Source organism: Oreochromis aureus, linkage group 7 (genome assembly GCF_013358895.1).
Source record: "Oreochromis aureus strain Israel breed Guangdong linkage group 7, ZZ_aureus, whole genome shotgun sequence".
Taxonomy (NCBI): domain Eukaryota; kingdom Metazoa; phylum Chordata; class Actinopteri; order Cichliformes; family Cichlidae; genus Oreochromis; species Oreochromis aureus.
The window spans coordinates 19359323-19420271 of record NC_052948.1 but is presented as its reverse complement, the minus strand read 5'-3'; the positions used below and the strand labels follow the sequence as shown (position 1 = coordinate 19420271).

General features: G+C 40.6%; 2 long non-coding RNA genes across 3 annotated transcripts; one reads left to right on the top strand and one right to left on the bottom strand.

The window, feature by feature from the left end:
* The first annotated feature begins 19643 nt into the window (after window positions 1–19643).
* LOC116310730 lies at window positions 19644–59681 on the top strand. The gene is made up of 4 exons (XR_004198740.2): window positions 19644–20339; window positions 43345–43413; window positions 50980–51059; window positions 57942–59681. It is a non-coding gene; the product is annotated as an uncharacterized LOC116310730 (long non-coding RNA).
* Window positions 34405–40583, bottom strand: LOC116310646. Of its 2 annotated transcripts, none has more exons than XR_004198737.2 (3): window positions 39820–40184; window positions 38107–38225; window positions 34405–36142 (listed from the first exon to the last, which is right to left on the bottom strand). It is a non-coding gene; the product is annotated as an uncharacterized LOC116310646 (long non-coding RNA). The 2 variants fall into 2 exon arrangements; XR_004198738.2 differs by lacking the exon at window positions 39820–40184 and adding an exon at window positions 40199–40583 and having other exon boundaries at window positions 34406–36142.
* Window positions 59682–60949: the final 1268 nt, after the last annotated feature.

Here is a 60949-nt window from a genome sequence, read left to right as displayed (position 1 = left end):
CTTGGTCTGAGAGTGGAACCCTAGCATTTACATTCACAATAAAATCTGGCAGACATGTGGCTTGTGTCTGTAGCAAAGAACCCCCAGACACTGTGTGCAGTGGAGCGAATACAAGCAGTGCTCTTTGTTGCCCTCTAATAAGCCTGTGGATATGAGAAAAGCTCTGAACAGACAGAGTCCACATCAATTTGGCACTTGAGACACAATTTCATCTATAATATTAACACGACTTGTTCCCTGTGCCCAGAAGCAACAATTCAACTGCATAATTGCTGTTATATTTTTTTTTAAACCCAACACTATCAAAAAAAAAACCCCAACTCATCAATAAAGCATAAATCAAATATAACAAGTAAGCTTGAGGTTTGCTTCAGGACTTCAGTGTTTGTAATTCTACAACATTCTCTGTAGTACTTTAAAATAAGCAGCTTACATAATTGATTCCAGTGCATGCTGGTCCACTGGCTGAGAGCTATTAGTGACTATGTTTTGCCTCAATGGGCAGGAATATGAATGAGATAACATTGCAAAACTTCATTAGGTATTAACTTTCCTCCACTTTTCAGGTAAACTTTGCGGACACATCAAATGCACACTTTAGTGTTGGAGTTTACATACCTATGAAGTCTAAATGGACTGCATTGACTTAAGGTGTGGTGCTATATTTGTATCTGGCCGCAGTTATGGACAGGTACAAGTGCGTGGACATGTGCACACATATGCATACACACACACACAAACGCAAACATCGATCAGAACAGCTGGGAGTGTTTGCAGTGCGAGCGGGTCTTTCGTTCTCCTCTCTGTCTCACACAATGACCCATGCACTGTCTGTGTTTGCACTTCTCCCAACTCAAACAGCGTGCGTTTCCGTCCCATGGCCGTTCAAGCACACTCTGAGGCTTGCTTTTGTGAAAGCTCACACGAACTGGGAAGGCTTGGCCTCGGGTCACACTGAAAAAACAAGGGCCAAGTTCATTGAGAAATCAAGCAGAATCTTAGAAATGTACCTGATACATTTCTCCCAGTGTTTTCTCCGCCGGAAAATGATAATGTTTTGGCATTCCAGTCAGGGTCACAGAGATATTGGCCACACACCATCTCAATGGCGGTGACAAAGACAAACGTGCTGTGGGGAAGAAGCTGGCACGGCGAGTTTACGAAGCCAGTGGAAGCTCGTCGTCCTCACTCGGTTACAGAGCAGTTCATTAAAATGTGGCTAACAATGAACTCCAGACTCCCCGTGCAAAATGAACAAAATATATTTTCACAAAAGCATTCTCTTTTATTGTCTTACATTACATCATGCAGCATTTGTAAAATGAAATTATATTTAAGTCAAATTAGCTTCAAAGGAAACTTGTTATTATTTATTTTTGCTGACAAACCCAGCATAAATCACTCTGGATGTGACTGCATAAGCTAAGTGTCCTTTTTTAAAAAACCTTCTTGAAAATCTTTGACCGTTCTCAAGCCACTCCATCAGTGCATATGCCTTTCTCCTCAATCCATCCCCGCTGTTTCTCCTCAGCACTGCATTTGGCAGACTGAGGACTGACTGACTCTATACTGATGGCCTGATATGTTTGGATATAAGAATGTGGTTTTGCTTTTTTTTGGCACTGTATGTAAAAGGGTCTTTTCATATACTATCCCAGCACCAAACGCAGCATATGTAATATGTAAAGGCCATCTGCGGCATCCACTGCTCGCTGATGGCTTGGCACTTGTATAACGAGGCATAATAATAGTGGTCTGATGCACTGCAGTGTGTGATATTTGCTATTCAGGTTTGTTGACGTAAAGTGATATTTAAGCTAGATTTCTGTTGATATAAGAGAGCAATTAGCTTGACCAATCATCCTTAAAATTTCCTCTGTGGTGCATGCCAAGATTTCGTGTTATGCAATGGTTATATTTCTTCCTTGCGAGTTTAAAGTGCACATACAACAGCCGGTACATTTTGTTATTGTTTTTTTAAGTTTTACAGTTACACAGGACGGCGGTCACAGCCAGCTATTTTCCTTATTTTTTATGTGATTTAACCTTTCAGTTTAAAGAAAAAAAGAAGATGAAAAAGAATTTGTGAAAATAATCTCAGTGAATATAGCAACAACAATTTTAAATAGTAAGCCACAGTAAACACATGACCCACGACTATTGTCATAAATGCTGTAAACCATCAGCCGGTAACTTTACAAAAGCCAGTAAAAGATAACCAGTTATGAAGTTTGAATGTAGACGTTTTTTCACATTAGATGAAGTTTGATCAGTTATCATTGCCAAAGTCAGGAAGCACAGAAATACAGTCACATGGTAACATGTCATGTGACCCATGTGACCACATGTCCATCTGCAGCAAAAAAGAAAACACTGATAAAAGGTATAAAATGTTGAGTATGTGAACCACACCAGTCACAGCACTTTTTGTGTGTTATTTGACTGTTTTATATAACAGAAGTCTTTTTTAATAAGTTTCCTCACCCTATCATTGCTATTGAATAATATGAAATGTGGGCTTGGGGGCGTGTGAACATTTTTCATCTTCTGAATTGCAAAAGAAACTGTTTCAGAAACACTGAGTTAAACTGAATGGTGTGTAATTCATATGCCATTTCATGACAGCAGGCTCCACTGGTACGCATTACTGTAGGTTTCTTTTGCATGAGAACTGGATGCAGAGTATGTGCGAGACAATAAAGTAGCATGTTGAGGCATGAGGCACTGGCCTCGAGTCAAGTCGGCATAACAGTATGGAGTAAGAAGCGGAATGGAGAAGAAGGAAAAGGACGAGAATGAAGAATCTCTGTCATAAATTAGAGGATTACGTTTACGCCTACGTTGCATCTAACCATTCTTCTTCTTTCTAAGCATGTTTTCTTTATTTGAAAGACTACGCAAAGCACACCTTTAAAACAACCTTTAAATTCCTTTCATTATAGACTGTTAATTTATTATCCCAGTTAAAGATCTCTGAAGTGACAAGAAGTTAGCAACAACAAACAACCACGCTACAATCAAAGGTAAATAATTTCTATCAGTTGCCATGAAAACTCTGTCTGTATTGTGAGTTACTTAAATGAAACTCCAGTCTCAGGTAGGTTCAGAGCATTAAGAGCTTCACTGGCATCCCCAGACTGATCCTGGCATCGGGCTGCTTGTCAAACACAGGTTCTCTTTGTTGTGTCAGCCACACACTGAACCTTGCAGGGGCCTCACGTACACAGAGGAATGTTTGGATGGATCTGTTACACAGCCACACACGGCTTGTTTGCCTGTTTGACTCCACAACAGTAATCTGACATCTAAACTGGGTCGAGGAACTTCTTGTAGCTCCTAAAAGCTGGACAGTGTGTAGAGAGAGAGAGAGAGAGCTGGGAGAAGATAGATAGAGACGCCGAGAGAGAGAAATCATTGTCAGCAACAGTGAACGTCCCTGCCCTGGTGACACTGGTACAGAGACACTGGAATATTGGTGTCTTGCTTAGTTGTCATGCATTTCAAGGGTAAGCAGACCCAGCGTAGATGTTGTTTTTCCTAAAGAAAATAATATGAATGAATATATATGTCTTTTTCTGTTTGCTTCCACTTGATCTCTTTCCAAGTTGCCTCGAGGACACATGAGTCCACACAATTTGCATATGCTGTCAACACACACTCCATTTCAACTCTCACGCTGGCCTCCCGTTAACCCTACGTTTTTCTTCCTGCATGTTTGTGTCTGCAAAAGCCCACTTTGTTGTGTCTGAGCAGCGAAGCATCGCAGTGAGGAATGACTTCCTGTGAAAAAGTGACTGCTATTTCAACTCGAGAACTGGGCTGCCTGCGGTTTGTCTGTCTGTCGGTCTGTGTGTCTGCCCTCAAGTTTCCCCTCGGCACTCAGAGGAAGAAGACATTTCCGCAGAGACAGAAGAGTGACAGGCAGCATTGCTAAAGCCATAGCTCCCTGTCAGCATTCTCATCTCCACTGGAACTGAAAACAGAGAGGATCTTGGGCTGCTTGACAACGTTGGGGGGGGGGACACTTCACAGCTCCTTTGGACTGGGTCTGTGGTTGCTCTGAGAAGTTCCTTCTTTCTTCTAACCTCGTTCAGGTCCTCCTTTCATCTGGTGTGAGGCTTTTGGGTGAAGATTACAACAGTTAGAGAAGAGAAACCATACTCCACGCTGAGGGTAGAGCCATTACCTCAGCCTCTACCAGCATGACAATGATATTTTCAGTCTTAGCATAAACCCTTTTATAAACTATAGCTGCAGAGACATGAAAGGCTTTCCATTTGGTTTTATTTTGTTGCGGTACAACACTTTTTTTTTTTTTACTGCATGCATTCCTTCAGAATTAACAGAAGGTCTCCTTTGTTTAGACCATCTTAGAACATTTAGGACATCCAAGAGCAAAAGTCATTATGGGGATTCTTTTAGTGGCTGTTGCACTGTAACTGTGGAGTGGTAATATAGTGTTGTGGTGATGTGGACGATATAGACATGACTCGAAAAATCTTCAGATCACACTGTAATTTGGAATTAGTTATTCAACAAAAGGGATTAAAGGGAGTAGACTGGAGATCACTATTATTATTAGAGCCACATCTACCGCGTCGCATTTTCCGGCCTCCGAATTCAATTGCAACATAATCAAAAGTGACTCTAAGAAAACAGAGACCAAAAAATGTTCTTCCATTCCCCATATGCTGAGTATTCAGAGCATTTATTTTATCCTTCACAGAATTTATTTGTTTTTGGTCAAATCGGCCACCTCCGTATCTCCCTGAGCCAATATTACACCCAGGAGTGGTTGGTGTATGAGTGGATTAGAACTTTTCCATTGACCAGCGGTTTGCAGAGGTTATAATCTTGCACCCCAAAGACAGATTTCCCGTTAAGCCTAGGAAAGCTGTCTGACACTGCTTACTGGAATCTACCAGAATTTGTAGAAAATGCCTGCTGGCAGAGACACAGATGCACATAAAGCTCAGAGAAAGTGGCAGATAGCACATGTGAACAATGCAATTCCTCCTATTATATCAATGGTGCACGAGAGCAATAAATTTGTCTTTCTTTTATCTACATTTAGCTCAAACAGAATAATGGCTCCCAAGCGTACACAGTGCTGGCGCCTCATGCTGTCGGACAGATAAATCATTCATAACCAAGCGATTAAATATATTTAGGGATATATTGGTGGTTAATGGGTGGTTGGACCCTGGCACTCCTGTATAAAATTCAGACTTGACCGCTGTCATCAGGAACCCATTCGAATGATGATGTGTTTGGGAATCCATGCCCATCTGTGTGTGGTATAATAAATTAGAGCAATATGTCAAGAATCCGTCCAGGACATTATAATCTACATACATATGACATAGAAAAAAAAACCCTTTTGTTAAAATATTGATCTGTGGGGTGTTATCTGCAAGACTCTCTCTCTAACAGTCATGTGGAGTAGCACATGACCCTTAAGAACACTGCAAAATAGTTCTCTATCTCCAAATGTTACCGAGATTATCTGTAAAGCTTTAGGCAATGCAAATTTGATTCTCTGCTTTCTACTTGCGGTCGAATATCTATGGTTTAATGATTTCGTGAACATTATAAGCTGCCATTAAAAAGACACGAAAAGCAAAGTGGCAACTGAGCCTTTCCAGTAGGTGGAGACAAAGTATGCAACACAAACTCCTGCCAGATAAGCTGTTATTTGAAAGTCAGTTTACTTTCTACTTTTGTTAATTTCCAGTTAACTATAAAGTACATGGACACAGAGAGAAAACAGGAAATTAAAGAGTTTTTTCCATTGAGGAAAAGAGCAGCAGTGATGCTGTTGAAGTGGTTTTTAATTCAGAACTGTGAACACAAACTGTTAGACTAAACAGAAAAGAGATGACACAGATTCCTTAGAAAGAGAGCTGATCACTGAGCTTTGCTTTTTATATGCATTAAATCTTTTAGGAGTGCAGTTAAAGAGAGCTTGTCTCAGCACTAAGGTTTAGTGGACGCCCAGCAGAGGGAGATGTTGCACAAGCTTAGAGCTACAAGTGGGAAGGAGATTCTTAAGCAGCCCCCATAGCAGAGCAACTGGATCCAGCCCACACACTTCTTGCCCTTTCTCCATCTTAACTCCTGCCATCTCTTAAACTATGACTATGATAACAGACCACTGCTGCTAATGAAGCTTTGTGCCAACATGTAAATGCTATATTTGTATATCTGTTCATCACTGGTTTGCAATTGTGTTTTTGTTCAAAGTAATCTGTAAAGTTAAATCAAATTTGTAAATAACAAGGAGCATTGAAAAGTGTCAGCTGTGCAAACAGCCATCCATGCAGTAAAAGTTTATATCGGGACATTTGCTATTAATCTGTGATCCAATGGCAGAAATGCTCCTGTGCCGACGTGACTTTTTGAATTTTCTCTTTATCTTGATCACATTTTTTGTCTCCTTTTCACTTGACAAAGCTCAGAGAAAAGGCCTCTTTTACTCTTTTTTTTCCCACTTTATTAATCACCATGAACTAAAGTTGAGACAGACTGACCAGCTGGCTAATGGAGACTCAGTCCCCGCTTGCACGCTATTGCACACATGAATATCATTAATAACTTCATTAGCACTTCCTGACTATGGCCAACACCACTGTGGATTGGATTGCCAACTTGATTGTATATGTGTGTGTAAGTAACTGTAAGGGGTTGGAGGTGGGGGCTTGAATCTTGATTGCATACCACGTTCTAGATTCAGAGGAACACATCTCCTCCAATTCCAGCCTCGCCGTGTGATTGAAACAGTGTCTGGCTCGGACACACCACACTCCAAATCCCACCAGACGTATCAATGTACAGTAACTGTACCCCTATTAAGACTCAAAAGGAGCTTGATCAGAGATAAACATTGTGGCCATTGCTCTGAATCAAAGTGCATTTTAGCGCCGGGTTCTGTTTTAGCATGGAGCACAAACCACTTAAAGATCAAACACATGTTAATACTCTGTTTAATAGATAAACCTCTGGTAGAGCTTGACTGTAATTAAGAGCTGAACCTGTCTCCTCTCATAGTATGTGGACTGACATAAAAAGTCTGGAATATGCATATATAGTGCTATACACAACCTTCACTAACTGAATAACAATCGCAAGTGCACTCAGTGACCTGATTATTCCCCTGTGAGGAAATGTCACTCATATCCATGAGTGCATGAAGTAAAGATTTTAAATATTGCAGAGCAGCATGGTTCTTATCAGCACCATGCATTTTAACTACAGCCTTTCTGTAACCACAATACTACTTAGGAACTTTTGGTCTTGGAACTTTGCTTAAGAGCTCCTCAACCATTATAGACAAACCTTCCTCTGTGTATGTGTCTTAATAGAAAAGATTCTATATTAAATCAAATTCTTATCTACACTTATTCTCAACAGTCTTGTGAAGAAACTAAACCCAAAAAGTATTGGTTGAGTAGCCAAGATCAGACCTAAAATTTTTCTGAAAGTCTAAAAGCAAAGTTCTAAATCTAAAATCAATGAAGCAACAATTTTACAACGAATGGCATGCTTCTGGGGTTCAATTCACTTCAGTTCACTTCAATTCAGTTTTATTTATATAGCACCAAATAACAACAAGAGTCGCCTCAAGGCACTTCTGCTTACTTTGGCTCTACTCCAGATACCAGATACTCCTGCTTTGCATACTTAATGGTGCATTGAATTTACAGATGAAAATATTACCCCAACATAGTTTTCACTCCTGTTTCACATAAGTTTAAAAGCTAATGCTTAGTTTAGTTATTTTTTGACTTGATTTGTTTTGCTAGAAAATGGTGTATACTTTTTACCATTAATCATTTTAAAAGTAACATAGATTATAGGCACAAACAGACTTAGGAACCATATCATTTGTAAAAAGCTGATAAAAGATTAGACCACTAAACCCAACACCCTCCACCATTTGGCTGTCCCTAAAAATTCTACCCATAAAAATTCTGAGCATAGTTGTGACAAAGGGCAGCCCTGACCAACAACTACCAGGAGTAAATCTTACTTGGTGATACCAATGTGAACCAAGCTCTCACTACAGGCTTTATAGGCCAAACTATTGGGCAAACTCTCTACTTGAATATCTTTGAGAGGATAAAAAACTGGTCCAATGTTCTAAGACCAGGGCTTTTTTTCCATCTTAATCCCAGACTCAACCGTACCCTGGCATAGCCGTTCCCAGGGAAGGTGAAGAGTGTTATCCTTGCAATATCGTACATACCCTTTTCTCTAGCCTTTCTTGAAAAGAACAAGTGCCACCCAAGCTTGCCAATCCAGGGATACTGTTCCCAGCTTCTACACATTGTTGCAGAGACCTGTCAACCTTTATAGCCACACGAAAGCCTTGAGGAACTTGGGGCAAACTTCATCTGCCCAAGGAACCTAGCCAACAGAGAGTTTTTAACTACTTTGGTGAACTCATCCACAATGATAGGCAAGTCATTTCCCTTCTACCCAGTTGCTGCTTCCTTTATGTAAGGTGTGTCAGTAGGATTGAAGAAATCCTCAAAGTATTCCTTATAACACTTGATTATAGCCTCATTTCAGGTCAGCAGGACTCCATCACTACAGCATACAGTGTGAGCAGGAACCTACTTCCTTTTCCTGAGTTTTCCTGAGTTCCCTGCCAGTTTCCCAGAAAAGCTTTGAGGATGACTGTTTTGTGGTTTGACATAACTTGTCCCACTCCCAAATTTTGATTCCAGAACTGCGCCCTGCTTTAGTTGTTGGTACCTTTGTTCAGAATCCCATAAGACAAGGAAACTCGACCGGATGTCTGATGTCCACTATTTGGTCTGGGGATTGCCACCACGACAAGACTAACCATTTTAGTTGTCCAAGTGCCTCAGGAATGGAGGTGCAGGATATGGTCCAGTTTTTGGAGTCCCTACACTTACTTTGAGTTTCTGGGTGGGATGCAGGAAAGTGCGTGAGAAGATTGGGGACAACAATCAGGACACACTTCCCAGCCCAAAGGCACAGGTAAGCAACCCATATGTTCACTGGGTTGTCCAATCCTCAGCGTCGATCAATAAGGGCAAATTTACAATGATTTGAGCCCAGTTGTATCTAATATCTCTTGAACTCATGCACACACGGGCTCAGGAGGGGCTCTCCTTGGGCTCTTTCAATCACCAAGGCCTGCATTAACTGCCACTGAGTCAACAAAGTACTGGACACCTACGGCTCCTCCAGGAACTACACCATACCAGCTTGTTTCCCTTTCAAAACAGTAATATCACCTTTCGTGGTCCGTTCAATAGGTAAGTTATTTTTAAATCACTCTTTATAATGACTATAATGACAACAGCTAAAAAACTTCCTGTTTTCTTCCCACTGTAGATATTCATCACAGTTTACCAATCCATTTCACTTATTCTGTTTCGTGCATAATTGTAATGATATTGAATCGGTAAAAAAAAATTCCCCAAACTACGAAGGATAAACCCAAGCTTGTGAAAAATTGTAACCACCCTTTAACATAGTAGACAAATTAGTACATAACTGTCGTATTTCCCACTCTTTTTTTTATTAAAACAAACTTTCTCCCGATGCTTTTTCTGTACGTGTCAGCAGATATCCTGATGCAAGTGACAAGAAAATATACTGATACTAATTAGATTATGTTGTGTCCAAATGCTTCAAAGATTTCAAGAAAGATAAAAATCAAGGTCCACTGACCCAGTAAATTATACTCTCTGAGTGTGCACCAAATTTTCTATCCATATACAATCAATCTTGCTGCGTCTAGACCCATTTGCACCTCTTAACAGAGCAGACCCCGGAGCTATAAACTGCTCGACTATGACACCCGCTGCATGTGTAAACTCCACTGCTCAAGTTCCTTTCTAATCATACGGGTCAGATAAAAGTTCAGTGAGTAATATTCACATGTGTGCCAATTTAAGCTGATCTCCTTCCTTTGCTGTTTAGCCACTGCGCAGGGTTAAAATTTACCCTTTGGCCATACTTTTCACCATGTCAAATGCTGCACTTTACGCAGCTGAAAGTGAATGCAGATGCTTTTTAAAGATTAAATTGAGAACAAGAGCCAAAACGTTACATAAAGGCTCCATGGGCTTCTTTTGATTCATTGTGCCTTTTTCTCCTCAAATCTCAGTTAAGCCAAAGTTTTTCTTGTTGATCATTGTTTCACTTGTGCCACCATTCCCGTTCAAAAGTCATTTCCTGCTCACCGTGCCCCTTCTAGCTCTGTCACTGGGGGAGACAAGTCTCTGCCACTGATACATGGACAAAGTGCAAAGTTGCAAAGTGACACCAGGAGGCCCAGTGTGCTGATTCAGCCGGTCCAGAGGAGGGGTGAAGGGGAATAAAGACAGAGGTGGGGAGGAACAAAACCATCTCCATGCAGCAACTGAAATCTCGAGCTGAGCTCTGCGCCAGAGATGGCGCTCTGTCTGAACAAGACTTTGGGCATTTAAATACAAAAATAAAATGGAGGTCCACAAAAAGGAAGCTCAATCTCCTCTGGTGATAAGGTGTTTACAGTAACATACACTGAAAACACTCCTATAAATAGCCTTTCTTGTGAATGAGTCCCATTTTCCTTTCCACACATATGTGCATTTTTTTTATCACTTTACAGTCCTAAAAGATCCTTGACCTTGCCTGACCTGCGAGCATTCCATCACAAAGGAAGTGATTGTTTCGGCCTTGCACAAGGACAATGTGTGTTTGTCATCTCTGGAAGGAATCTGTGTGTGTGTGTGTTTGTTTGGGGGGGGGGGTCTTTTTATGGCCTGGGAGGTGAGGGGAGTAAGAGTGCAAGAGATATACAGTATTGTATTGTGCAGTGCGCAGTGTTGATTGCTCCATGCTGTAAGATCTTTGAGGTCACTTACTGTAAAGGAAAGCATGTTGTTCAGTGATAAATCCACAAGCCTGACTAAGTCTTTCCTGTTTTTTTTTTAGACCATTGGTATGCAATGAAGGATTTTGTATTTCATTGACTTTTCAAATATAACATCCTCCTACCTTCCTACCTTTGAGTTATGGTGATTCATGCCCACAAAACAGATTTTACAAGTGAGGTGCAGTCACCACTGGATGATACTAGTGGTTTGAAGTGTGAGGCCAACGTGATCATTTCATAAACAGAAAGGCAGCATTTGTCAAGGCTCCTTCTGACAGCTCATTACAACATGTGATGAATAACATATGCCGTGATGAATAACAGAGCTGCAGCAGGGTTGTGGTGATGGCCCAACAGACAATCTGCAACAGCAAAGAGGGATAAAACCCCCAAATAGAGACCCTCCAAGTGCACTGAAAGGGATTAGATGCGGTAATGCCCTGACAAACACTCAACAATATATGAACTGGATGCCACATGCAAAATTCTCTTATGAGTGTGTGCGTCCACACAAATGTCATACAATAGAATATAGCATGCTACAAACATGCAACGCAAGAATGGATGCAAAACACACGTATACGTGTTTGAGCCAAAATGTTATTCCTGCTGCACGTGATCGCATGAATATAACAAAGAAAACAACATTTCCTGCTACATTTTGATATTTCAATGTCAAGCCAACTGTTTTTCATTTGCACTGGCTGGGGTGAGCGAGTTCATGGAGTCTCATGACCGAAAATAGAGAGCTCAACTGAGTGTGTTATCAAGGCCTGCCCCACATCTTGTTAAGGCACGTCTGCCAGCCCATCTAAGCCTATCACTGCGCAACAAACAAGACCGACATACACACTCCCACAAACGCACTTGGTAGCATAGGTGCTCATCCTTTCAGTCTTGTCCTTAAAAGCAGGTCACAGATGAACTAAGGGAATGCCTGTTTGTGTCACGGCATTTCTGGTGCTGTCTGTGTCAGGTTGACTTCTTGCAGGAAACAACATATGGCGCAGCTTTTGTCAACAATAACAGGGTGAAGTGCAAGACCAAGAAAGCCCATGTGATCACTTTACCTGAGATGACCTTTCCCCACACACACATGACTCACATTGGACTTTGCTGGGGGGGGGGTTTTCCCCATGCTTCCTATAAGAATGTAATATGAACTTCTTCTCCGCATTAAACAAGTGTTCCCTTTTGTAAAACAAATATTTAAAACAAGTTTAGTTTAATGCCCTCTTACCTGCATTGCTATAGGAAATGTGTCTGGTATTTGTTTGTGCATGACAGTCAAATTAATCTCCTCAAGCTGAAGCTGACGAACAAGAGAGAGGAATAAGTGACAAGGTAGCGGTTTCATGATTGGATTAAATAACATTCACGGAGACAACGTGGACTTATGGATCCAGATCATATTTTTTATGTACTGAAAGACTCCATTTCTAATTTGACAGCTTCTTGGCAGGCTGTTGGAAGTTAACTTCAGCACTGGAGCTATTATCTTAAGCTATGTTAAAGCACAGAGACGTGGCTCAACAGAATATAGTGTTACTTTCCAAACACTGCTCTTAATTAAACTCAGACTCAGTTGCACTTTAACATGTACGCCCCCCAAAAACTAGATGTGCTTGATGAAACATAGATGGTTAAAATGGTTGTGTTTTGGACTTCTAATAAATGTGTCTCCTGGATGGTTTCTACAGAATATTAAGAGTTTATCAAATATCGACTAAGGGTAATAAGGGATAATACTTCGGCTACCTGGTTAAGCAGGAATTTAAGTTAAGCCTATAATTTGACATTTACATCAGAAACATGACTACAGTTTTTTTCCTAGTAAATACAAAGACAGTAGCTTGGATCCATGCTGTATGCTATTAATAGGTGAGTTTTATATTTAAACTATTAGTTTTTGCTCTGCATTTGCACACGGATTTCATCATGTGAACTTTCTAACTGGTATTTCAGTCAAAGTAATTAACAGGTTTCCACTTATGTAATTTGAGAGCTACTGTCAACAATTAGAGCAGACTGCTGATGACTGTAAACCATGCATGCTATAAGGCTTTATCTTACAAATTCTCAGGTAATTATTGCAAAATAACTTGGAACTTGAGCTATATGCATTCAAACTGGTAGGGTTGCTGTGTTTTCCGCATGCTATCTCTCTTTGTTAGTTTAGTTAGTTAGTTATAAACAGTTAGGTTTCTTTATTGTGTATTTTTTCCTGATTAGATGGGTATTTCTGGATTTTACATGACTACATTAGTGGATTAACTTAAATTTCTAGGTATAATCATATTATTCTAACCTTTATTTAACCAGGGAGTGAAGCTCTTTTGTAGCTCTTATACTTTTCATTGGTGCAAACATTGAGAGAACATGCAGTCTACAGACAGAAGGGGCCTACTCAAGTTTGAACCCAGGAACATCTTGCTGTGAGACAACAGTGCTAACCACTGAGCCACCATACTGCCTATATAAATTATTATTCACTAGAAAAACATACCAGTAAGTAAATAGTAATACCAATTTGAACTAAAGCATTGTTGAAAAGTCTTGAGTCGCCCCTCATGTCTTTACAAGATGAAATAGGTGAAGCCATTTATTTAAATGTTTACCATCATATGTAGAAATACCTTATACAAGGCAAAAACAATCTCTGTATAATTCTAACAAGCTTGTTAGCTTGAAAGGCTAAAAAGCTTGACAGTTAATATTTGGTAAGACCACATTTATTCTTCAACACAGAAGAGTTCTTCAGGCTTCTTGAAGGACATTCAAAGCTCTTCTTTGGATGTTGGCTGCCTTTTGTTTTGTTGTCTGTCAAGAGGATCCCACACTGCTTCAATAATGTTGAGGTCTGGGCTCTGGGGAGGGCAATCCATGACTGATAGTGTTTTTCTATCCAGGTATTGATGATGAGTTTAGGATCCTTGTCACTCTGAAAAATGAAGCTGTTGCAAATCAGATACTTCATAGTGTTGTGTGATGGGTTCAAATCTGACAATACATTTCTACGTTCATAATTCCATCAGCTTTGGCAAGATTCCCAACATGACTGGCTGAAACCAGCAGCCTCAAACCACGACAGAGCCTCCACTCACCGTTTTACCTCTCCTCTGACCTTCTTCATACATAGTGACAAGGATTTAAACCAACAAATTTCAAATTTGGATTCATCACTCCTGTTGCCACTGATTGTCAGTCCAGTTCTTGTGTAATTTGACATACCTCTGCCTTTTTCTTTATTTCCCTTCCTTAACAATGGCTTTTGACAGCAACCCTTTCATTGAGACCATTTATGATGAGACAGTAGATGGATCAACTTTGGTGCAAAAATACTATTTTATGCATGTCAAGTTGTGTTAAGTTTGGTGTTTTTCATAGCTTTAACTAAAGAAATGGGAACAAATTATGTATTTTTGCAACAGGCTACTAGTAACAAAGTGCCTAGTGACAGAATTAAAATTTGTTATCTAGTTCATCTCTTGAGTTAGAGACCTTTATATACTTAAATGATTCATAGGTCACAAAATGGTCAGGTACAAGGACTGGACCGAAAATGGGTGAAAAAACAGCCAATGTCCAAAGATGAACTTCAAAAGATCTTTAAAAACCAATGAGAAGTACTGTAATTTTTCAAGTTCCATCCAGAACTCTGAAAATTACAAGCAAGCCTGTCTCCTTGGAAGGAAAATATAAAGAAAGCAAAACTTACTCAAGACTTCTGGACAGTAGTGTATAATGTTAAACTTGTAAGTGTTTCAACACTTTTTAAAATATGGATTTTCCACTTTTTAAAATTTTTTTAAAATCGTGTCCATCGGCACTGTTTTGAAAAAAATCTCCATCCTCACAAAAACAAAAAACAATAATGTGCTGTCAACATCTGAAAACAACAAGTGGTGTCTTATGTTAACAATCAGAAGCTTAGGGGGGGGGAAATATTAGGCACACATAAATGGTGCATAAGGGAAGGAATGAGTCTTTGGACAGACTGCAGCAGCAGGGCCTGAGCTGGGAAAGTGTCTCTAAGTTGAATGTAGTACCAACATCTGGAGCTCACTTTTACACCTTCATCTTTTAAATGTCAGTACAGTAACTGTGAGTATATGTGTAAGCTGGAAAAGTTGCTGATAGAAATATAAACAGCAGTAGCATTTTGTCTCTGCTACTGGACAAAACTGTCTCATGCAGATAATGTAGCATATTGACGTTGCAAGAAAAATAAGGTAATTTTTTAAATTTTGGTTACCTAAAACGGATGTAATTATGTATGGACAAAAGACCAAATCACGTAGAAAAAGCTAAATTTTCCAAAAACACGTGCATGCGAAAGGGTCATAAAGTTGATCTGCTACTCCAGCAGAATCCATCACAGCAAAACTCCAAGAAAAACTCCAAGGACATTTATGCCACCAGCACGACTCTTGCCTTACATAGCTCCATTTCTATCAGCATGAAAGAGGCGGGCCTTGTAAGCGAATGGAGTTCCATCCAGAACTGAGCTATTTCTCTGCGAAAACAAAGGACCAGCATTCTGTAAACTCCCACGGGGTAGTCTGCTAAAGTCAGATGTAGTCCAATTTATTGTTTAGGGAGCAGATATCGGAAAGTAGGACGAATGGAAGAGCTGATCAGATAGGGTTTGTTTTTAGCCTAGCACCTTTTGGCTTAGCCATCTTGTACTTCTGCTTTTGGCAAACAATGCCTGTTTACCTTCCTTTCCCCAGCCTCTGGCTTATCTCCAGACTGGAAGCTTGGTCTCTACAACAAACTGAAGTTCATCATGCAGGTGGGTTTTGGAGGATTTTCATGCTCTAGCACTTTCTGAGACCCAAACACCAGTATTGATGTGAAATGCCTTTAGAATAGTGCTATTTCAGTGCTATTACTCTCATGCTAGACACACAAGAAACAAGCTGCAAGCTAGTATTAGAAAAAGACGCACACTGCAACTAGATAATTTTAGGTAAGTAAAAAAAAAAACAATCTTATGAATTACATTATATATCATATTAAAATAGATATTTTTCCATTACATTACATGTAATAGACAAGACTCAGTCCTTTTGGACATTATTGTTTTTCAGCTGCTCTTTATAGGGGCTGTGTTGCTTTAAAATACTCCCAAGGTCTATTAAAGACACACGGTATGCTTAGCCAGGTCACAGTTTCCCTTTTTTCTTCTTTGCAAAAGCTTTTGGGAGTCTGCTTTGGATCGGTATGGCATTGGAATATTTATATTCTGCCAAGCTTCTACAGACTGGGAGTCATCTTTTCCACCAGCACTTTGATATATCCAAAAACATCCATGGTGCCTTCTATAAACACCCCAACACCTTTTGCACTTATGCAGCCAAATATCACACTGTGATACCATGTTGCTGTTGGGACTACTCACTTTCACTTTGGTAGTCCTGGATAGATTCACACCAAAATATGCTGGATTCCAACTGAACCTTTTCTCATTGAAAGAATATACTTTCAGTGTTCGCCACGTTATGCATAGAGGATGGTGTTGATTGATTTTACCTTTTCGAAGTTTGAAGCACAAGTTTTTCAGAGCTAGATTTCATAAGTCAACCATACCCGGCCAAAAATACAAACCTCAAAAAAATCCAACAAATATCAAATGAAATCAAATCGTCAGTTGGTTGAGTTATTTATATAAAAGTCAAAGTCATCTCTGACTGGTTGGCAAAGGCATAAAATGAGTTATAACTTTGAATTTAGTTATAAAAGGTTGTGCAACAGCATGTTTAAAATTAAGCTGTTTATTTTTAGAATTCTCAAGAGATCAATGAAATTTGTCAGATTTCGATTCTTGCTTAGATAGTCCAATACAGGCAAAGCTCCACAATCAAAGTAGTCGATATTTTAGAGTTTTATTAAGGTTAAGGTACTATTAGCATGAATACACGTGATTACTAACTGGAAGTAGAACCTCGTGAAAACTGAGTTGCAGATTTGAAGAAATAAATATATAAAAAGTAAGAGAAAAGTACCTGTTATCCGTCTGAGGTGATCATTTTGTGATTCGATATACTGCACGTAATTATCATAGGGTATATAAGTACATAAAAAACCCCACATATCATGTAATATACCAGGTCTGAAAACTGTACGTTAAAAAGATGACATGCGATATGTAAAACATGTACCTTTTTTAATACGCTGCTGCTGTTTATGAAAAAGCCGTGGGAAAGGTAGTGTCAGGTCCACCCAACATATGACCGTGAACTGAACTAATTGAAGATTATGGTGGGGAGTATGCCATGCCTCTGCCAGCAGATAATCCCTCATCAGCTGCTGTCTGGACTCAGAATGAGGAGTGCATTTCATGCAGGGACTCCCCCTGTGGAGCTGCAGAAACTGAGAGGCAGCCTGTTTAATTACTAGCCCCACTACAAGCTGGTGTAGTACTGAGACTGGGGTGGAACAGTGGACTAAGGTTCTGGGAGTCCTATGGTGTGGGGGGTGGGTAAGGGAATGCCTAACCCCCCGACTGTGGAAAACACGAACAATGAGATTTTGTTTAGACTGAAGGCTCTCCAGCTTTGCCTCAGTTGCCATTGTTCCCAGACTTTTTTCTTAAGCCCTCGCAGGTTACAAATCCAGACGCATATTGAGTCATTCATGAATCTGTCAATGACGGGGTGAAGCCCGTGTACGGAATCCTGCTGGGAATTTAATGAACATGTTTTCCTTCAGGGGTACCTCTGAAAGTTAACAGACTAGCACGAGGGAGAATGGGAGAAAGTTAATGACAGCCAAGAAATGTGAAATCTGACGCCAGTTTTGCTTTACAATCTTTTAGATTTCACGCAGCATTTTAGCGGATGTCTTGTTTGAAAGGTTGGTGGTCTGGGCACTGAAAAAAACGACTGAAGCTACCTTTAAGCCATTCAGAGGCAATTCCAGTTTATGCATAATTTATATAAAAACTGTTGTCCCATTTTCACAATCCAAAGCAAATTAACAGCTCTGCTACAAATATATAAATATATAAAGCAGAAATGGAGTCCAGACACCAGTGAGAATTGTCTCTTTGTGCAAAGCAGCCTTGTTCAACTTGAGCAACACACTCTGTGTACAAATAAGCATTTCTTGGTGAACTTTGAGCCTCCAGAGCCTCCAAGGTCAAGCATCTCAGCAGAATCACAGGCAGCCTCAAGGATATACCCCATAGCGGGAATTCACATGCCCCTGGATGACGGTTAACACGGTTAACCCCCAAACAAAATATCTGTATTTGTTTTGTTTTGTATATGTAAGCCAGTTGTTGCTGGGACTCTCGATCAAGCAGCAGAGGATACAAAAGGGCAATGATGTGCACTGACAAAACAAAGCTGAATTCAAAATATGGTAGTGCTCTGCTGATCCGGCGGATAACGTGCGATTTGTCACGTGGCAGAACAGAAGTCTCTCTTAAACACTTTAACTTCATTTGATTTGACAAGCAGAATCACAGTTGTGTCTTTGTCATTGCATTTGTTTCTGGAACAGCCTTACGAGCAACTGTTGAAGGCAAAACCAGAGACAGTCTGTGCAGCCTCTGTGTAAGTGGTCTGAACATATCCTCTTTGTCAGCAAGTGCTCTGAAGACCAGCAAATGGTTCAGCTACCTTATGTAATCAATATTGTAACTACCTGATGTAATCGATGTTGTCTTGGTGACAACTAAAGACAAAAGTGTAATTTTAACCACATTTTTTTTGGGTTAGTAGTTTTCAGGTTTGAAACAAAGCAGATATGAGGTCACACAGAAAACAGGTTTTTCCAAATTTAAAAAGTTAAGACAGGTATAAGACCATTCGTTTAACATTTGTGGGTGGAGCAAAGGAAAAGTACACACACTGAAACATAACTAGGGATTAACACAAAGGTGAACTATTTGCACCACTTTCTCTCTGGAAACGGTGAGAAATCCTGGATATTTCACATCATTTCCTTCCCCACATGCACTCACGGTACCTAACTCTTGCCCTGAGCGCACAGCTCTGTGAACCCGATCACCTCACCCAGTAATCCTTACTCCCTTAACTGCAGTTATATTGTCACATGAACTGCAGAGCTTGAAAAGCTGTGCATGCACAATCTGGAGAGGACACGTCACAAACAAAAGCCACACTCATGCAAAGCTAATCTCATTACCCTTGTCTCTATGCAGTATGGGGTCAACAGGGTTGCCTTGCTTGTGCCAGCGCACCGCGCCAGGATCAAAATGATCATTAAAGTCACCTCAGTGTGAAAGGTGGTGTTTGTTTGCTATCGAGAGACCTAAGCGGCCTGGCTTGGCCGCAAAACATGTTGCTGGGCAAAAGTCATTTATGAGTGCCCCGGATGGAAAAGTGCAGAGCGGCCTGTGTTTACCGTCTGTCAAGTCTGGCATTTCAGAGCCATTCATGCAACAGGTGCAACTTAAGATACTGTGAGAGTGAGCTATTCTGAGTGATAGCTCAAATCAGCATTCAAACGGCTGCAGAGTGAGTTACTGACTGCTCAAGTGCAAGCTACAAGAAGCATGCTAAGTGCTCCACTAATGACAAACGATAACCTGGTGCTGAAATCTCTAAAATGCAAAATATGACACCCCTCCCACCCCCAGAAAAACAACTTCCACCCAAAATCTCAGAGCAAACTGCCAAAGGGCACAGAAGCAAGAGTAAAAATGCTCTAACTGGAATCTAAATAAGTAAAATAGCAGTGAATCCCAGTGAAAATTAGAACGTATAGAGATAGAAATAAGGTTGCTAAAGTTGCTCAATCTGAATATAATAGTCCAAAACTATTCTACTTCTGCTTACACAAACATTACAGGTATCGCAGGTCGCTCACTGCATGCACCAAGGCATGCAAGTGCTCCAGCAGGAAATGCACTGCAGCCACATATACATCAGCACCTAAAATATCAACAGAGCAATTAAAAAACCACAACAAAAATAACAAAAAAGCAAATAAATATTTTTGACTTCCCATAAAACAACCAGTCAACCCGTGTCGGCTGCAATAACTTGCAGAGCAGCCTTCACGCACAGTACACTGATTCAGGATCGCCATGCATGCAGACTTGTGGGGATATTGGGGACAGCAGCAGCGGATGAAACAGATGAAAAGCTTTCTTTGGGATGTGTATAATCCTGTCCTCACCAAAGCCGTCAGACCACCACGTAGATTATAACCCGGCGGATCATCACTTCTTTTTCTCTCTCTCTCTCTCTCTCTCTCTCTCTCTCTCTCGCTTCCCCCCCCGGGCTATCTGTATTTAACGAAGCGCAGCGGTGACATAGATATTTCTTAACTTTCCCTCAGAAGCAAAAGCAGTACCGAGCAGCTGCAGCAGGCTGGACTGAACACCTTAAAAGAACGGCTGTTTCTCGGTTCCCCTCCTCTCGCCTGTTGCGCTGTGGACAGTCGCAGCACATGGTGCGTTGTTGTGGTGAGTCGAAAGCAACTTTTCTTTGTTCTGCAGCACGATTGGAAATCTTAGCCGACATTTAATAGACCCAGAAATGATTTCACCTTTTATAGCAATAGGAGCTAAAACGGAGTGGAAAAACGGATATTGTAATATTTATAGCGTGGCTTGTATATTAGGGCCATGATTAAGGTGGCTTTTATGGTGTCAGAACTCTTGTGTAGCGCTGATAACTCGTTTGTGGTATATTTAGCGGCGTTTTATTTTTTGCTGTATGTTACGTGGGATTTTTTTTTTATTAATTAATTTATTTTTTTAATTGTTTTCAAGTTTGACACATATTTAAAACTAGGCTTTGAACAATGCTGTGGTATAAAGTTTACTTCTGTTGTGGTTCTTTAAAAAAGAAATTATTTCCTCTATTTGTACACAGGCGCCTATTGTTGCTAGGTGTCATGTGGTTTCAGGTTCACTGCCATGGGGAAGGGAGAAAAAACCACACACACACACACACACACAAGCTTTACTTGAACTCTGATGATGATGATAAGTGAAGTTCATGCAGCACAACAGTTGTCTGGTTTCTGTGTAACAATGATGATATTAATAATAATAATAATTCTCCATATTTGGGTTGTAGTTTTGTGATTTTGGACAATGTGAAGAGGGATACAATACTGGCAAGGGACAATATTCCAAAATGCATTTCATTTAATGAACCATGTAAAAGTGAGGTATAGGTGCAGGTGTACATGTTTGAGCGTTTATGGCAGAGGTTTATAAAGTATAAAACATCATTTGCGGGAGTTTAAGGAGACTACTTGGTCTTAAATCAGTAAATAAATTCATGCATATCAGAATACTTTAATAATCCCTGAGGAAATTATGTGCATAAAGCACTCACTCGAAATCGAAGTATGTCGCGTATGTTCACAAGGAATCACGAGGTAAAAAAAAAAACACGAGTCTTGGTTTCGTCATTGTAGCTTTATCTTCATCTTGGTTTGTTCCACATCAGATGTAGCTAGATCTTACTTGTGACTTCTGTATGAAACAAAAAAAAACCCAAAGTTGTGTGATTCACCAGCAGTGAAATCAGTCTAATGTTATGTCTGAATAATGACTCGCCACTAATGCCTGACTGCTGGATTTTTTACAGAAACAGCTGAAAACTAACAAAAACTAACATCGTTTATATCTTAAATGGCAAGTGCTGCTTTCTTCCTTTATTTACAGTTGTAGAATGGCAACATCTGGAGCAACAATTCGAAAGACTCGGGGGCTGAAATAAATTCCTGCTTTGTGTCACACCCTTGTGTAGAGACCTCATCGCCATTTTTCTGCCACTGTGTCGCTCATAGATTTGTTACTATTTTAAATCTGTCCTTCGACTGATCCTGAGTGAATTTGTCTTATTAATGGCCACTTTGTTACATATTTGCCCACATTTTGCACGAGTCAGCAATAACACAGCCGGCTTATTCTCGTTTTCAACCTTCATACCGCTGTCCAAATATGTCACCGGCGAGATGTTTATGTTTGTCCCTTAATGCTGCATTACATTCTGAGTATTCATTTTAACCCTGACTTGGAAACCTTGCAAGGTCACAAAAAATGTCAGTGCAGACATGATTTAGTCTCAAAGTAAAAAGCACTAACAGTGTGATAACTTTAAATCATAAACTTTAGATATTTCCTTTCCTTTCTGTTCTGTTCATTATTGATTATTGTTTGTATTTAATATCTGCTGCATAATACTTATGATGTACAAAACAGATTCCTAAGTATCCTTATGAGCAGCATAATGGATTTTTCATGTAACCCAATGCTTAGATGTTTCCTTACTGCATGGTCTAATGATGCATGGGTTATACACACAAAGTTATCAGCATTCTCCCATCATTTCTTTTTGTCTCTCTTTATTGAAAAGTAGCTAATTAGCACAGAAAAGTGTCACGCCTAGTAAGCAAATATTAACAAAAGAGTTTTAGATTCTAATCCCTGTTGTGCTGCAGCAGACTATTAGCTGCCATCCTGCAGTGGAAAGAAGGAACAGGTGAACACTGTCAGCCAGCTCAGCCAGACAGGCCAATAAACCAGCCTCAGGACACTGCTGACTGATGCAAAACTTGCCTTTAGTTTTTTCTCATTTCTAAACTCTACTGTTACTGCACTGAACACTAAGTACAGTCTAAAAAGTGCTGTTTGTCCTGCAGTCATGGTTCAAGCTGAATAAAATACAACAATGTGCAGAAGTCTTGAGGTACCCCTCATTTCTTTGTGTTCTGTACAGCAGTTTATTGAGACATGCAAACATATTATTCTTTGACACAGCCTAAACTCTCTTAGGAAGCTTTCTTGGAATTTCTTTAAGTAGTCTTGGAGAATAGTTCTGCAGGCTTCTTGAAGGACATCCAAAGCTCTTCTTTGGATGTTGGCTGCCTTTTTGTTCCGTTCTCTGTCAAGATGATCCCACACTGCGTCAATATTGTTGAGATCCTGGCTCTGTGGAGTCCAGTCCATGACTGATTGGTGTTTTGGTTTTTTTTGTTCAGGTATGTGTTTACTGCAATGCCAACATTGTCATAGGGAAAAATTAAGTAATTTACCAATTTCCAGATTGTATGGTAAGTCAGAATTTGATGATAGTTTTCTATATTCATAATTTAATCACTTTTGGACAGGATGGGTGAAATTCAGCCCCAAACCATGATACAGCCTCCACCATTTTTTACAGATTGCTGTAGATACTCATTGTTGTACTTCTCTCCTGACCTTCAAACATATAGGCACAATTTGTATTGAATATTTCAGGTTTGGATTTATCATTCTAAATGCATGTGTGTGGTTTATTTGTGTTTGCCTTTTCTCTCTGTTTACCTTTGGTGGAGGGATCAGCTGTCAGGTGTTGCTGGATTTTGTTGTTCTATTTTATTACATGACTTTCACATACTGTTCATCTGCTGTACATAGTTTTTTAGACCTGCCACTTTTTCTTTTGTCCTCCAGTTTCCTCACTTTTTAAGGACACACTGCACACCATGCTGACATGTTCAGCTCTTTGGTATTCACCTTGTTGGTGTAGACATGCTATTTTCTGCCTGTTTGCACACTCAACTAATACATTACGCTAAATAAATTAAATATTGTTTAAATCACTGTTTAATTATTAAAATTAAACAAATTATGTCTTTTGACAGGCTGCCAATAACAAAATATCTAAAGATGCAATTAAAAACTGGGTCTTTGTTGTCTGTTATGTGTAGATGCAATACGGGTTCATCCTTTTAGTTGGGTGCCTTTTTATGCTTGAATTAATCATAAGTCAATATTCAGTGGCTCAGCAAACAGACAAAAAATGAAACATTCGTCTGAAAATGGTCTGGTGCAAGGACTGGACTGAACGTGAGTGAAATAGCAGCCAATGTCCAAAGAAAAACTTTGAAAGACCTGCAGAAAGCCAGGAGAATTATTGTACAAGACCGTTTCTAAAATCGCAAGAAAGTTGAAATATAAAGAAATGAGCACTGACTCGATTTGGTTATGTAAAAAATATCTTTTTAAAGTAGCATATGTTTCTGCGTGTCTGTGTTTGAGACTTACATGTGTATTACCTAATTCCCCTGTGAGCAAAGAATCCGTAGTCATGGCTGTGCAGTCATATGTGTGTGTACACACACGTGTGTTTGTGGTACCGAGTGTGAACACATCCGCCTCCCTCCCCCATCGCTTCCTTGTAAAGCCGACGGCAAGCACACTAAGTTCATCTAAGGACAGGGAAATGCTTTTCTTTCCAGTATGAATCATTTTGGAAAAATGAGCCTCTGGACTGAATTGCCCGAGCAATTTGGCATGTTTCTCCATTCTGCTTTATTGTCTATTTTGGCTGAACTTGCAGTTCTTCATTTCACTGCCAAAAAAACTTCATGTCCTATAGAACAGGCAAAGCCAGTTTCTGAGTAAACCACAGCCTGTAAGCAAATAAAATAAATCTCTGCAAATTACTGCCATAGTTTCCTGTTTAGCTTTGAATTCCGAGGAAAAACAGTCTGCTGTGTCCGTACTGTAAATCCAGTGTCCCCCTTACACCTTTGCGTCTTGTTGTTGTATGGGCTAAATGTCACAAAGTCGTGTTTTATAGTGGTTTTACGTGTTTAGATTAATACTTTTTTCTTTTAAAAGCCATTTTCTTAGCCAAATGTATCTGCTCTAATGCAGTTTGGCAAAAAGAAAAACAAAAAAAAAACTGCAGTGCAGTGAAAAAGGAGTGGGAGTGGGACTGGGGTGAGGGGAGTAATTTTTGAGTCAGCCAGCCCCCTTATAATTGTGCTGCCCCCCACCCCCCACCCCCATTGTAGAGAGTAGAGATGGAAGAGGGGAGTGGCCTGGTTCGAGGCTTGGGTGAACCAGCGGTGGGCTGTGGCAGCTGGGATCTTGCTACCTATGTCCTCCAGCTCTAGCCTGAATTATGAAGGCCCGGGAATGGCAGCAAGCCTAATTACAATGACTGATTGCCCGTCTGTTGGCATTTCTCAGATGGTGATTGTTATGTATGTGTGTGTGTGTGTGAGTGTGTGAGTGTGTGTGTAGTATATGAGGGGGAGGAGGAGGGACATTTCTCATTGGCTTTCCTTTTCCTTTCTTTGCATGAGAACAGCTAGAGATTCAGATCTGATTGGTTGGAGAGAAAAGAGATGTTTCACGATTTGGCGAGTCAGAGCTGGTGGGAAGCCAGAGACAGGTGATGCTGCATTGTAGCCTGTTCAACCTTTGGCGCAAACTCAATAAAAAACGGTGCGTTACACTATGGAGGACGTATAAAAATTATTGCCTGAAATCCTTTTCTAAAACAAACAAAAAAAAATCTTGATGTGAAAAATGTCTTATCTGGTCTCTAATGTAAGAAATGTTTGACCTGATAACTTTTCACATTGTACCTGTGCCGTTTTCCTTCATCCATATCCCTGTTTTTTAAATAAAAATAAAAAAAAGCGAGACAGAAGAAGTCTTGAATTGGCCATTTGTATGTCAGCAGAGCACTCAGAGGTGTGATGTGTGTGTTAAGTGGGAGCTAGTTTGAGTTGGTCTGCCCTGCTTTGTCCAGTGCTTTGGCTTTTATTCCTCCAGTAATGAATTGTGGAAGCCTTGGCTTCATCTCGAGTGTCTCATAGCAACTGAAAAGAGAGAGGGAAAGCTGAAAAGGCCACAGGAGATCATGTGTTCCTTTCAAAAGGGCAAGACCATCATTTGGGCATTTTTTTTTTTTTATGAAGAGGCAAAATTCAACTGGACAGTTTGTCTCATCCTCATGTGACATTATGTGTTTTCTTATATTTTCTTATTTTACTTTTTTTTCATATGATAATTTTTTAAATACATTTTTGGTATTGTATGACTTTTATGAGGCTGTACATGAACATAATGGAATAGTAGATTGAACTGTATTAATAAACATAGAGATAATTAGACTTGGTGTAGTGACAAAGATCATCTTGTAAAAGATGTAGAGTTGTAATTTTGCATTAATGACAGTTATATTCACCACTTATCAATGTGAAGGTTATTTTCAATTTGCTGATTTATAATTTTGTTGATTGAATAGAAGCATCTGTTTTTTAATGTTCTTGAAGTCCACTGTAAAGTCTTTAAATAATTTCTTCACAGAGGAACTACTTAGAGTTATGAACTTACAGTATATAATTTGTTATGTAATCTAATAATGATATGAGTTTTACTGATTAAAGTTTGTCATACTTTGATAGTGAAACCCACTTCCTACAGCGGACATGTACATTTTTATCAAGGGTGACTTTTTGCATGTCTTAGAATCCAGTAAATGAATGCGTAAACATGTTGCATCAGCCAGGGTTGAAGCCTGGCCATGTTTGCCCTGTGACCCAGACACTACCTGTCTGCTGCTATGGTTACAAGGACAGAGCAGGTTTAGTGGCCTGACTCCAGGGATTACTTTCCCTGGTCTTAACAATCAGGCCTGTGCCCCAGTGACTTTAAAAATGGACCAGACTGCACCCTAAAAGTTAAGGGAACTCTGCAGTGTGCCCTGGTGGCTTTTAAAAGTGTCCTAAGTGCTGTGCAAGGGATTAGACCCATGCAACCTAATTGTTTTGGTGTCAGTGATTGCCCCTTTGTGATCAGCTTCACTCGCAGTGATTATTGAGTTCACAATGCTCACTAGATATAGCTCATAAGTGCTTGAGTTAAACACACATTTTAATGGGTTTTCTTTGTCTTTTACAGCCACTGAGAAAAACCTTCCACATATGTTGACATACTTTTTAAAACTGTTTACACATCAGAGCTTATCTGGAGATAGTGAAGAAAGAAGCAGAAGCTCAGGAACAGTTTTTTAATATACACAAGGTGAACACAATGACTTGTAAAATAAAAAAATGTTAATGTAAAAACTAGTATATATTCTGGTTTGTCTGGCTGACCAGATTTGTGTTTCACCGACTGTTCATCGTTGTGTATGTTGCCTTTGATTTAGTGATAGGTAGAAAACCCCACATGTCCGCAGAACTACCACTGAAGGTCAGCGTACATTCGCCCAGGAATTTTAGTGACTTAGCAAAATCAAAGAGGCTTCTGTTTTTTTAATCTAGTGACTTGCAGTCTTACAGGTGTCCACCAGATGCTGCAGGCAGCCTGCACTGTCCCTCGCATGTTATCCAGCGGAGCTGTAATATCCACTTTGGAGCAAAGATTGGAACTGTTTCCATGGTATTAGAAATAAATGTTATTTAGCTGTGCATCATAGAAAATGGGTCCCATTTTAAGCTATTAAGTATCTTTGATGATGCATCTGTTACAGAAAGTACACTGAGGCCAGTGTGATTAAAGATGTGTCTTTAATTCCAGTAGTTTAATTCAAGTTTCTGGAGAGATGATGAAAGGAAATGTTTGATATAAAACATTATATGGCTGTTATTAAGCGCTGTTTTGAAGTTTGCTGATTTTTTTTCTCAGCAGCCTAGTTTTTAAATTACAGCCACGCATGCTTCGAGAGCTGTAAAGGATTTCTGCACGAGTTTTCAATATTGGTGCAATTAAAGAGTGAAAACTTCATTTTTCTGGCAGTATAGTATGTATCTTATGTAAACCCGCTTGAGTTAGAACGAAGCAGGGTCGTATCACATGTTAAGCAGTGCAACTTCACAGTTAACTTTAGGAACAAAGCCTGCCCTGCTACAAGGCATGCTGGGAAGTTTGGCTCCTGGTGAAAGTACCTGCCAGTGTCCAGAGAGTGGCTCCGAAAATCTTTGCAAGGGCTGAAAATGAAGTTTGAAAGTAGAAGTAAGAGAAGCAACAATGCAGAGTTTTCACAGCTGCAGACTCAGCCTTCTCTTAAAGGGACACGGACATGGAAGTTGGAAATGTTAAATGCAGTGTGAAACGGGGCATTTTTGCAGACGGCTCATGTGGTGTCGTGCCAGCATTCACAGTAACAGCAAATATCGCTTTAAATTGCTCTCCTGTAATTTGCTATGACCCCTTTTGCACTGAATTAGAAAGTAAAGAATTACAGCTTGGTTTTAGTATTAGGAAACTGAATTAATGAAGCTAAAGTTGTGTGTGAAGCACATCACATTGTATGTTCTTGTTATATTATATATTGTACATTTTTGTTTTGCTTTATTTTATTAAAAAATTAGCTGTCAAAGACAAGCTCCAGAGCCTTAGTCAAGGGCACTAAAATAAGTATCGCTTATGACTGAGTTAACAAACAAAGAGAGCTCAACCATTTTAATTTAAAGATCCTTCTGTATGATTTTAAGGTTGTTGCTGTTTTTTAATTTATTTAAATAATGTAAACAATATACAAAGTTCATTTAGCAAAGAAAAGAAGAAAAGAAATGTTATACAAAATAAAGCTAATACATTTCAATATTGCTTCACCTGTTACATATCGTAAAGAAGAGGGAAGAAGTACACACTTGTTTAATCCCACCCCTTTGCCATAAGTTATCAGTCAATATTTAAGCAGTTTCCTTACTGACATAATCTGTAGTAATAGTAACAAACATATTTCTAATATAATTTATACACCACATCATATCATTATGTTTTTGTGATTCCTTAACTTTGCCTGCGCACCAGTACCTCCAGTTAATTGTACAATAAGCATGAATACAATTTCCTAAACAAAGACATAGACTGAATTTCCACATGATCCCTTTCTTTATAACTCATGAAGATCATATCTTTGTAACTCTTTTTGAACTGTTTTATGTATGTTTATGTTTGTCATCTGTAATGCTTGTTTTGGAAAAGTTTACAAAGTAATTTTGCAGTAATTTTCTTTTATTCTTAAAAGTATAAATTCCATCTTATACAATGTGATATTAAAATGTTGGATTTTCATGTACTTTTTTTACCTATTTACCTCAAACATATGTACTATGAGCATGTAGTTAGGTAGATAAAATAAACTCATGTAGTATAAATATTAGAGGTGAATTGCTTGTCATTAATCAGGCATTCAATTATTAGTTTTAATTAAATTTTAATTAGATTGCTGATAGCTCAGGTACATTAAAATTTGCAGTTAAAGAGAAGTGGTAATGTCGATCTTTTTTTCCCTTTTTTCTTTAGTAAGTTTTGAAATTACAAAAATTGTTTGATCATAAAAGGAGAGAGATTGTATTTGCTTCTTTTTTTCATTGCTTCTGTAGTGACTGGAAGACAGTTCAAAAAAACAGGGCTGACTCTAGTACAATTATGTGTTTTATGTACTGTAAGTTCTGTGAACAAGTGGGGACTCCATGTATATTTACTCACTTTCCAGGAAAAGAGTAAAATGCATATTCTTTTTTAAAAAGAGATCCATTGTAATCTTTCTTGCTGTTGGTATTCATGCTGGTTGTATTCCAGATCAGATCTGAACAGGCAAAGATGGATTTGAGAGATTGCAATTTGCAACCAAGAAAGAGAAACCGTGTTTTCTATTTTGCTTTTGAAGCTTCCACATGACATGAGGATGAGGCACTCTCAATAAGCAAAGACTGGCGTAAGCTTGCTAGTCAGAAGACAGTGAGCTTTTAGGGAGGGGAGCTAAAACTTGCTTCAGACTGTGGATGTGCTGAGAGACTTTACAGGCACTGTAGGATGTTGATCAGGAATTTATTCTAACTGACCCACTCTGGTGGCGTTCAAAAATAAAACAGAGGCCCTGTAATCCTACTGTAAGGTTGTGCCTTCGCTCATAGTTGTGTTCCGTTTTTTCATGATTTTTTTCTTTTTTAAATTTCATTTTAACACAGGCCTACACAATAGCACTGGCTGTCACCGCTGAATGTGTTGTCTCAATCCTGGTGAGCAGTGGTGGTCAGCTTTGTTATGACGAAGCACTCAAAGCTAAGCGGTCTGGAGGTTTCTGAGCCATCATTTCATGCTCCCCATTTTGCTTTTGCACATTGTGCTGTTCGGGGTCCAGGCTGCGTATCCCTCCTGCCCCGGACGCCCCACTATTGTGAGAGTAAGCTCACTTGAAAATCCTTCAATCCTTTCGAGTGCAAGAAAATAATCGTTATTTGTATTGTCTGTAAGATTTAACAGGTCAGCTGAGACAGCCACATGTTGAACACGCTACAGCTTTTCTCGTCACCATCATCTTCATCAGCCTCGTCTTTGTTTCATAGTCGGGATTTCTGATTATTTTCCCAGATTTCCTGCCTCTTGTTTCACTGAAGTGTTTTAAATTAGTCATTTTAATCTGCCTTTCTGTAAAAAAAAAATAATCAGATCCGATGGATCCAGCAGATCATGTGCTGATGGCAGTAAATACACTAAGAGGGCACACATTATATTTTCCTGTTTATGAAACTCTTACATTTCATATTTCAGCTTATAATAACACACAGTTTGTTTAATCTATCATGCCTGTATACCCTTTATCTGCTGCTGCCCATTTCCCTTTCAAACAGATAGTTATGCCTTTCTTGTGGGTGTCAGAGATAAACTGGCCAGAATATGATGCAGAGGAACCGTTGTGGCTGTTACAACTATACACATTTGACATTACATCAAAACAGAGTAAGGTACGGTATAAGTTAGCAACTTGGTACGTTAACACAAGGCGCAATGCTTTCACATGATGATGTTAACATATCCCAAATTATCTTTTTTTCCCACGATGTACCATAAATGTGCTATAGTATAAAATTGTTGGAGAAAGGACAGAAATAAAGGGATGACTTTCCTCATATTTTGAAAACATAACTGACATAAAGTCAACTTGTGAATTTAACTTTGAATAGAGAAGAAAGCTTGATAAACCAACGTAATGTATTGTAGTAGCTCTTGGGAATGCAGTTTTATCTTGAGAAAATGTTTCCTATTGTTTACCTAAGTCCTTTCTGCTTTTGTGTAAAAAAGAAAAAAACAGGCATTCGTTCATATCTCTCTACCACTCCATGTTGATTAGGGGCAGAAATACCTTTGTTGGCATCTAGGGTAGCAACAGGGGATCAGATAGAGGAGAGGGGGGTAAGTGCCAGGCTTTCATTCCTGGCCTCCTGGCAGCCAGAGTGCAGGCAGACAGGCTGGGCAGTTAGGCCAAAGTTAAGACAGAACTCAGACAAAAACACCTGATCACTTTAATTAGCCTGAGCCAGTGGTTCTCACACTTTTTCTGGCATGCTCCTCTTATAAACCAGTACACTGCACATCCAGTTTTTATCAATCATTACCAGTAAAAAGGGTACAGTTTGTAATTTAATGGCACAATGATCAGCACAACAGCATCAGCAAAGTCTTGTTTGCTTTGTTTCCCCATTAATCATATTAATTCAGCTTCTTTTCACTCCAGATTTTTTCCCTGGTCCACTGATTTCAGTATGGCAGGTTGGCAAAGTCTTTCCTGGGGAGAAGCATAGACTGTATACAAAAATGGACTGTGATGCCACCCATTGGTTCAGTGAACAGCATTTTGCCTGTTGCCGTGTTAGTATTTTGAAACCAGACATGGGAAGTAAGAGAACTTTGACTCAGAATGACATGTAAATCACAAGGAAGGCCTACCTGAAAGCATACCTTGTTCTACTGGGTCTGTTTGGCTCTAATTTGGACCCCCATTTACAAAACTATTTTAGTAAGAAATTAAGGTTTATTTATACAGCGCTGTTTAGGAATAAAATGTAAAAATTGCTTTAAATATGAAATACAGAACAATACTCGTTTGTATCTTATACTCGTTTTTACTCAGCAAGAATTTCAGTGTTTGGGAAACTTAACATGCATACTATCATGAGATAATGAACCCAATAGGTAGCTAACATTAACTCATTAGTTATCAAGCATGTTAGTTAACAAATCCCTTGACAAAAATCTTTCTTTAGGAAATTGTGCATTTCTATCTCGCTCTTGTTTTATATTCAAACAGTAGCAGCTCTCAGCACATCCATCAGCAGCTTCAGCCCAATGTGAAGAGTTTAAAGGGTCTGTCATTGTGTGGTGTCTATCTGTCCACTGGAGAAAAGAGCCGTGGGCCTCCAGGAGGATAGGAAGCTGTCTGACTTGAGTGTTGTGATGTGCTGGTCAAGGGAAGGAGGTTACTTAAAGGATATGATGTCTTCTCAGCAGACTAGATGTCAGTAAGAGTCACCTCGACTCCCAGGGGAGAGCTGCCACCAGGATACACATTTAATGCTCTTATCCAGACACTGATAGATAACAGTCAGGACGGGTTCAAAGCAGCAACACTGAGATAATAGAGACTGAGACAGATGAAGAGGCATTTATTTGAGAATGAACTAGAACTTGAACTTGTCGGTCAGTTTCATTTGGGGCCTGATGGTTCACGTGAATGATTGACCCCTCGTTATAGGGTCAAAATTGCAACTGTAGTTATGTTTGAACATTTCACCTGTTAGGCACATGTGATAGTTGGCATTGAAAAAAACTAGGTTAAGCTTTTCTAAGCCTGTAATCCGTAGTTGGTATCAGATAAGTTTTGCATGCTGTACTGTACTTGTATTAGCTCTCTGGCAATATATGTGACAAACCGTGTTTTCCATAGCCAGCAAAAAGAAGCAAAAATCAAAGATTATTTGTGTGTAATACTTGACCCTGGGCCACTTGCTACTCACTTGATGGACTCTCTTCGATTCCACTATTGAGTTACAAGTCTCTGTATCCTCTTAGCGAGGCTCATGGCCCCTCCTCGCTGTGTATGAACCTGGCAGGACCGGGACCGCTCGGTCCTTCTTTTCCGTGCCCCATCCCCCACCAGACATAGTGATGGCACTCAGTGCCAGAGACACCCCTCCCTCCCCTCTCTTCCCTTCACCACCACTCTTCTCTCCTCTCCGCCCTCCCTTCCCTCTCTGCCGCAGGCAGACCCAGGCATGGGATCTCCATCTGTGCACAAAGGAGCCTCCTCTATCTGCATACGCTGCACATAAAAGGGCCTTTTGTCATGAGCTCTGCACACATGACCGTCCGCCTTTCACCCCGCTGGAAAAAAAGATCACTCTCTCCAGCAATCCAACCCCACCCCCAACACCAGACTCAACCCTGTCCCCGACCCCCACCCAGTCAGGTTTTCATCTGCGGAGAGAGAGTGAGAAAGAGAGAGGAGAGAGAGAGAAAGAGTGAGACAGATCTACTCCAAACTTTGTCGAATAGAGACAACCATTAGATGGAGCTGCCTCCATCACTTCTACAAAATCCCTTTTCCTCTTTTTCATTTCCCTTTTATCATGCCTGCCTTCTCTTTTTTTTTTTCAAACTTCTGGGGTCTTTGTTTGTCCTCATTGTGAGGCATGAACGTATTATAGCATCTGCCATGCTGAAATATGAATATGCTCCCAGTTTTGCTGTCTCCCTTTCTTTCTGCAGTCTCTGACATTTAAGTGGCATTAGTGGTTGGTTGTGTGCCAGGTTATCACCCCCCCCATTAGAGAAGCACAGGCTCAATTGACAACAGTCCGAGAGCTGAGGCTTTTCAGTGCCTCTCATCTCCGTGCCTCCTGCCTTTTAACCTCTCAGTCCCACGCTGCTCAGCAGAGCCCGAGGTATTTGTAATGTGTAGAGATAATGGCAAAAAATTGTCTGCACACGTGAGATCCATATCAAGAGATACAAGGTAGGGTCCTCTACCTTTGGGAGACAAGTGGGCTGTACGCCATTTTGGCTACTAAAGATGACACATATTGGTGCTGAGGGATATTGAGTCAGGGTGGGGACGGAGCAAAGACATAGAGGCAGGCAAATACACACTGTCAAGTGCACGAGTGCTGCCACAAAAAAAGCGCTTTCCTCAGCGTTTCCTTTGAAACACACACGGCCCCGATGCCTTACTCCCGGCCAAACGTGTGTGGATTTTGGAAAGCCCTCTAGCTCATCTTGCTGTCGCTGCACACAGGCCTGTGGCGGAACGGAAGGATAAGATTGACTTCTCCCTCCATAGCCATGTCCTCCACATGACCCTCTGCCTTACTAAGTTGGTGTGAGAGGTCAGAGGCTGTCACACCATCGAATACGTGCTGTCGACACCTTTAGCTTGATGATGATTATGCTGATGGGTGGACCAGAACATGTTACACCCCATCAGTGTCAGCACAGTTTACCATAAAGAGAGCATAGAGTTTACACAGAGGGTCCCTGAATCACAGACTAGCATTGAAATAATTTTGCACAAGTGTTTACCCTTCTAAGTGTCTGCGGTCATAATCACGAGGAACAGGGTTGCTTGTTCCCACAAAAGTATTATATAATGAGGCATAATGATTATAATGATGATAACGAGAGTAATAAAAATAAACATTGTTTTTATCACACGCTTGACATGAAGTTGAAAAAACACACAATGCGTGACACTTGTAGTCAAAATAGACAAAATAAATGTAGTGTATACTTTAAATGCTCTCTGTGCTTTTGATACAAGCCTCTGCATGAAACTAATAAACCAACTAGATGTCAACACACAGGATTGCAAAAACAAAAATTTAAGGGAAGTTTATGAAGACAAACTTTTTGCACACGTGTAGATGCAATCAAATGAGCAGACTTGAATGGATTTTCACAGTAGTAAGTTTTATTGCTAGCATGTGGTCTGCTTTCCCTGAACAGTGATTTATGTCTCAAACACATTTTACTTTGCTCTATGTAAAAAATAAATATTAATAATATTTTGCATGAATCAGAAGAGCCACTGAATTTGCATAAATAGCCCACAGAGTATAACATCTGTTTATGCAACTGTCCTATAAATCACTGCTTTTCTCCCACATAGATAAACGCCATTCTCCTAATGCAGTTTTACTCGTCAGTAACCCAAGTGTGATTTCCCTAATCAGTGATTTTTTTTTTTTGTCCTTCTTTTTTTAATCCATGACATCAATATCAGCGCTGTTTCCCTTTTTTCAAGGTTGCCAAACAACAGATATCAAAGTGGTAAATATCTAGAATATTTCAAATATTTACTTTTTGTGCTCGAGTAACTCTGTTTTGTCACTAAGCTTGCTTCACTGTAGCAATCATAAGAAGGAAAGTGCTGCAAAGTGATTCGGGAGCTGAAAGGTGTGTGATGTCGTGTTGGAAAAGGCACCAGGAAAAAAAAAAAAGCACACATATTGTTAAATGTTATTAGTTACATGTTTTGCTGTTCTCAGTGGAGCAAGGATGCTAGACAGATTGTGTAAGACAACAAAACAGTGCGCACAAAGTGTTTGTTGAGGCAGCGAACCGCTGAGTGCGTATGGCTCTGCTGTGTTGGACTCCTTGCAGCCCTGCGGCACAGAAACAGCCGTTGTGACGTGGCCCCTGAAATGCCAGGGCTGTGCACTCCTGGCGTAGTGATTAGGGAGAACAAAACAAAATGGCCAAGGTTTTTTTGTTTTTTTTTAAAAGTAGGAATTAACAACCTGCATGAGAAAACTGGAAGGACGAGTGGAAGTATGCAGAGATCTGATAGTTAAGTGGACAGAAAAGGAGAATTTACTTTATGTGTCACTGATTATTGAAATTTGTCTCAGTGCATTATTTAGTGCTACAGATCAGTATTTTTACATTGCTGTTTAACTAGATAACACCCATTTGGTGCATGTCTAAAAATGATTGGTTCTTACATTGTGATCTCTGCTATAATGACACAAATGACACAGGTATTATAGTCAGTCAAAAATATTTTTAATTTAGTATATTTACATTGTTACATTCATTCAAACCCTGCTTGTGCTCGTTTCCACCATAAGGCAGTTTTGTTACTTTCACACTTTAAATGCAGATCTTCAGACCTACACAGTACGAAGTAATGCAACATTGCATTAGTGTTGGATTTTGAGCTTTTAATATATCAGTACTAAAATAGTAGGTGAAATAATTAACCCACGCATTATACATTTTAATTTTTTTTTTTTTAAGCGCTGTGCTGACCTCTTAATGCTGCCCCACTTTAGTGTGGAAATCCTTCTTTTTTAGAGCATGTATCACCTTAACATGCTACATTTGATAATTAACGCCTAGTTGGGATCATAGTTTAAAATTCTGTATTTTTATTAGAGGAAAAAAGTATTAATTGATATTAATGAGGCTGAAGGTCGATGTTGATTTCTTGCCTAGGCTGCCCTTGCTCATTGCTGCCTTTTCGAAAACGGCCCTGATCCAGGACAATATGTCTGGTTGTTGAAGGGCTGCCAGAAGTAGTTGTTAGTTACAGTTAGGGCGCGTCCCTCTTAGGATAGGTTGTCCACTCTGAGGTCTGATATCGAATAGGTCCATAATTTCCAGCTTGTTCCCAGGAGAAGCTCTCCCTTGCTCTTTTCTCTCTGTGTCTCTCTTCCTCCTCTCCTTCTTTCAGAATCCTGTGAGAAACAGCAAGGTGAGTTAATTCCTGCTTTTGAAAAAGTCTTTATTCCCGTTTTTTCTTCTTTTTTTTTTGCTAAGATGAATCGCTTCTTTGTGCATGTGGCATATCTACAAATTCTGTTTCTTCGCAATATGTCTCAGAAATATTTTGAAATTCAAGATTTATTGCGGTACTTTTGAATTGTTCTCATGAAAGCACCAGATCAAATGCCTGCTGAGCTATGTGGCAGATGAAGTGGGGGGGGGAAATCAGTGCTCTGTTTTTGTGCTTTCATATCAGCACAACATTTCAGGTAAAGCTGATTAAACAGAAATCAAATACATTAAAATTAAATTAATAATTTTATTTATATAAAACTATTTATTAGGAATGAAGTGTTTAAGTACGCCGTGTTTAACAATTTAATACTAGTGTAAAAAAATGATTTATACACACACAACGAAGTGTATTATTTATACCCACAACAGATTTCTAACAGTTTTTCTCTTACTTTTTAATTTAGTGACAGGTCCATGTTAAATAAATCAACTTGTGTGTGCCGTGTCTAAATATCAGTTCTTTATTATTTGTATAACAAAAGGCTAGAAGCGCTCCCTTTTGTAAAGCATATTTTTCCACAGTTCATATTAACATTTTAATGTGGATTTTTACTCATTGAACAAAAAATGCATTTCTGGAAAAGTTTGTTTTTTCCTCTGAATAAATCATGACAATAATTTACACCAAATCCATAAAGTTCAGGCATTATTAAACATTTCCTAAAATTAAATTAGTATCCCTGGCATTTTTTGGTTTTTAGGCAGTGTGTTCCTTTAACGAAGCTAATATATAAAATAGTCAACATTTATGATAAAATTATTAAGTTTAACTATTAATTAATCGTTTATTTATTTCTGTCTTTTTGGGTTTCTGTAATAAGCGGGCGGCATTTTAAGGAAACAAACAAAAGTCCGTTCTGTTTATATTCAATCTATAATATTTTGCACACATGCTTTTATATATGCCACAGTGCATTTCAAATATTGGTGGGTAATGTGTTATCAAATAAATGCTCAGTCAAGAGTTTTGCATGTGAAGACAACTTGTGGAAAAACTTGAACTTGATATTTTTGGGAACACATTGCTGGAAAAATATCCCTAATCCTGATAAAATGATATTCCCAAGGTGTTTTATTGCATACAATTCTCCAAAGGATCTGATTGCTAGCAGACATTTCCAAAATGATATAGCTGAAATTATGTTTCATTATAACTTATTATCGGCTCGCTTTTGCAGGAAATGCAGGGTTAGGTAAGCTCAGCTGTGCAGCATGCTTTCACCTCTGTACTAATATCAAAGTATACGCTGAAGGAAGTGACAGAAACGGATCCTGAACAAGCTGCTTTTTTCTTATCGGTTGCGATCACCGATATTACGATTCGTTTTTTCTTGTATTAGAAACATCATTACTGCGCATGTCTTCTGTCCACCATTTCATTGCACATGCAACCATTTTATGAGCTTCAACATAAAACAGTCTTTTAGGTCAGAGGCCTTGAAAACATACTTGACTTGACAATGTTTACTTAGGAAGGAGTACTTATTGGAAATACCGGTACACAGATGAAACACAGCCTGCTAAAGTAAAGTTAAAAACTCTTTTGACCGGGGTGCGTTAATGCTGCAAATCCTGTGCAGTGATAGCATTCAGTCGTTTCTTCAGGTTTTTCCACATAGAAATAATTCTGTTTGAGCTTTGCTGCACCTTGCAGGGTTAGCCTGCATTCCCTGTCTGTGCATGCATGCGTATAAATGTCAAACAGGCGAAGAAAGTGGTGGTCACAGTTGGCTGCCTAAGGTGACTGGTGGGGGTCAAAGGTCAGGCTGTGTTAATACGACGTGATGTGCTGCCCCGGGACCTCGGTCCCATGAGGGATAACCCCCTAATCAGCATTAGTTAATGTGTTAGTGATCTTTACCTTCTTAAAGCAAACAACAGTGGAACATTCAATGAGCTCGCTTGGCCTCCCATGTAACGCTTTTGACCCAGGGGTCATGGCCTTTGTTCCCTCCTCGATGGGGAGTGCCCTCAAAGGTCCTGGGTGTAATAGAGAAGTTGTTTAGACACGTGCAGGGTTTAAGCTCGACCACCTCGTGGACTCTTCTCCTGGAGAGTATACTCTCCCCTCATACAGAAGGGATACTTTGTGGTTAGCTGTTATCCCCTTCCATAAGTCCATTAGAATAACCTTGTTTTTACGTGCCGCATATCATATCTAAGTGTTGACGTTGTAGTGGTTGCTGACCAAGCACACAGCCATCCCTTACCCCCCCAACACACACACACACACACACACACACACACACACATAAACCCCTACCCCCACCTGCTAATGCCTCCTCGATGTTTCTAAGTGCAAATATTGTTTGTCTTCGTGGATTCCCTGCCCAGTGAAATTCCATATCGCTCGTGCCGTGCTCATTGTTTTATTGTTTCATGTAGCATTAGGACGAACACTCATCCAGTCCACCATTTAAATTCTATAATGCAATGTTCACCCTAACAAATGCCTGCAGATGTCTTTTAAAACACTTTAACGTGCCTTCTTCTGAATGCAATCAGCGCCCGTCAGCAGACAGTTTGTTTAAGCCACAAAAAATGGGTTTTATTTATAAAGGCGTTAGACGTATGCGCTGCATTTCTATTGCTATGCTATTTTTATATTTTAACCGCTTCAAAACTGTTTTTTTCTCTGTCGTAAAATAGTGTTCAAAACTCGATTCATTACATCAAACCTTGACGAAACAGAGAAGCATGATCATACGTTAAAATTATTAGTTGTAAAATAATTGTCAGGCAGAGGCTATAACATGGCGCCGTCTGCCATTTTGTTTCTCATTGCAATATCAATTGGCCTGATCGACTGACTTTGTATCACACAGCTGCAGCAGCCTAGTACTCCAGAAGAAAAGCTGTGGCTTTTCCCTGCCTTTTCTCCCTCCCGGATGTCAGTTAAAGTGCGGCTGCATCGTGTGTTATTGTTAGTGCTTCATCTAACGTTAGTCAGTTTTGATCATTTAATCTGAAAAAAAAAAAAAAAAGCAAGATGTTGGCAGCAGTAAGAACTGCTTTGTGCGTTGTTTTTTTTTAAACTGGAAACCGATTTTATACAGTCGCCTTAAATAGTCTGTATTTGCTTCTAAAGTCCGACAAATCATGACTGCACAATTAAGATGTGACAGGTAATTACGACGCGCAACAGAGGCACAATGTAGCGGCAATGTAGACACGCAACACAGCGGCAAGAGCTGGCAGCAGTCCCAAAGCCAAAACTGTATCCTCAAATGAACTTTATGTCATGCAAAGTACAGTATGCACACTAAGCATAAATTCACAGAGCATGCTTCTCTAAAACTAATGACTAATACTCCTTGGAGTTCTAACATATGCTTTTTTTTTTTTTTTAACAAGCTATTCCCCGAAAACTTAACATATACCCAAGACATCTTTATACATTGAAGCCATAATGAAGTCATGAGTTTCTCAATTGGTTAAAACGCATGGCGAGATGTGACGTATAACTTGAACTCCTTCTAATAGGATTCTATAGCTCCTGCCAAAGTGCATGACTGAACTGAGCTAGTATCTCATTTAGGGAAAGGAAGAAAAAAAAAAGAAAGCGAACAAATACCTTGCAGTGCAAAGCGGCCTTTTCCTGCACTCTGTTAGTTTAAATAATACTGGCATTTTTTTTCCCCTCTCTCTCTAATTGTCTTTGGCCGTATGTGTTTCTGCTAAAAACCCGTCTAGCAAAGAGGAGTGCGCGGAGAGAGGAGAAGAGTTTTTTTTTGTGCAATCCAGCCTGTGCTGCTGTGAGGAAGAGAGAGCCGGCGAGGAACGGGGTGGTGGCCGTGCAGTGAAAGCAGCCCTCACAAGCTGTGCAGCCTGAAGCAGTAGCAGCCATGTTAAACAAGTCTCCGTGAGCTCGAGCCCCGCATATGTATCTGTGCTCTCCAAAGCCGACAGAAAGTTTTCACAGAGTAAAAAGTAAGAAAAAGTTTAACCCCCACCTTATTTTTTTCCTCTCTGTCTCCCTCTTTCTCTCTTTCTCATTGTCTCTTGCTAGGCATGAAGTCCCCTCTTTAATTCTCAGCAGTTTATAAAGCAGAAATGAAATATTTTTTAAAAAAGAGAGAAAAAAAATAGCTCCTCAGTAATAAATACACTTTACATATCTCCTTCCTCCTTTTCTTCCCTTATAGAGCTCCTGGTTCAAGGCCGAGGGGGGAAAAAAGTTAAAGCCACGAGGTCTGCCTTTTGCAGTTTTTTAGAACCAGAGCCAAAAGAGGCAGGAAGTTGTTGTACAATAGCGTTACAGTAATCTGCCTCAAATGGAAAAAGCCAAATGCTGATCGCGGAGTGGAGAAGGTGGCAGAACAGACAGAAAGAGGGAGGGAGGGACAGGCTGGGAGAGAAAGAGCTCTAGCGTGTGAGAAGCAAAGCATAATCAATGCAATCTAAGATGGTGGAAACAGCCCTGCTGTTTAGTAGGGTCCCCCCCCCCTTCTCTCCTCTCCTAGTTCCCTCTGAGGCTCACTTACGCTTCATGTAAATCTGTGCAAGAAATTGGTTCAAACTAAATGTGCGGACCATTATGTTATCTTTTTTTTCCTTCTCCATTTTAAACAAGACAAATCAGCATCTCTGGGGGGCTTTCGCTAAAATGTTCTCCGAACTGTTGAACATTGAATACCGGGGCATGTAGCAGCTGTTTTTCCTCGAGGAAAAAGCAGCAGAGTCTCACCCAAAAATGCTTATCAGCCTTTTTTGACTTTGTGCCAAAATAGCTGCGAGGGTTCGGCTACAGCCTTCGCTTTGTGACAGAGCCGGGGCAAGAAGGAGGCGTCCTGGCCATGCGTTCTTTGCCACATGTTACTGAAATTAACACTCTCCGTGCTTCTCTTTTTCACTTTGTGTGCTTGCGTCCTTGTGTGTGTGTGTGTGTGTGTGTGTGTGTGTGTGTGTGTGTGTGTGTGTGTGTAGTCTATTCTATCCATTCAGGCTGCTCAGGCATGCCAAAGAGTTAATGCACTCTGAGTGTGTGTGTGCGTGTGTTCCTTTCAGTGTGTACTTCCAGGTCTGTAAAGCTCCACCACGGTAAGAGATGAGGTTAATAATTCAAGGAGATCTCAGAAGTGTTGCATATTTCAAGGATCCTTCAGCGGGGGCAGCTTATGCTGAATGACTCTGTATTCTCCCGTTTTCCTTGCTTTTCTTTGCGCTAGCTGATATAGTTGCTGACGTACGTTATAGTGGATCCCAGTATGGCGTGTGAGTGCAGGCACTGAGCCTGCGCGCTGCCTGGGAGGAGTGGATTTCTGTGTCATTCTTCTTCCTCCACCCCTCCCACATGTAGTGCTTTCCACCCTCCCACTCTGCCTCGCTCTCTTCCCTTCTGTGTCTCCATCTCCCACCCATCTAATGCTCCCTCCCTCCCCAGGCCCCAGTGCAAATACAGTTCCTTGCCGTGTTGGACATGTGATGAAAAAGTGACTGGTTCGCGCGCTCTGCTACACCTCCTATTTCATCATCAGCCGAGCTTTTCTACCCCTTCACTGTGTGCCTGTCTGTCTCCTCCTCTTGGATTCTCTCTCTCTCCCTCTCTCTCTCTCTCTCTCCCCCTCTCCTCGTCTTCTCTCTCTGTATCGGTCGCTCCTCTCTTTCTGCTAGAGCCACACGCAAGGGGGAGACTTGAGCTCTGCGAGGGGAGAAAAAAAAAAAGAAAAAAAGTCTGCTGCTATTTCTACAGTCAGGGCCTCCCCGCAGCCCGCCCTTCCATAGATGGATCTTTTTTTTTTTGGTTTTTTTTTTACTCACTACTAGCTGGATTTTAACCCTCTGCCTCCAACTAGCTGCACAGCAGCTCTGCAAAACCTGGCAACAAGTGGCTTTTTTTAGGGGCCCTTTTCTTACTTTTGGCACATTGATTTTTGCACCGCTCTGGATTTTTGATCGCTGTTTCTTCTGCTTTTCTGTTGCTTATTTTCTAAAACTGTATCTCATTTTCCTCTTCTTTTTTTTGTTTGTTTGTTTTGTTTAGTTTTATTAGGTTTTTTTCCCCTTGCTGGTTTCTAGCCGCGTTTATTTGGTTTCTCTCATTTTGGATCAAAATTTGCCAAGGTGGTGTTTCTCCATCTGATGGGCCTTGATCCACCTGGAATGCCAGGGGCGCCATTTTTGACGGGTAACCTGTTTGTGGTGGTGGGCTCGTGGCCGGGATGTCCATGGATGGCAGTCACAGAGTGACCAGTCTCTCAGTAGGGTATACGTGTGCGTTTTAAAGGAGATGTTTCGTAATCCGCGCCAGCGACTGGCGTGAAGTACCGCACCTTGTTTGTATTTACTCTGCTTCTCCTCCTGTTTCCTCTCCATGTCCTCTCTCCTTCGCTGTCTCCTTCTGTCTCTTGCTCACTCTTGTTCTCTCTCTTTCACGCTGACTCGCTCTCCAGGGCAAATGAGTGGTGCGCTGAGCTGGAGCTCTTACTGGGACAGGTGCCAATTGCAAACAAAAGAAATTAACAGGCAATAAGCGAAAAAAAGGGGGGGGGAAGCGAATTGTTGAATTGCAAGTTGTTGAGACGTCACCAGTAGCCGTGCATGTTACGTCTCTGCATGACCGGTTTGCGTTATTGTTGCGTTACGTTATCAACTATTAAAGTAAAACAGAGGTTTGAATACTTTGCCTCACTTATTCCAGTGAAGGCATTTCACTTGAGAAGAGGGAGGGGGTAATGTGGGAGAGAAGCATATAGACTTGTGAATTATTCATGTGCTCAGCCAAGGCTGTGACTGGACTGGTTGTGCTATTTGCATGCATCAGACATGCTGTTTGTCTGTTTGCTAACATTCCTGATTCAAAGACTTGTTAACTAGCAGGCGGCTTAGCTGGAGCCTCGCAGACAGCCTCATGGCCTCCTATTGTTTCAGGCCTCACCAGGCCTGGACCCAGCTGGTGGCAGGCAAGCCGTGCAGCCCTGAGCTTTGGGTTGAGACTGTGGTTGAAGGAGGGGTTTGTGCCTGGAGGTGAGACTGACGTGGGCAATGAGGCTGGAGCTGAGGCTGAGGCACGGCTGTGAACGGGACAGTCTGAGGGAAATCACAGGGTTATGCAAGAAGCACCAAACTGGAGCTTATGGCTTTCTCCTCTTCTTGACAGAGATGTGGATCAAAGCGGGAAGAGCTTCTGAGCCTCGCCGGACATTTAGCGTCTTTGCTCTGGTAACTGGTGAGTAATTTTCATTTAAAATATGCCTATGGATGCATGGTTTCCGATGTACTTTATCCATGTGTTTGCATTTTGGGCTTTCAGTGTTTTGCAGGAATCGCGTACAAATAAACATCTCGATGCATTTGAGGTCCTTACACAAAGTTTCTTTTCACCTGAGCGAGCATTTATGCATCCGAATTTAAAGCCCCGCACTTAGAACAGCAGGTATCAGAGCCTTAACAGCTATTCTCATGATTTCAAGAACATTTTTCCACTAAAAATTTCTACAAACTCATTCATAGTTTAGCAACACATACAAAAAAAGGCAAAAAAGCACTCTGTTGACTGGATAATCCTACTTTATGGCAATCAGTGAGTACGTGTAAGGCCATAGTTGTGGAGGTATTTCATATGAGTGATGCTGTCCGAGCTTAGAATACACTGTATGAAGAGAAGCACGTGGTGCGCTGATCATTTCGATCAGTTTAATGTTTTCAGAAGCTTGGAGGACGTCTTAATTTTTACAACTATTTATTTTTAAATGGCAAATTTCTTTGACTTTGTGCTTTTGCGGATTGTACTTGGTAAACTTATATTTTATTCAAGAAAACAGAACAGAGAATAACTCACCATTTCTTCACCATTTGCTTTTGTATACATAATTTTTGTTAATCGGAGGATTGCTTCATATTTTTTCCCCACTTTTGGATCTATATCTTACATGTCTGAATACAGATTTTATAAGACTTGTGCTTTTGATACAAGCGCTTTGCATACAAGTATAGATGCTTTTGTTTTTATGTTGATACTAATCGCATTTCTCTTGATTTGATGGAAGAACAAACTTGAATGAGCAACAAACGCAGCAGTTTCACCAACAAGAGAATTTCTAAAAATTGACTGTGGATATTGTGAATTTAATGATCAAGATCATGGGAAATCTCTACTGCTTGAATGTTTTTAAGACATTAAAATAGCAAAGTACATTCCCAAGTCTAATGAGAAAAATCTTCTTCGAGGTGTCGCTTAAAAGTATAATCAAATTTGCAGTAAAGCTGTTTTCTGATTGCGTTTTTTGAAAATTGCGGAAATTTTCTAGTTTATTCAACGAAAGTTTGCATATTTGCCGAATATTCTGCTTCGGATCTCAGATGTGCTGTGTTATGCTGGGTGTCGGGTTTTACATAAAAGATGACTTTTTTGAAGGACAAAGTCAAAATGATTACTCAAAGCTTTCAAGAGTGAGGCTTACTGTTGCATATGTAGCTTATTATGCTCATTCATATGAATGTAAGCTTTGCTGTACTAGCTGTGGACACATGGTTTTGGCTGGAGGAGTATCTCGCTACTCCACCCCTAAGGCCTTTTTGGCACTGAATGGCAGGAGTGCAGTGGAAGGTTGCATGTTGAGAGGCAGATGGCAGGGTTTTCAGCATTTTCTCTCTGTGTGTAAAAGCATACCTACAACAACGCAACAGCCTGGTACAACCCACAGTGACGCAGTCTGTGCACTGAAGCAAACTAACAGTTTATTGCATCTACACAGCAGAGCTAGCAATGGGACACACACAGACACACTCACACATACACACTAATACAAATTTACAGTCAAACGGGGGTGTAAATGTATTCGTGTAGTTAATAGTAGTTCATAAGAATTGTACTTTTTTTGTTGATGCCTTCTTGGTGTATGATGTGAGGTTTAGTCAAATGGTTGGTTAAAAGCATTTTTTGGCGTAATTACCAACAGCAAAGTGGCTCAAATGGCTTCTTCTTTTAATGTTTTAAAAAAAAAAAATACTTCATGTAAAAGGAAATATGTTTTTAATATAATGCAGAAGCAAAGCAGACGCCAAAACTGCGTGCCACAGCTACAACACCAAGTTCTCAAACTTGAACTTGACTGTCCTTGAACTTGAATGGGGGGAAAAAATTCAACAATTATTCTTAGTCTTAGTCTTAGTATGTTAAGTATGTTGGTTAAAACATATGGTGCTAACAAAAATCCATCTGAAAAAACGTGGGACATTTTTTAATAGATAAGTTTTAAAAAAGTGTGTGTGTGTGTGTGTGTGTGTGTGTGTGTGTGTGTGTGTGTGTGTGTGTGTGTGTGTGTGTGTGTGAGGGGGGGAAGGGGGTGCACTATGCAAAAAAATTATTTGTCATGGTCAGTTATTTTTCTACAATATTCGCAGCAATTCTGTAAGTAATTTATTAATATTTATTTTTATTATATGTATCATACTGAGCTTAAACATATCTGGTATTTTTAATTTATTACTCACTTTCAGTTTAATTTATATTCGAGTTTGTCCATGTGAAACTCAAATATGTCATAATGCGTAGTAAAAAGAGAAGAAAATATAAAAACGGCCGAATATGTGCGTCCTCATTTTTTTCTGCCACGTGTAATTGTTTAAAACAAATCTAAAGTTTGTCCCGTGAAGTTTTTTTGTAAGCACATGTCTTCATAGAGGAAACTAAGCAGCGTGAAAGAATAATGTGTATGCTAAAACACTGTTTTTAAAGTATTTACATTACCGTAGAGATCAGTTTACGGATAGATAAGACACAGCAGCAGCCTTCTTTAGTGTGTGTGTGTGTGTGTGTGTGTGTGTGTGTGTGTGTGTGTGTGTGTGTGTGTGTGTGTGTGTGTGTGTGTGTGTGTGTGTGTGTGTGTGTTTACAGTAAAACAATGGTGCAAGGCATGATTGAGCATGTTTCTACTTGTTGCTGCATCATGTATTTGATTTTTTTCTTAAAAACTGTTTTCTTTCAATTTTGGCATAGATATATATATATAGATATATGTACATATATATATATATATATATATATATATATATATATATATATATATATTTGACCACAAAAACCACAAACTACCCTTTTATTATTCCATGACTTTTCAAGTGTCACAATAAAAATTTAAATATATTTATAACTGCGACAATTCTCAGAATTAAATTAATAATAATAATAATAATAATATAATTATTTAGTTCTACCTTTCGACTAGTGTAAAAAAGGCAATTGTTGTATGAATTATTCTCCAAATTATCATTTATATAGTAGCAGTAAAAATATGTAATTTCTTTTGTGTGTAAAATTGCAATAATCACTTTTTACACACTTGGACATTTTCACATTTTTGAATCATACATAATTTTAAAAAAAATATGTGTTTCACATCAGCAAGAATACATGGAGTGTAATATTGTTGTATTTTGTTGCTGTTTCATTTTGTACATTTGATGCTCGTGTGTGTGTGTGTGTGTGTGTGTGTGTGTGTGTGTGTGTGTGTGTGTGTGTGTGTGGTGAGGCAGCCCTGTGCAGACTGCTGTCTGAGTGTTTGAGTTTGAAGTTTTGAGTATGTGATTGAGGTCGTGTGCGAGTGCTCAGCGTATTCTTACTAGTGCAACTCAGTGAAAATGAGTCATTCATGAGTACAACGCAGCAATAAGCCACCGACACAGTGCTTCATTTGTTAAGTGGATAAATTGGTATTTTAGATTATGTGATTTTGTTTCATTTATGAGCTTGCTGTGATGTTGTGAATTTCATCCAATTTCCTCCTGGCTAATATGAAATCCAGATTGGAGTGATGAATGGGGGCCAAGTCACCACTCACTGTAAATATATTTTTGTGCCATAATAATGAAGCCGCTTTGAATTCTGCTGCTTAAAGCAGCTTCAGTGTGCCGTTAAAAATACAATAAAACTGAGAAAGCCAACATAATGGAAGTTATATTGTATGTCTGAGCTCTCTGGAGAGCTGTCAGGGTTTGGGATTTTGTTGTCATACTCTGCTGTCTGGGCTTGCTCTACAAAAACGCATGTAGCACTCGTAAGTTGAATGTATTCACAGGTTCACTGTAAAAGTGTTTTCTATGTTTAAAGAATGGACATTTTCTAGCATGTTTATCTCACTGTTTATTATGTGATCAGATATTTCTTAACTGCATGTCTGTTTCTATTAAAAAGACATTTTTAAACTTTTTAAATTACTTTCCCACTTTTTAGTAAATGGTCTTGTATATTAAAGAAAATACATAAAAAATTAAACCTGATGTGATTTTATGTCGATCTAAAATGAGTTCAAAGCATCAATATATTGATCCATCCTATATTTAGGTGCAGGATTCTTACTGAAGCAGTAACACTATGCAGCAGGTCTGCATAGTGTTGCTGCAGCGCATCCAAAGGTCAAGGTGAACTCCACCAAAACCTGCAATAAAATGCTTTTCACTGTGCTCGTGTAGGCATCGTAGCGCCTTCAAAAACCGAGTTAGAAAAGTTTTAAAAGGGGCCTTTTAGTGCAGTCATGCTGAGTCTCTGTATTAGAAGATGACCAGGCCCCCTGTTGCTCTCCTCAACGTGGAAGAATCCATGAGTGGATCTACAGTGGCCACTACAGGCTGTGGCACATACAGGATCAGAGTTACAGTACACAAGAAAGTAGGCCAGGCCTAAACAGAGAGGAGAGAATCTAGAGAAAAAGTCCTCAATGCCTGCACACACACAAAAAAAACATATACAAGCATTTTCAGCGTTCTGGTCAACCATACAAGTGCTGAAATTATGTCATAAAAACTAAAAAAATTTATAAAATGCTGGGGAAAAACCCCAAACTATGTATAGATTAACACCTAAGCTGTGTATTGAGGTGTGTTTATCTGCAGCACCACTCCTACTTTATCCGTTTTTTATTTTTTTGTGGTTATGTTTGGATGTTTCTGCACCGGAACTTTTGTGCAGTCTGTGTCGGCGTGTAGTCCTCGGGCAGTGATTGCAGGCAGGGTGTGAGGGCGGGACTCTGTGATAACACAGCGACCACGAGCACATTCAGTACACTAATACATAAAAAACCCATTCGTGTTACAGAGACCATGCGCAACCTCCACGGTTTTGATGCTTGTGTTTGCTTCAGTTTGCTACATTTTTGCGGGGTTGAATGTATCTCCAAGTCTGTGTTTCTGCTCGTGTGTCCTTTCCTGTTTGTGAAGCATGCGCTGCGTTCATGCAAAATCTGGCAGCGCGGCATCTTTTCAAAGGGTTGCGCAAGTGCGTTTGCTCGTGCGTTTGCTCGTTCGCTTCTACTTTATCAACGTGAAGCTATCCGAAAACATTGTTTCATTTCTCTAATTCACCGCTTTCTTCACTTTTTAGTTTGCTCGATCACTGCTGCTCTTTGTCTCTCTCTCTGTTCATTTACAAACAGTAGCCAGCTGCAACACAATTACAGGCACATATGCTGATGCTCTTACATTCATATTCCTGCACCAAAAAAAAAAAACCCTCCTTTTTCTCACCCATCTCATCATACATGGAAGCCATTAGTCCATTACCCTGCTGACTACTGAGGACTGGACTTTTTTTTGTTCCTTCCTGTGTTAATCAGGATGTCAGCTGGGAGTGTCACATGTAATTTATCCACAAAACCACAGCAATTCCACAGAGACGGTAAGTACAGTCATAATGACATAATATTGGACTGGGACAAAGTTTCAAGGCATGACAGAAGATTAGAATTTTCCTCCCCTGTACGTATCCCTCTTTTTTTTCCTCCAGACGTTCTGTAAGTAAAAAAAAAAAAACAAAATTCACATGCTTGCTTTACATCATGAGCTCTTGGGCAAAAGTTTGTTTCTTTTTTCCCTTCAATTGGACAACTCTCACATTTGAAAACTGAGCACTGTTTTCTCATGAGAGTGTGTTAGAAGTTTGACACATGTAATATTTGAGCATTATAAATACTCATTGTTTTTCTCTTCCTGCCCTAATCAATGCATTGAAAACGCACTGAGGCTATAATGCGCAGCATCACGTGCGAGTGTCTCTCGGCACACATCGTCGGGACAGATGCTTGTTTTATGTACCTGCCAGGCAAAGCGATATTCCAGATAATGCTCAGCTGCACCCACTCGGTTTTTCTTTTCCAGCACTCATATATTTCTTCAGCTTTTGGCCTCTGCTGTCGCCAAGGCAATTTAGTCCGAGAAAAACTGCAGAATCAGCAACCTCGTTCCACTCGGAGGTAAAATTGGAAGTGTTGAAAAGCCTCGCCTGCAACCCTTCCCCCCCCAACTATCAAAATACTGTAAATCCCTTTCCTTCAGCTCACCTCCACTCCATCACTTTCTACTGCTCGTCACTGATGAGCTAAATTATGTTGGCTACATTTACTGTTGGCAACGTTTAGCGAACTGGATTGGTTTGGGCTGTTTTTTGGGGTTTTTTTGCTCATTTTGTTTGACTACAGTTTCTGCTGACTTGTGCCATGTAATACAGCAAATACAGCACTTGATGTTTATGTAATGTGCATATACTCAGGTTTCCTCGCTTGCACTCACCAAAAGGTTTTAGAATTTCGAGTGAAATACGACAAAAGCCTCCATACCAACATAAAACCCACCAAGATAATGTATGTGTAGTTTTCTTTCTATACTCACAGCCATTCATGTGGTATATTCTCATATCATGTTGGCTGTCCCATCTGCACACACACACAGGCAGGCTTCATGAGTCATCAACATGTATATGCACACAAACAACATACCCACACACGCACAGAGTGTAGTGGGTGCACAGCTCGGACATGAATCTCTCTCCGTGGAGGCTGGAGGAGTTGGGTTACTCATGAGCCCATAAACATGTGCTGGCAACACTCCGAGGTACTGCACTGTAATTACAAACGTTAGAAACAATATATAAAAGACCCTTTGCCCGACAAGGCCATGCTCCGCGCTGCAATTAGCATCCGTGTCCAGAATTATCACCCTTTGGCAGCTGCCGCCGCACCGAGTGAAAGCCTTAAATCGGCAGTGTCCTCCTGGGCCCGCGAAATTGTCACATTTGCTCTTTATTCTCTTCTGCGCGTATTTTTTTATTTGCGCAATCGGAGATTTGGTTAACGATGCCTATCTCTGTCACCTCTCTTCCTGTTCCACCTCCACGTGATGGCGTCACATGGGCACGACGTACGATAACCAAAAAGCTACCTTGTACATTAACTCTGCGCAGCCCGCACATGCACTCTTCTGCGAACCGAGCATACTGTGCCGCATGTGTAAAACAAAAAACAAAAAAAGACTTATTACGCTCACAAGTACGCGCAGATGCACCACTTCACCCACGCACATGACACTGTGGGCTTTCGGTAACACGGTGTGCCAAAGCATGCACATGTATGCAGCGAGTGGGCGCTACCGGGCGAGGCCGAGGCCACAGAGGAGCTTGTGTGTGTGTGAAGTTTGCGGGTGTGTTGGTGTAGGGCGAGCATGCGGCAGTAAGAGTTGGCCGGTGTACAGGCCAGCAGAGAGGGTGCGGTGTGTTACATGTTTTGCTAATGAGTTTCTTTGGCCAGGCAAAAGTGTAGGGCGAGCTTATTAGTAAACAGGCTACAGAGAAAAGACCCTACAGCCCTCTGCCGCTGCTACTGCTGCTGCAGGCTACCCAACCGATCAGGCTCTCTGTCTCCGCTCCTCTCGATTGTGTTTTTCGCTTCCTCTCTGTTTTCGTTGCTGTAAATTGTCTCTCACTCCATTTTTTTCCCCCCCTCCTCTCTGTCTTTCCTTCTCGTAGGCAGTGAGACAGAGTTTTGAGCTCCAAGCGCAAACAGTTTTGGCCAGAGAGAGAAATTATGCAAACACACACTGGCGATTGTAAGTACCCCAACGTGTTAAAAATGTTTTGGGCTTTTTTTTGTACAGGATGATGTATTCTGATGCTGTTGCATTGTCTTGCATTTCAATTTCATTGAGATAGGGGCCTGTAATTAAACGCTGTGCAGGTTACGTCCCCGCTTTGTCTACATGTATTTTCTTTCTCTTTCTGAGACTTATTATGATGTGAGCCTGGAACAGATTAAAATCATAATGTGTTGTGCCCTTATCCCTTTTTTTAGAAAGGCCAAGGTCCCGATGGCTTTATTAGCGGAGCACATTAAGAAAGAAAAAAAACAAAACAAAGATAATCTTTTCGCGCACATGCGCAGAAAACACTTATCCGAACTGCCCGCTAGGCAAAGACTCGACTCTCTCTCTCTCTCCCTATGCATGGTCCTGAAACTGTTAGAAAATGGCTTCCACTCTGTGCCTTCCAGCTCTCAGCTCCCTGCCGCCATTTTGTGCATCGCTGCCAAAGTAGTCAGGTAGCAGAGGAACAGAGTAAAGTGGGAAAGAACAAAGTGGGTGCGACTGGATGCTGGGTTCAGGGGGAAAAGGAAAAAAAAAAAAGTCTAATAAACTGTGAAAAGGTGTGCAAATTGAGGAAAAGTAGCGCTCTAATGTACAGTGACAGGACCATTAGCGTGCCTATTTCTTATGGGGAAATGTTTTAATTGTTGTTGGCTGATTAGATAAAAATCAAGCGGCCTCCACTCTGGATCACTTCCAGCTCCTCTTTTCAACAAGCTGACCTCGAGTGGACACCATAAACAGTGCCTTTTTTTTTCATAGGGGCAAATGTGCACTGGCAGTGGCCACAGTTGTGTCGCACCCTTGCGCGCTCCCTCCAACCCCCGCCTGCTTTCTCCCAACATAACCTGCTGTCTTGTAGCTTCTTAAAGCCAGTGAATGGATAAAAGCTTTAACCTCTGCTTTTTAACCTGTCTCCACCCTAACCACAGTGCACCGAGCTGGAGCTTCAGCCCATAACTGCGGCTGTATTGTATGGACTTAGTAACCCCAGGCACCACCCTGCAATCTATAGCTATAGTGACTAGCTTCCTGCGGCTTGGGAATTCTGTGTGCGCTACACGTTTGATTATAAGTGCAGATGTTATTAAAGCCCTTCTCTCATTTACAGCCCACAGACACTAAAGCAGGTGTTCAGTAGGTGTATAAAGCTCTCTTGATCCCCCACTACCAGTCTGAAATGACACACACCATTTCTTTTCATTTTTGTTTGCTTTGCTTCTGGGACTGTTTCAGGTTAACAGCCCAGTATTGCAACAGCGAGTTAAAGAAAAGAAGAAAAAGGTCTGGGGTTGGGAGAAAAAAATCATACATAATATAATTATCATAAAGTCATAAAAGCAGAAATTATGTTAGAAAAAGCTAAATTGACCTAAAAAGCAGGGGGGGAAAAGACTTGCTTGTAATTGCAAGGTTGGATGAACCTCATCGCACCAGCTCCAAGAACTTTGTTATACATATATATATGTGTGTGTGTGAAGAAAGGGGCTAAAGTTCCACGGAAAAACAGCAAATATCAGCTACACAACACTGTAAATGACCAGAAAATAAACGAGCGGATCGACACCGCTCGTCGGGTTGTATCTGTTAATAGCTTCGAGTGTTATAAAAACTCCCTTACTGTATCATTGTGCCTCACTGCTGCCATGTAACTGATTTAGACTGTAGGTGCAAAATATAGCAGAGGTCCCTCTGGCAGTAAAACCTGGCCTATTTAGGCCTGTCACATACACGCTCTCTATGAGACAGCCACTCAGTCAGCGGCAGCTCCGAATGCACTCTGTCCCCTTTGACTGCTCACTCCTTAATCTGCCCATGTGCTTGCATATGGGACAGAGAGGCCTCCATATTGTGTTTGTAGTATGAATTATGAATCCTGTTGCATAACCGTGGCCTGCTTCTAGGGCATATCACTACAACATCTACCCAGAGACCAAAGCTTGAATACATTTACCCGGCCTAGACCTCTTGGAAATAATACTGTGAAGCTGTGCCTGCCTGCATTTGTTTATGGTTATATAGAGCAGATGGCCATGCAACAGGGTCACATAGTCACGCACTGGCTGCCTCACTTGTACTGTCACACGCACAAAACCTTATAGGCAGAAACGTAGCAATCTTCAAAGCACTGAAGGAGATTGAAGGCACAGGAGTTCATTCAGTCATTATTCTTTTATACCTCACTGTGTGGGTGGGGGGATTTGGGTGGGTGGTGGGTGGGGGTTGGGGGTATTAAAAGTTGTTATCAGGGTATTTAACTGTATATTCCCATTTATGCTGGCAGCTATCCTGGAACTGTAGGAACTGGTGCTAAAAACTTCTGCCAAATCAATGCTAACTATGGTTAACTGCGCTGTATTTACAGCCTTAGATTTCAGTGGTGAGCCTGACTAAACGCAGCTGTAGCCTGAGAGTTACAGGCTCTTGAAGGTTACAAACTGTGCAGATCCCCGTCTGCCTACTCTGGCCTGCTGTCTGTCAGCTGAAGTTCATATTCAGGGAGAAAGGTATTTGTTCAACCCTCTAAATATAGCTGGTGACAGATGCCGCTCAAAGGGGCACTGCCCATTTGAAAGGGGCCCTGCGAGCAGGCCGGCGCAGAACACAGTGCATGTAGACGAGTCAGAGCTATAGGCTTCCTCTAATAGACGGAGGCCTTGTAGGTCACCAGCAGCCACATAGCAGTGCGCATTTCACCAGAGCTCTTTAGAGTGGCAGTACGAAGATTAAGATTTTGACTTCGATGAGCAAAAAAGGTTGCTTTTTTTGTATTTTTATACATTTATTTAACTCAGTATTGACGTAACCCACTGTGGGAAACTAACACAGTTCAGACCTGTATCTATAAAAATGCTAGTGTCCTAAGCAGAAGAAGGCGAGGGAGCATACATAAAAAATAACCCCACAAAGCATAACGTGAGGGTTAACATCACTTTAAAGTGAAATTATGCACTTCTGTACCACCTATGCAAAATAAAACCAAAAATCCACCTTTGAATTAATAATAAATTCTCATTATTAAGTGCCTTCAATAACTAATTTTGAATGTCTTGAGCAATAATCTGTTGAGTCATTGAAAACGTAGACAGGCACCATGGCTCAGGGGGCCCAGATTTGCGACAGTGTTGAGACACCTGCTTTCAAGCTTTTTTTCTGGGTAGACCTTTGTCTTGCTGTGCATCCTGCAGCCTGTGTGCATATGCATGCAAATGTGTGGATGTTTCTTTGTGTATGTGCGATTGTACACTGCGTGAGAGAAATGAGAAGCAGCTGGCAAGGTTGGGCTGAGTGGTGTGGGCAACCCCTGCTGTGTGCATTGTCATTACAGTGATTGGGGTCTCATTTTTTTTACCTCTAGAGTTGGGGCCGCAGGGCCACACTGGGATGAGCTAAGTTTGCCTAATCCAGCCCCACTCACCTGGCATGTTTATGGCTCTGCTGCGGGATGGAGGGGGTGGAGGGGCATAAGTCAGTGGGGCCAGTTCATCTCGCAGTCTTACAGGCAGACACACACTTTAAGCACATTGGCGTGAGTACATGCACAATTGCACATGTATGCATTTGCTCATCTGCATGCACAAACACCACAAGTGTCAAGTGCGTTCAGTGCACATGCACTAATGTGCTCTTGCAGCATCACAAACACGCGCTATGCACACACTGTACATTCAAACTTATTCATGTGAACTTTGAACTCCCTGTTCTTTCACTCCTAACACACACTTGCACAAGGTTTGCAAGCTCAGTATCTGCCTCATGCAGAGGTGACGGGGAGGTCAACCTGTCTGACTTTGAGCAGAATCCCCCTGTGGCTTGCCCCAGCCATTCCCCCTGGCATGTGTAACAGGACCTGCCCATGCAGCCTCTCCTCTTCCCCCAGCTCCTGTCCTCCTCCTACTGCTGCCTGCCCCTTGGCCCTGGTATAAATAGATGGGTCATGCCTGCTGTGCTATCCGTATCGGGGGGGGTGAATAGTCCACCCTGTCTATCTACAAGATTCCTCGTGTCTGCACCACTTCTGCTGTAGCAGGGCACAAAAACACATAAAAAATCATGTATTTCTGACCACATCATTTATGACTAGAGACCACACACTAATGTGACCATATTGAGTGTGTATGGGTGTACTTGCAAAGTTGAACTATGAGCACCTGTCAATCACCGATCACCTGTCTGAGGAGGCATGTTGTGTGTGTTTTAAAGCGGGGAGTGGATACAGTCAGTATAGTGAGTGAGTGATCTTTTTACCCTGAATACAATGTTTTTTTTAATAGATTTTATTGTATTTTATTTTATTTTTTCATTTTTTTTTACCCCTCAGGATTTTTGTACATGAGGTAGCCCCTCAAGTGGTGTAGTGGTTAACACATATGCTTGCCAAGTCAAAGGGCACTTGTTCAATTCCAGCTGGAGACATACATCCCTTTAGGGCTTGTATCTGGCATCTAACTCTGACAAAGCATGCAGAGCTGCCTGCTGTGGTGACCCCTTGTGGCAAGTGAGAAGCTTTTTGTTTTTGTTTTATTTTATTATTCATGAAGGTTGGCCTGGTAGTTTTTGGTTATCAAACAAACGGTTAAATGAATGGTATAGAAAACCTGTGTCCACATTGACTTTCAGTACAGATGATGTAATAATTGTCTGATTAGATATTAGCCTATAAGTAAGCGTATCATTTCAAATTTTCCGCTTGAAATTTTGTGCTACTTGCAGATCTCATCGGTTTGACTAGGTCACCGGATATGCAACGTAGTTGTACTTGTGCGTTGTAAACTTTATTGCATTTTTGGCCAAAAGTCAACTATTTGCCTCTACACACAAGTATAGAGACAAAAAATGCAAATTGCATGACTTTAATGAACTTGCCAGAAATATCCCCTTGCAGTAAAAACTACATTGCTAGTGCTACTGCACTGTCACCTCTAGATTTTATGGTGAAACATCAGAAGTCAGTCTGTGACCAAATAAAAAATGAGAAGGTTTAAATATTAATTTTACTGTTGTAGTGGTTTTCATTATTATTTATTTATTTTAGGTAAATGAAGAGCATTTAATATTTGCTGACGTTTTTTTCTGTAACCATCTTTTATGTCAGTGATGCAATGTTGCAGAGGTTAGTGCTGCTGCCTCACAGCCAGAAGATTCTGGTAATGAACCACGTTCATGTTGGTATGTTCTGTAAGCGCAGAATAGATGAGATACATTAAAGCTTTGAGTGGTCAGTAAAACTACAAAACATGGTGGAAATTTGTAATTTGCAGGAATGAATAATAAGAATCTGAGTAGGATATTACATTAAAGTGGCCTTTAAAAAAAATCTACCCACTCGCTGACCTTAAACCGCCAGAACCTCAAAGATCAGGTTACAAGGTTATAGCTGAACTGATTGGCAATGTAGCACTTAGACTCAAGTGTGATTAAGTTAAAGTGACGTTTTAAGCAGCGCCTAGCTTTGCTGTGAACACTGTGTGAAAATATGATTAGGTAAATCAATAAAATGTTTTACCTTACTACCTTTTTCCAAGCTTGTGTGCATGTGTTTCAAACTGTGTCCTTCTGTATGTGCATTTGGTTATGCATTCACGTGTGCATGCATATATGTGTTTTATGGGACATTGTGAGACAAAGATGTGCAGAAAGCAGGACTTGAGCTGAGGGAAGTGTGAGGCTGAAGCAGTACTTTAGTTACAGAGCCAGCTTGTTGAGTTTGCACGACAACCAGAGAAGAGTTCCAGATTGTCCTCTATAACTATGGTAAAAAACCAAGTGTGCAACATGAGTATGGACCTGTGGGTGTGTGTATATATGCTTGCATTTCATGTTAGTTCTCTACAGTACATGTGCGTGGGTGTAAGCGTGAATATTTCCCTGTCACTGGAAGATAGCAACTGGCTCTGACTTCACTTGAAAATGATAGCTTTCCTGGACAAGCACTCTATTGGTCAGGACCCCAGAGTCATATACTATATTAGATTAAAGTATGTTCAATCAGCAGATGTAGAGGACAATGTGTCTTAACCCTACATTATGAAGTCTGGGCCCCACGCCACTGAGCGTTTTGCAGGACTGCACAATAAAATGAGTTACATGCTTTAGCATACGGTTTTCTCTATGTAGGGACTGATTTAGCTCCTAAAATCATTGCAAGTTGAGCTCTATAATGGAGTTTGTTCAATGTTCAGGCCTTCTGCAAAGCAGTGTTATTCTAGAGTGTCTAAATATATGAATTCAAGTGTTGTCCATCATAAGTACATTAAGTCCTTGTAAATTATGCGAGCTCCGTTTGTCATTACTAAATGTGTGTGCAAATGTATATGTGTGCTAACTGTAGGTTGCCATATTTCTTCTCTCAGGTTGTTTCTGTCTGCAAAGTGTCTGTTTGGTCCTTTTGTGTCTGTTATACTGTACAGGTGTGTGTCGGCGCATATTTACAACCCACAGCTCGATGGTGTAAGTAAGGCAGTGTTGAATAATGCAGAGAGCCTCAGACTCACCACTGAGCAGACACAATGGGGCCTCTCAGCTCAAGACATACTGCTTTGTATTGTGCTGTGCTGTACATTTCTGTCTCCCCAGTACAGTAGATTATATACAGTCATCAGCCGACTGTATGGCACGAAACACGCACAATGGTGTGGTTTTATCAAAGAACACATGAGCATGAGCCGCACTGTAAATAAACATAACCCCATATACAAACTGCAAGCAAAGCCAGACACGTCTTCACCCAAAAGTCCAAAATGCGGCGTTTGAACCGGCTGCGGTGTTTGCAATTGATCTCACATATGTCAAATCTAAAAGTCATCATGCTGGAGTATTTTTCTGTTTCCCCTTTTGTCTTTGTTGCAGAAGTAACAGATTTTCCCTCTTGGGTTTTTCCACATGGAGACTACCTGACATGCTGCTGAAACCGTGATGGAGGGAGGAGGTTATAGGCCAGTGGGCCCTTCCAGCCCCTTTTCTCGATGTATGTTATATAGCAGGTGAGAAACATTAACGGAGGCAGCAGCAGCTGCAGACCTCTGCTCCACACATGTGGGCCAGGATATGAGCTAGCTTGAGCTCTCCCACTCTCAACTTTAGTGAGTAAGGTTATCACTCTCCACTCAGAACCACAGGAAACAGTGCTGCCAAACTGGAAACAGCATAGCTCTGTTTAATTTGTTTCAATATGTTACTTTGAACACTGATCTTAATAATATATAGGTTTGCCAGAACTTGATCTAAAATGATTCTATTTGCTTATTTGTCATGTGACTGGCCACACCCACCCTAGCTTCTAAAAGCTATGTGACATTTGTGAAAATTATAATGTTTCTGAGTGTTTTTGAGGTTAGAGTGTTTGCTATACAATGTTCGTTATGAATATACCATTTAAGTTATTTACTGGTTGCATTTGAATATGGAAATGTCTTGGCTGTGCAATTTGCTTGAGACATGTGTGCCTTGTTGGGTCATTTGAATTACCCTCCTCAGCCCGGGCCATGAACCCGGAGACCCAGTTGTCACATTGTGTTTTGAGCACACAGACTCTGGCCACAGCGGTGAGGTGTCCCAGAGGAGAGTGGCATGTTTCTGTGAATCATAACCGCTGTTCTGTGTTCAGTGAGCCGTGTCAAAGCGGATTACCTGCATGAACGGGGACCTGAAAGGACTTTGTTTTTAAAGACTGTCCTTTGGGGTGAGGTAGTAGGTTGTATAGTTTTAGGGTCGTACCCTTCCTGTCAGATAACTATACAACTTACTGTCTTTCCTGAAGTGGCTGTAATGTCGTCAGATGCCTTTGGGGAAGTGCACGGATCCAGGTCGACGCACTGCTTGCTAACGGCTCAGTAGCACAAGTTTGATAGCAGAAAGTCATTAAGGACTGTAGCCGCTTTGTGCAAGTCGTTGAATGACAATAAAGTACAACTGTGTTTTCATTGTAAGTGTTCATTCTTTTTGTGTAAAACACAACTTCATATCTCAGCAGACACTTTGCGCTGCGTAATCGTTTCCAAAGGTTGCTCCTGTTTAGCCGCCGGTCTCTTTGTTTATTTTCTTTGCACTTGTAAAAATCTAAAAGAAATCATCACAATTTGGGGTTTTTTAGTAATTAAAACTCGACAAAAATCTCGGTGTTTGCTTTTCATGTAGGTATGGTTTTTGTCAAATTCTGTATATTCATTTACAGATTGTATATGTCATCATAACGCTTTTATCATTACCAGAGATTTTACCCAGCCTGTAGGGCCTTTACTGATGTTCGTACGGGGTGAGGTAGTAGGTTGTGTGGTTTCAGGGTAGTGATTTTGCCCAATCAGGAGATAACTATACAACCTACTGCCTTCCCTGAAGGGCAGCAATACTTCACCATTCACACACATCAGGAAGCATTTTGTTCATATCATTAAAAAAAACTCCATATTGACAAACTAAACTACATGAATCATCTGAGTCTAAGAAATTTTATATAAAGATGTCAAATCAGACCATAGCAGCGGAAGAGGCAGCAGGTAAAGTCTGTGCAGTAAGGAAAATGTCTTTGACTCAGATTTTTTTATTTTTTTGCTTCAAAATTAATAATAAAAAATAAGGTGATTGATCATTGCTCTTTGGTGTTCTCTTCTTTGATTTATTCTCTCATTGGATGTTTCAAACTTTTGAAGCTCCTTCGGTTTCCAAAGTATCTTCCTGTGGTAACGTTTACATACAGTTTACATACAGTGCTGGGTCTCTTATTGGGAAAAGCCAGAACTTAATCTGAACTATGCAAAATCGTGGAAAGCCATTAGTCTGTCCTGACCTCTTCATCTTTCGAGAAATATTGGAACCACAGGTGGTGTCCTGGGATCAGCCGGGGCCCTCGATGTGTTCTAAAACTGCAGAGCACAAGATATGGAAAGAAGAACCATGGCACTACAGGGGCCTGAAGCATATGGCAGTAGATGGTGTTTTCAGTGTTCTCTTTCTGGCCAGCAGCACATATAAATACACACACACACACACACACACACATGGATAACAAGGTAAGTGCCAGCCGCTTTCCCAACATGGACATCAGACATACCTCAGTGTCTGAGACTGCAGCCTGGTATCTCATATCAAGGTCAGGCTTGAAGTTGTCACTCACAGCGAGAGTTCTTGCACACCCTTGGATTTTTTTAGCCAGTTGTCACATAACAAGTGACAGCTTTGCGCAAGAAGCAACTATTTCTCATTTTTGACATAATCCAGTCCCTACAGGCGCTAAAACTCCAGTGTGTTGCACTGCCACCTGTATATCATTTCCTATGTCAGAGTTTCAAACATATCAGACGTTATCAGCCATGCTGAGCTTCTTGCACAGCTACCAGATGTCTCTGACACAAAGCTTGACAGCACATCACTGGAGTAACACTGCTCAGAGCTGTAACATTGTAGCGTGGGAAGAAGTCTACCACAGCACTGCATTCTGTGTGTCTAGACCAGTGTTGGGTGTATTTGTATGTGGGCTGCACCCACTGGGTAGCTGTACCCCTGCCAGCCAACAGGCTGAATTGATTTGATCCTCGGCCATGGTGATGGAGCAAAAGGGAGCTGAATACTAAGCCTGCTGAGACAATGGCTCTGTGTGCATCCTGTCTCTTGGGTTGCATCTCTAAAGGCCATGCTCCATCCTTCATCTCCTCCTGCTTTGCCACTTCACCCAAAACACTACAAAAAGCTCTGACATCCGCTTTGGGATACCCCCCCACCTCCCACCCATGCCAATGCAATAAGGAACTAATGAAATGCTTGCAAGGCTCAGGCTGACACATATGAGTCAGAATTCAATAATATACTGTTGCTTTTTCCAAAGTTGCCAGGAATTTGAAAAGAAGAATACTTGCAGCAGC